Source organism: Chaetodon trifascialis, chromosome 6 (assembly GCF_039877785.1).
Source record: "Chaetodon trifascialis isolate fChaTrf1 chromosome 6, fChaTrf1.hap1, whole genome shotgun sequence".
NCBI lineage: Eukaryota > Metazoa > Chordata > Actinopteri > Chaetodontiformes > Chaetodontidae > Chaetodon > Chaetodon trifascialis.
Genome location: NC_092061.1, coordinates 4,984,337 through 5,056,425, shown reverse-complemented (window position 1 = coordinate 5,056,425; position 72,089 = coordinate 4,984,337). Strand labels below are relative to the sequence as shown.

Here is a 72,089-nt window from a genome sequence, read left to right as displayed (position 1 = left end):
CTACAGAGGGTCTCCTCTATAATGTATACAACACTACTGTAGCACCGACTCAAACCCTTCTTGACAACATCATGGTCTTCATTCGGCTGCTGTTTGTGTCTTTTTCTTCACCACAAAGCCTTTAATCTTTTAATCTGAAGCATAAAGCACGTGTATACAGCACATTGATCATGTGACCACTTTCCTAAAAAGGTAAAGAGACATGATTATTCTGTGTAAAGGGAGACACAATGGAGATTCTTTCCCTGGAGGCTAAAAATAATTTAATCTGTCATGTAGGTGCACAAATAACAGCCTTACACCTGAATAGCACCCATTATTACTGGGCCTCTGAAGTTGATAGCAGATAAATCTGTTTCTCTTCATCTGTGCTGTGGCATAGAGAGGAGAAACTATTGTTTCTGCTCAGATTTCCTTCTTAATTTGTTAATCTCTCTGAACCGCAAGATTACAGCAATTCATGATGAATGGAAGAGAGCAAAGTACAGACTGAATAAAATAATCTAAATGCTTTTATTAAAATCTGTGCTTGAAGGGAACAAAAATGGGTTATCTGCAATGTTTAAGGCAGAGATGCATCGTTTTAGTTTAGTTTCAGGATTATGGCTGACAAACATTACAGTTCTGCTGTATAAAACAAGTGCTCGACAAACAGCGACTATAAATAAAGTTTCACAGTGTAACACTGATACTCTGGTGAGAGCTGCTACCTCTCGAGCACTCCTAGTCAAATGCTTTTTGTTTTCTTTTGTTTTCTTTTCAGGGAAGCATTTTAAAAATGGTACCAAGACTGCATAATTTTCACACAAGCAGGCAACCTAAAGTACTGCAAGTAACATTATTCACAGTCCCTCTCTTTTTAAAGTTACAATGGTGAACTATGTCTAATAAGGAGAAGTCAGGTGGTCCCTCTTGTATGCAACACCAACCAACCCTCTGGGTGTAAGTGTTGTTGTTTGTACATGGCCTCAAACCCTAGGGGCAGTGAGGAAAAGACGGAGGGAAACAAGCAGGAGAGACAAAGACAGAGAGGGGCATCCCACAAGCCCCTCTGATTCTGCCTGTTATTTTCCCAGGTTGCGGCGAACGCTCCGTGTTGGTAGGGGTTGGCAGCAAGCAAGAGGCATCAGAAAGCTCCGGTCCTCGCTCTGATTCCGCCACATTAGATGGTGTGTGTTTGTGCCCTAGGGATCGCAGCGCCTCAGCCTGTGTTTGGGGTACTTTGTCAGATGACTCAGTGTGTGTGATTTATGAGCTCTGGAAAGGTTGCATTTCCAGCACGCGTGGACGTCCGCATGGTAAATGGAGAAATTCTGAATTTATTAACATACAATGAATGATGATTAATGTTTTGGTATAGATCATGCTCTCTTTTCAGATGTCTCAGTGTGGGGGTGATATATGCAGCAATAAAATGATATGTATGTACTCAAAAGCACATTGTATGAGTCTTGAGTCCATGACTCTTTTAGACACATTCTGTGCCTGTGTGATGACAGTGGTGGAAGGTTTCATAGTATTGCCTGAACTATCTCCATGGACATTTATATATACACAGCACAACAGCACTTGTTCTGCATGCATTATCCTCCACACAAAGTGAACTATTCTCTTCTATGGCACAAGCACCTTGCATAGTCAATGAGAGAATGTATAAATTAAAAACACAAAAAACTGTGAGCAAAAGAATGCAATTTAGACCGATATCAGTATACATTTAGAGATCCATTCGTCAAAATCCCCACCATTATTAACTTTTGTATTCTACAACACATCTTCTGTCTCCCTCATCAGCTTTTTCAATATCTTCTCAAATACATTACTGCTAGTGTCGAGCGGGTATGTTCACCCAAGGCCAATTATAGCAGTGAACCATAAAGGTAAGCAGTGCTGAAGAGGGTTTTGTCATATATTTGCCTTTGTGTCCCAGCCAGACCTCCACAGTGGTCGAGGTGGGGAATACAGGGAATGTCAGACATCTTTCTAATCGCATTGACAACAGAGGAATCAATATGCAGAGGCATGTTTCTGGCAGGTTTTGGGGAGTACGTCTATGTGGGTGAATGTGCGTCTACCCACATGTTTGCATCTCGAAATAGTGAATCAAGGCTGACTTCTACTTATGCAATGACCTTACCATTTCACCCTTGGAATGAGGTTGAATATTGCTCTACGCTTGCATGTGAGAAAAAAAAAAGAGGTGGCTGGGTGGAAAGATCATTAAATCGTATAGCTAAGAAGAAAAAAAAAAAATCAAACGTGTGTGTACGCATATCTTGATGTGGCTACAAATATGTGCACTTAGACGTGACTGTGTGCACATTCTGTTGTAAGTAAGTAAGTAAAGATCCAGTGGACAGTATATATGGGTCTGAATGTATGTGCATGTGCACATGCTTGTGGGATACTTCATATATATGTTGTTGCTGTCAGAAGAAGCTGACTGGTGATGAGGGATGGCAAGAATCAGAAACACATTGGGCTGGGAATGGGGTGTGAGCCGCAGGGTCGCCCTAGTGTAAAATACAACTGCCTCGCACATCATTACCCTCATCACCCTAATGCGCACAACACTTAGAGCTTCAAACAGGCTTGACTCCTGAACACATACATAGGTGCACAAACATCAAGAGCTATGCACTCACATGATACCACACAGATGTATGAACCTAGTTCTTCAACGTGCGGTTACTTACTCTACAGTGTTAACAGATAAAACTCTTAAGTGTGGAAGTAACTGCAACTCTGTGCACGACTAATAACTGGAACAATCCCGTCACATTACAGATGCCACAATTCTGACACCACATGGTAGATGACTGCATCTATATAGTGCTTTTCTAGTCCACTGACCACTCCAAGCACATTCTAACGCATGTTAACATTCACCCATTCACCCAAACATTCATAAACTGAGAGCAGAGGTTACCATGCAAGGTGCCAACCTGCTCATCAGAGGCAATATCCTATCCAAAGCACCCCACGATGATTCTAATCATCCATTCACACACTGATGGTGCAGCCATTGGGACCAATTTGGGGTTCAGTATCTTGCCCGAGGACACTTCAACATACAGACTGGTGGCGCCACGGATCCAACCATCGACCTGCTGATTAGTGGACGACCGGGGAACAGGCTGTTGGTAGGTAGGCACTGTGGTGTTTAGTGACTCTCCTAAACTTGTCCTCAACAAAGTCACCAAGAGAAGGTCTTTCTCCACACCCTCAGATCCTTCCCCATTCTGAAAAAAACATTCAATGCATTTTGAGACACAAAAAAAGATGAGAGCCATTTCAAACAGATTTGAGCTCCACTGGGAAAAGTATACCTATTCAACTGCAGGACCTCCATAAAATCACAGTAGTTTCACACTGTAACGGATGCCTTCCTCCCTTCTTGCTGCATGAGAGGTTTTAAGAATGGTGGGATCGGGGGAGCAATAGGGTAGAGGAAAAAAGAGGGAGGAAGAGAAGAGAGCAGGAGATACGATGCAGAAGAGTGGAAGAGAGAGTTAAGCCAAGCATAAAATAACTTCAATCTAACATCCTCTCAGTGGGGCGGTAGGAGGCAAATAGCAATCCCACCAATGCCGTGTACTCAAGGGGGTTCCCCCCACCTCTCACTGACCCATAGAGAAGAGGATCATGGGAGAGCAGGGATGAGACAAACCCACTTCAATTAAGGCACGGCGACGTCTCGTCAGCACGGCAGATGAGGTGTCAGAGAGTTCAGGCGTGGATAGATCACAGCGAAAAAAACAGTTCCTGGCTCAGCACAGTCAGGGTCTTGCATGCCGTGGACCTTTTTCTGTTCCCCTTTTGTCCCATTCCCCTTCCTTCTGCCTTTCTTTAAGTGGTCAGCAGACATTTATAATTTCAAGATTTCTTTTGGCGTCCTTGCAGGGTGAGTTTAGCAGGGATGTCAGCACACCCACCAGTGTCCCTCCTCACAGGCCTCTTGGATTCAGGGGTAGATAAACTCATCAAATTTGTGCATTAGCAGCGAGCTGCCGCAACACACCTGCAAATGACATTTAAAGGTCAAAACGACATGTACCGGTGGGGAGTCTCATGCTACATATTATGGAGCATCAAGATTGCTGGGGAAAGCAGGGAGTCAAATCTGATGAATGTTTGGGAGAGAAAGAAAAGACTGAGAAACAGAGAGATGACTAAAATGAGCTGTTTCAAGGGGGTAGTCATAAAGAACTACACAGAGAACAGTGCCAAGTTGCCAGGTTGCCTTAACCACCGAGGGAAATCAACTCACTGTGCTAATAAAAAAAACATGCTATTTTCGCAATGCATCACACCATTCCAGATCCACTGCTGCAATGGGAGAAATGTGCCATCCTATACAGAGAAAGAGATTGTCTTTAAAGTGAGGGAGGCCTGTGGGGGGCACAGGAGGGGGGCACACACTGGGAGACCCTGAGATATTCGCGAGGCCACTCCTCTGCCAAGGATTTCCAGGAGATATCTCTCTCTGTGATTAGATTGACATTACCATAATATCGGCTTTGTCACCTCGCAGGCCAATTGTTAAGGAAAAGTGCCATCCTTTCCTCTTTTCCCATGGAGGCATCAAGCAGGCAGGCATCCCAAGGTATAGAAGCCGCTTTCTCCTCTCTCTTCACCCAGCACCCCCACCCCTCCCCCCTCCTGTGAAGCTCCGCTTGGGAGATACAAGCTGGATTTGGCTCGCATCCTTGCCTCTTCCCCAACACTCTGCGTGGCTGCCTGGTGTCAGAGCGCCAACTCTCCCAGCCCAGCTGCACTGATTAGCACAGGCAGATTATTAGCCAGGCATCTCCTGGAAGCACCGCATACTTTTTTTTTTTCTTTACCCTGTCGTTTCACTTTCAAATCACTATGTCCCACGCAGTTTACCGTTTGTGCCTCATCACAACAGCAAAGGGCAGAAATAAAGAAATGAACAACCGCTCCGTATAGAAGCAAAGTCGGCAGAGTTCGGTGACGCAAATTTGTTAGTACTGCTTGTGGATACATCAGCAAAAAGTGATTCATCAGCATTGTGAAAAGAGCTCTCTCATCTTTCATGCCTTGTCTCTCTTTACCCCCTAGCCCCCTCCACTGTCTAGCACCTGTCCTGCTGCCAAGATTTCACCTCCCAAACCCCGGGACGTGGGCATCCCGCTCTCAAAGTTGTGCAATGCCTTATCTGTACCCCACACACTAACATCCAGCATCTGAGGCATCCTTCTCTCCCTGTGCCAGAAATATGCCGGCATCTCTCTCTCTCTCCCTCACACTCCATTCTCCATCATGTTCTTTTCTCTTTCTCTCTCAGTCTCTTTCTCTCTCCCTCTCTCTCTAGAGCTTTGCATTTGAAATTGAACAGACATACAGCCAATTTATCATAGGCTGACATGTGTCATGTCCAAGGCCTAACCACAGGGACTTACAGTAGGCATTGCATTTATCCCCTTTGTTGTCAGCAAGGACCAAGACAATACCAGGAGCTATTAAAAAAGGGGTAGAGAAGGAGAGGGAAAAAATGAAAGAGGTGAGAATATACCACTAAACATCAGCCGGGATTGCATACCTCTGATGTTTACCCCTCTGAAAGGTTACAGACCCCTGCAAGGTTGAAGCCAGCACATTTTCCTAACCAACAATCAAATGTGTGGTGATGCAAGGCATCTGCGTGCAACCCTGATACAAAGCCAAACAGGTACGAGATGAACCAGGTGGGGAGTTAGCACAATATGGGATCAGACCTTTGTGCTGAGGTTCATACTGCAATTTAAATTTTAATATCACCGTGCAATAGTCGTGCAACTAATAGACCCACAAAAAAAGTCAGGACAAGAAGAAAGTTCTGTCCACATGCAAAACAAAAGAGCTGACTATAAAAACAACTCTGGGAAAACATTTAAGAATAATCTGAAATACATAAAGAAGCCTCGAAAGTTCACCTCCAGTTGCTGAGCTGCCAGTTAGCTGAGCTTTCATAAGCTGCAATAAAGAGCAAGACAGATACTTAATGGTAATCATTCCTGAGACATGAAAAGGGACAAAACTGTTAATGTGCATCATATAAAACCCTTTCTGTTTAATCACTTTATCGCTGTATTATCGCTCCTCTCTTTGAACAGGTTCTTTAAAATAACACAAGTCCTTATCGTTATACAGCGTGGAAGAGGCAGGAAGATGACCCTGCCTGATTATACTGTCACTACAAAGAATGTATATATTCTCCTTATGCAGACTAGGTGGAAAAGATAAAGAGAATGGGGACAGAGGCTAATGAGGTGAGGGAGCAGTGTGTGTGTGTGTGTGTGTGTGTGTGTGTGTGTGTGTGTGTGTGTGTGTGTGTGTGTGTGTGTGTGTGTGTGTGTGTGTGTGTGTGTGTGTGTGTGTGTGTGTGTGTGTGTGTGTGTGTGTGTGTGCGTGTGTGTGCGTGTGGGTTAAGTTATGAACCATGAGGTTATTAATTGGCATCTCGCACATCCATAGGCTTACATTCATTCCACTTTAGCACCGTGGTATTTGGCATGAATGCTGAAATGGCTGTCTGCAGGGAATTTATATTCAACCCAATGACTCTGACTTTAGCTGGCAGACAATCCTCACGATGGTCAAAGAATCTTGAAAGTTGAAGCACCATCCTCCACCTCCTCTTACTCAAAGGCAGCGTCTACATTACAACATCATACATCTTTAGCCTGTGACGGTCTACTAGAGCAGCAAACTTAAGAGCCGCTGAGACTGTTCATTACCCAGTGGTAAGTGACCTTTTACAAACTAGCTTTGGAAGCCATTTTGGATCTTCCAGTAATTAACAAGTGGTTATGCAGGGGAGACAATTAATGGAAGGTCAAGTGTTCGCCTGCTACCCTTTTCTAGATGCCATTGGGCCCCTAACACTGAATTTGAAGTTCAGAGCCCATCAGCTCCTGTCTGGTTTTCAGAATAGTGCCTCACACAAGGGAATAAGTCACCTCTGTGGTCTGTAGTGTAAGGTAGACACAGCCTTTGGTTTCTGTCTAGACTTGGAGGAAAAGAGAGCATAATGTGACTCTGTGGCTAAATATCAGATATGAATCTAACAGAAGAAAGGAGAGCGGATGAGACAATGAGGAGAGACCCTGCAGTCTTCCAGCTTAATGACAAGTGCCCTTACTATGCGTACACCAAGGCTTTCACATTTAGACACAGGCTGAATGATAACTGAAATAAAGCCTACCAACAGCTAGGTCCTTTTGGCTTAAGAGGGCGAGAGATACATTTACACATCCTGAGCTACGCCAGTTCACTGTTGAATTATTCTGCTCTCAGAGCCTTGTATATTTACCCTATTTTTTACTTTCATAGCGTAAAGGCTGATGTTGACTGCTATTAAATTTCCCTCGAGGGCACACTCCTTCACTCACATGCTCCTATCAAATGAGCCAACAAAGCATATCAGGGTGTCGTGTCTGTGAAACACTGCATAACCTTTGTTCACCCTTCATCAACCCTCCGCCCCCATGCTATTACCTCAGGACTATTCCCTATTCCCTGCTTAACCCTTGTCTACAGGACCGGTGTCACACAGAGCACCATTCTACTGCTCTCCATATTCCACAGTCCCTAACCTCAACTGACACCTAACGCTCGCTTGTCGCCTCTGACGTGTGCACATGCATACAGGATCACTCAAACGCACAGGCACAAACACTAAGTGCAAGAATGCACAAACGTAGACAGCGGCACTCTAAATTAGCAACACACACAGACAAAAACACACATGGATGATTAGCCTGTGGAGGGTTTGATGTCTCCAGATCTTTGCCCTTCATCATAGTAGCAGCACTTGTCATTCCCACTGAACTCTGGCCCCTGTGCACCTCCCAACACACACAAGCACTGGCATACTGGTGAGTGAGTTAACAGTGGATGAAAAAGTGGCATTGGGAGCGTCTGTGCCAGTTGCCTGCCGACGGCACCTTTGGGATTGGTAAAGTTTGATTTGATGGCTTTGCCTGTTAATTAGGGTTTGGAGGTGACTCCTGAAATGAAAATGGGCAAAATGTTCAAAAAAAGATGTGCCAATTCCCACACCCCCTCCATCTCCACCTTCCAAAACATGTGACCCATATACTGGAGTACCTAGTGAAGAAAAGTAGAACAATCAAGTCATTTGAAGTTATAGGCCACTCTGTATTTGTGTGTTTCTGCCAACGTAGGCAGGGCAGTTCAGTCAAACTAATAATGTGAAATAGGCTAAAGCTTGCTTGTGAACAAAGTCAACAACAAATAAGAGAACAAAGAAGAGAATGTTTGTTCTTTAATTAATAGTGCATACATATTTGTTCAAGCATCTCAATTTACATGTCAAGTCACACTGTCCCCTGCTGGTCTGGAGAAGTGCTACATGTGCAAAAAACTTCATAGTCATTACGCAGTTCTGCCTTTTCCTCTTTAATGCGGTGTTGTGTGAAGCAGCATGAGATGAGAGGGGAAATGCAAGACAGACAGAAAAAGACAGAAAAATGAAGAAAGAAAACAATAAGGAAAAGGGAAAGAGGACAAGACAAGGAAAAAGGAAAGAGCAAGGAGCACTTCATTTGTAACTTGTCAACTCTGATATTTGATCACACTGAAGAAGAGGGTCAGGAGACGCAGCATATCTCTTACACAGGACTGCTCACCCTTCTTCATGCCCCTGTTGCAAGACCCTTTTACTGCAGTGTGGGACTCTTAAACACATACAGTGCACAGTGCCCAGCTATTTCTGATTTACTGTGTGCGTGTGCTGTCCTCCATTTTATTTTACAGCAGGCTGGTATGCTGCTGCAGGAGGATACTGCAAAAAGCCCAAGGTCAGGCCACACAGCCACTGAGATGAGACACACAGCGATAATAACGCATACACATCATGTTCCTTCTCTACGCTGCCTATCCAACATTAGTGGGAATTCAGCTCAGGCTGCAGGTTGCCTCCATCAACTGTCCTCTGCTTCTTCAGCACAAAGTTTGCTTCGTATTTTTTTCTTTTTCAACTTTTTGCTTTTATTGCCATTTCTCATTAGTTTCACCTTACTGTAAATTCAGAGCTCTTTGCCAGACGACATTCTTTTTTCTATCCAGAATAGCAAGGAGGGTGTCATAGAACGAAACCATAACATGTTAGCTGAAGAAAAGACAGAACGAAATACTGATGTATATACTAAACTTTATCAGATGATTTGCACCCATATAGTGAAATTAATGCATGCATGTATAGGACGGGTAGAAAAAAAAGTAGAAAGAGTACAGGGGGGAGAGTCTAGGAGATGACATACATGAGGTGAGTTGGAGCGAGGAGGGGTTGTTGGGGGTGGGGGAACACTAACAGTGTGCTGACAGCATGTAGAACAGTCACCAGATATCTTTAATCAGTGAAATGTATTTCCCTCCTGCTCCGCCCGGGAATTGTTCAGCGGTCAGACCTGCTGGGGCGACACAAATGAATCTTGGCGGAGGTGTGGACAAAGGCGGCCGTAAGGTTATGGCATGTAGATGATTGGAACTCTGCCGGTTTCTAAGGGAGCTGCCACGTCCCACAGAGCGGGTGTCACAACCAGATGATGGGGACAGGGTACCCACTCCCCACCCAACAATGGCATGGGCAGGGCTGCCGCATTGTGGATGCAGGAGTGTGTTTGTATGCAAGTGTGCACATGCACACACACAATTTAATATGCATACATAAACAGAGTGTGCTCATACACAAAAATATCCACATTGAAACAACAGCCAGACTGAATCTTCCTGGAAATATGTTCTTGATCTGTAATTTATAATCACCCAGAAGAAGAAGAAAAAAAAGCAGTGTGGAGCATGAAAATGAAATTAAAAATTACTTCAAATTCAAACACGAAAAAACAACAATTCGTGTTTTCACACTTTTGCTATTTTTAAGAATCTGTTATTCTAATACATGCAAAATACTCATAAACAAGACAGGTCCCAGAGAAGCTACTGTACTCTATTCCTTTTCGACCTCATAAAGCATAAACCTTACTCCAAAGCAAGAACACCACAGGGAAGAAATTTTAAATCTATTTCATAAATATCATGGAAATATTTTCCTTACTTCTCAAAAAAATCCCTGATTTTTTCCTGCTATAAACTAATTTTAGTTTTTTCAGTAATATACGTAGTGCTTCTTCTGACCGCATCCCAATGAGTTTAATCATGTTTATTTACAAAACCACATAATTTGATCAAATGTAACATACAGTGTTGTCTGCTTGGCCAGATAAACCCTGATCATCATACTTTCCGCCCAAGGACACCAAGAATGCTCTGCCTCAATACCAATTTTATAATTGTGTTACTTTCATAACTTATTTTGTCTGCTTATTTGGCCTATTATTCCAAGTCCTCTGTTCAAAGGAGAGGGAGGGAAAGCCAATTTTGGTCTGGCCTCACACTGTTAACCAATCAGAATCCAGTGGGTGTGGGTAGAGGCAGTTAAGGGTGTGGCTAATTATGCCCCATGACCCTAGCCCCTGAGGGAACCTCACTCACGCAGATGTCTTGTCTGTAGCGCACTCTCCTCCTCACAAACCTACCACCATTTATTGTCAATGAGGAAAATTGTATGATAAGCACAAATGCAGAATGGCCTAGAAAGGTGTTGTAGAGCAGTGATGCACAAGGTCTTACCAACAGAAGGCAAAAAACACATAGAGGGAAAAGGGCAGCACCAAACCATAGGTCGGAAAAAGGGCAATACACCAGGTGTGGAAGTGTGGGCTACGAGGAGAGGAGGACGGGTGAGTGGAGAGGAGGATAATATACGTGTGTGTGAGTGAGTGTGTGTGTGAAAGCAAGAGAGATTTGGTACGTGTTTGATTGTGTGCTGAGGTGAGAATGTTCTTAATGGGATACAGGTGACAACATGCTGACCAGAGCCACTGAACAGTGATTACTCAGGAAGCCGGAGGTGTGTGTATGAATGTGTGTGCGAGCCAGACACAGAAAAAGATGTGGAGCTTTAAAGCTTTAAAAAAAATGTAAAAAAAAAAAAAAAAAAAAGGGGGAGTATTTTTCCAACAATTTTTCATAAAGAAAAGAAGAAGCCTAAAGAGTAAATAGAAAATGGGCTTGAGATGACTTTGACACAGAGCGGAAAGCCATCTAGTGCTGACCATTGATTATATACCAATTTATGTTTGGAAAAGTTTAAGTTAAAAACCACCCATGACTTATTTAAACCTTGGACACAGTGACATTACATTATTGTGTTTTTAACCATTTTGGAGAAAATAGTAAATGAAATTAAGTTGAGACAAATACATTTGTTAATCTGAGCAAACAATGAAAATTCATCAATGCATCTGTTATACTATATATCATACAATAAATACATTAATTTTAAAGTCTTCTTTTACTTAACTAACACATCTAATACATTTCAAAAAAGGCTGTTAATTTGATTTAGTACAAAGGCAAGGTGGAAACTGAAAAAATAGGTTTAAAATTGCAATCCAGAACTAATAATGAAACACTTAAACTTTGAACTGCTAAATATCTGGCTTGTTAGTTATTAAAAAAAACTTACAAGATTAAGGTTAATTAATTCTATATTAAGGCCAACAAATTAAAGTACTTCTGTTAACTACAAATATGAACATGTCATGTCAGCAGAAGGTAAAAAATTCTTTTTCGGATTATTTGGAAGGTAAAACTGAGGTAAGTTCAGCGAGTAAAGAGCAAGTATGCAAAACAAAAAATCAATACAAACGTAATACTTGACACTTAAAAAGTGCAATACTAAAAAATACATTTTTGTTTCATTGCTTTTGTTTCCTAAAATTGCATTAGCAATCAAATAGTTTTTGTTCTACTGATTTATAAATCACAACATGAAATGAAAGAAATCCATTTTCAAGCCCAAATTAAATTTGATTGTTCACTTTGATTTCTCTGCGGCTGATGAAAATAAGAAGCGTATTAACCGCTGATAACAGGTGATTGTTTTCATTAGTGGTTCTTTGTATCTAACTTGACCCCAGCTTCTCCACCACTCATTCCTTCTGAAAAGAAATTTATTAAGTTGTTGTACTGCCAAAATACATTTTCGTAGCATGTCAGAGCATTTTTAAATTATTCTAAAAGGCTCGTCAAAATTAATTGAAATATCTGTAAGGTAACTTTGTAAGTCCTCTTACTTGTGAACATGCATTGTGGTGCCAAAAGCACACCATTTATCAGAGCATAATTTCCTTTCCAGTGGTGTCGCCACAATGGAAATACAACATTGTGTGGAACACTGGTGCCCCCTAGTGTTAATTATATGACCTTTTGATTGGATCAACAATGATTGAAATTGTGTTCAATCAATACTTGCTGGCAGGAAACATAGTTTCTCTCACAGAGGCATCTACATGTTTCACATTTTGATTTTACTCACATACTGTGTGTGGAGAAGAGCACTTTAATTTGATTATACATTCATTGTCTTTTTAAGTATTTTAACAAACTCAGGAAAATTTGACTTTACATCTTAGTGTAGAATAACAATGTAGGGTTTTATAAATGAAAACTTATTAAATAAAATCTTTTGAAATAATTAAATTCTTGTTGTTAATACAAAAACCCCTCACTTTAACACATATACACACCCTTATCAAGAGTTGCTCACATACATATTTAAGACGTTTTGTCTCGTTTAAAACCGTGCCACCACCGTCACTGTTGATATCAGGTTCAGTCCTACAGACTAACTTTCCGTCCCCGATTCTCTCTCTCTCTATGACTGTCTGAATTGGTTTTTTTGTGTGTGTGTGTGGTGTGTGTGTGTATTGGCTGTGGGAACTGGATGCTCTCCTTTCCCAGTATCCACCAGTGCCGTCATACACAGTTCTCTGGCGTTACCACAACTCGATGGCCACAAGTTTAAAACTACAGGCATCATCAGGTGACATTAAAATCAAATAAAAGAGTTTTGAACACACACATGATTTCATGGGACAAACCAGACACATCTTTTCACATGACATCTTGTCTGGTGGTCTTAAATTAGTGAAAAGCAAAACGTGCAGGGTTTTGACATTGATAATTACAACCATTTGGCACACATACTTCGACTTTTCCTCCTCTTTGTCATATAAATGTGTTGAGAGAGACACACACACACACACACACACAGTTTTCCTTCACTATTGCCTCAGTGAAACTGCATCATGAACTTATACCCTCAACTACTCTCTCTCATCTTGGAGCTTTGGAAATTAAGTTATTCTCATCTGGCAACTCTCCCTCCCCTCAATCCCCTTGATCACAAAGAAGCCGTCAAGCTAAAGATATGAAAGCACCCCACAACAACCCCAAAGCCCCTCCAATAAGCATGCCATGTTTCTTATGCAAATGCCAAAGAGAAGCACTTACAAGAGGACTATAAAAAGTACGAAGACCCCGTCAGTGCAGCTGGGTATTATAACGCTTACTTGCTAATTTCTATGGGTCAGCTGTGGAGGAATAGACCTGCCAATCATTTTCACATGTAGCAGAATTTGTCTGTCTACAAACAGGGATACTTTGCCGTTGCTATGGAGACTAATCTGAGTCTGCAACTCCCCCCGCACCCCCTGTTCACATTCTGTGTGTTGACACCGTCAGGCAGTTTTTGAAACTACCTGATCACACGTTTAGCTGGAGGCTGGTGGAGCCACCGGGAAGCCCTCAAATGGAGTTCACTGTACTCGAGGTCGGTGAGAGGGCTCTGTCGCTCTCTCCAACTTACAATCACATACACACGAATGCATATAGACAAAAACTTTAAAAAGAGATTTTGAAATGCACTTTTTTTTTATGCTGTAGCTGAGTGCTGTTCATCAGCTGCGGATAAAAATAAAAACACAGAGGAAAGGTTTTTCTTGTTGTCAACAAGGCTTAAAACTGTTATGACTGCACTGGTCTAGACGACACTACACAAGTATTTTTTGGTAAATATTTAGGCACGAAACTTAAAATCATGTCACACAGCACCAGCAATATTTAACTTAACTACAATTGCAATTTTGAAACAAAATCCCTTGGCCATAAACAGCGTTGTCTCGTCAAAATGCGCAGCATAACACGATTCTGTTATTACGTTTTCAAAATAATCACAATGCAGGGGACAGACAATTAAAAAACAAATATTTTCATGATGGTAAACGCGAGTGTATAGATTTCCAAGAGGAATATTCTTGGTTTGTCTGTTTAAAATGCTGTGCATAGATCCTATACCTTCTCCCGGCAAATCAAATATTCATGCACTACCTTGTTGTCTCTAGTCCTGAGGGTAGAGCTGGAATTACATATGCCTCACACGCATCTTCATGAATCATATATCACTGTATACCCTACACACACTCATAGTGGCTATTATGGAGTCGACACACACGCACACACACACTCGCGCACGTGCGCACACAGACGGACACACACACACACACACACACACACACACACACACACACACACACACACACACACACACACACACACAAACAAGACAAAGATATGTATGAATGCATATCTACATGTGAAAACAACTGTCCAGCTCTTAAGGTTTATTTAGAGCATATGGACAAGGATTATGGCTCTCTGCTGAACAGGCCTGGCAGATGAAACCTCAACACCGCTGTACCACTTGAGTATGAATGAGATGCTGGTGAGGGAAGGAGAAAGACTGGAAAAAGAGATAGAGAAGTAACCTAAGGGTGGGGTGTGTGAGTGTGGTGGGGTGTTTTCACGTTCTAAGGGCAGTGGCCTTTCTTGGTGCCAAGATAGGCTCTGCAGCCCCCTTCAATTAAGCTGGAAAATTGATGTGTATCATTAATTATGTCAGTAATATCATAAATCATCACTGGGTGCAGTAATTAATTATTTTCTACTCGTGTGAAGAACATGACAGAGTAGAGATAAATAAGGGGAGAGAAAGCTAGAGTGGAATTGTATGGGAGGCGGGGGGGGGGCACAGAGAAAGGGAGGACGAAGAGGAGGAGAGGGGAGGGTTGGGGGGGCTATTCGTCCGTCAGTAACTGGGGGGGTACACTCACACGCTCTATTTACCGGACCATTGGGATGTGACGGGAACGTGACAGCCCCCCTCCTGCTCTCACTTACCAGCCTTCTCATAGAGGAACGACAATTAGGCCTGAACGAGACGGGCACTTCCTGGAACAGATGCTGGCATTCCCTGTGAAAAGCGACCCCGTCCTGCCTCTGAGGTTAAGGTGTGTGTAGCAGAGTTACCATTGCCTCTAAATGAACTAACAGCCCTGTGATGGACCATTTATAATCAAAGGGCAGCCTTAGAGAAAGTATGCCTGTAAGGCCAGTGGAGCTTGTCTGAGGAGCTGAATGCATTTTATTGTTCAAGTCCTGCCTCCCATTATGGGAAATGTTTTTGTTGCTTGTATGAGACAGATCTGAGGCTCCCTCCTTGAAACCTCACTTGATTTTATATATGACAAGCATGTCTAAGTGTCAAATTAACTGGATTGAGTATAGTTAAATGATTACATTTTTAAAGTTTTTGTATCATTAAATAATGTACGTACTCCCACAGTATTGTATGGTACAACTGAAAAACTACTTGTTAAGAGTTCAGCAGCTTGTGTGTTCTCAGTAACAGTTATTCAAATAGATATGAGAATCAATATGATTTTTGTTATGACAGCAGTCAATGTATTCTAATTCTAAAGTTTTTTTCCCCTCACAGGTTGCAGGACACCCGTAGCACAAGTACAGTCTGACATTCTGGTCTCTTTAATCTTATTCGATAAAATGGCCACTTGAATGAAAAGCATTTCAGTTGATTAAAAGAATATAAGAGCAAATGAAGAGCTCTTTCTGAAAGGTTATCGCAGCAGAACTCACTGTTCTGTCTGTACTCATTTGAAGAGCTTAAAATATTTTGTTTCACTATATTTTTAATTGTTTACAGTATGCTACTTCTGCCGTTTGCCCAATATCTGACTGATGTACAACCAATCGCAATTTAATTTAAAAATACGCTATAGCATTTTAATAGCTTCAACAGATGACCAATGTTGTCATTTTGATGTAGCTTTCTGTGAAGCAATTCAAGCCGTCCACACAGGAATCAGCCTCACACCTACAGTATATGCACTCCACATCCTGCACTACAGAAAGTCTGAAAAGTGGGAGAAAAGGTGATGACTGCAGCCTGGGAGATTTCAAACTCCATTGCCTTTAGCTCGGTAAGTGTTGACTGACTCACATGCTCGCATGCCTTCTCCCAGACCTTTGTGGATGCAGAGTATCGATCCGGAAGATGGGGAGGAGATGAAGGGAGGAGAACCGGTGCTGAGAAAAAGTAAACACCGCTCCAGATGACAAAACACTGATCACCCCGGAGACCTAGACCTTCCCTGCTCTCTCTTTCTCCATCATTCTTCGTGACCTTTGGCACCCCAGCCTAAAGCCATGATCAGCCCCACAGTTTTTACCCACCGTGTCTATATAGGCTTTGCGCGTGGTTGCAGAGAATGGTCCATCCGAGCATGTGAGCATCATGACTGACAGTAGGGGTATGTATTTTAAGACATTTTTTACACGCGTACAAGCGAGGAAAGGCAGTAGCAGCGTTGAGCACGAGGGGTTTAGGGAACACAGGCGTCTAAGCCAGTGTTTAATATCAAGTGCGCGCGGCAGAGTTTAATCAATACCAGGCCTCTTTTGTTCCCAGCCTGCTGAGGAGAGCAGCGGCCATTCACTCCAAAAAGGTTAATGCTGGGGGTCAAGTGATTTCACACCCACACCAGGATCCTCCATGTCACCGCAGCTACCACGCCTCCAGCCGCCGTGACACCAGCATCCTGATTTATGGGTTGTGAGAGGGCGATGGGATGGAGGTGGGGGGGTGCAGTGTTATTTTATGATAATGCTGTCCCTCTGTACTCCCACAAATGAAGGGAGTGAGAGACAAGAAGCAAAGGAGAGGAGAGAGAGCAGACTCAACCTCCCCAGCACCCACGTGGGTGTTTTTTTTTCCCTCTCTCTCTCCTTTCTGTCTTCTCTGTGACATGGTCCTTTTGTTTCAGCCAACTGGCTCTACATGCAGACAGAATGGTAATCTTTATTGTAATAATTGCTCTAAATCTGCGTGTCCACTTGTGAAAGGGCAGTGACGCTCGGCGCAACAGCAGTGAGTCATGATGCATTAGAATATCAATAAAACCATTGGCGGAAGATTACAAATCTGTGAGAACTGTTTATAATGCCCATCAACAAATCAGACAACACATTTCTGCCATTTGCCTTTAAATTAAGAGGTGAAAAGCGAAACTGTAAATATCCCTTCTGAAATCTCACTGTCTGTGGGGATAAATCTATATAACAGAGGTAGTGTAGTTAGGAAGGTGCCGGAGAAGGAAGAGGCACAAGAGGAATTAACATGAGGACTTATCTCGCACAGGCCATTATTTAAACCCTCACTATTCTAAACACACCACCCCTCCAATGAGAAGGACAATAAATAATCCTTCCAAATAAAATCTATTCCCTGCAAATTCTCCAGGATACAGCCCATCATTATCGGTAGGAGGGGACAGACAGCAATTAATAACACAGCCTCCCGTCTCTCAGAGAGCATCCATCTTATTTTCATTAGGTCTATTGCTGCGTGTATAAGTGTGCCGGCTTGTGTGTGTGTGTGCTTGTGCATGCGTTTGTGTGTGTGTGTGAGAGAGAGACTGTGTAACTGCATGCATATTTATGTGTTGTTCAATGATTCCACTCAGCCACATTCCCTTAAAGTCCAGCCTTTGCTCTGTGGGCCTGGATGTATGCTGTTTGAGGTAATTTTTTGTGATCCTGCCTCTAATTTTTCTAATGCCTTATTAATTCTCTACCAGAACCACCTTTGATTCGCTTCTATGCATTTCCTGCGTTTTTTTATCTCATGTTTGGAGGCAGTATTCTCTCTCCAAAAGGGCAATTGCACTAGCATTAGCATCCTGTGGGTCTCTGGGGTTGACAATAGCAATTAGCTTCAATGACGGAGCGATATGAGAGGCTGCTGATTGACAGTTGCCCCCAGAGAAGGGGCTGACTGAGGTGACAGCTGGGCTCTCCACTCTCCCTGGCCGCCCCAGGCTCTGGCCCTGTGTCATCCCATGCGCCAGCCAAACCCTTCCCCAGCTCACAGTCACATGTCTAGTTACATCCTGTGTGGTGGCCAAACCCTTCCCCATCACTCAGGCTCATGCCTTGTTATATCCTGTGTGTCAGTTAAACCCTTCCCCCTTAGTCCATGCCTGTTTCTTGTTATTCTAACACAGCACAATATGACACTCAGCAGTGACCTTTCATTTTCCCTTTCCCGCACCATACTGCATGTGTGTGTGCACATCCAAAGCATGTGTATCTGTGTGTATGAGAATGTGTGTATGCCTCCATCTTTTTTCATACAGTACAGCCTGATGGTTTGGTATCTCCTCCGTGTCAAAGCAACAACTCCAGCAGCCCTGACACATCAGTGAGTGTTTCTTCAGTAGAAGCCTGAGGAAATGAAGCGCTCCACGTCTATTGATCCCCCTACACTCCACTGTGCATCAGGGAGACTTTGTTTTCACTGCCTAACAGAAACACAGCTCCATCAATACTGTACAGTACTCCTCGGCACCAGCTCCTCTCCTCACACAGTCGCGTCCCAGGAGGCCTGTGATAGACTCCACTAACTGTACACAAACTGTACAGAGAGAGAATACAATATGTTTGTGTGTGTTGTGATGTGTTTGTCAAAGCGCAGAGGGGGCCCTGGGATGGCAACGGCAATTTAAGGAGTATAAAAGACATATTGGCAACAATGCTTTGTGAATGATGTATTATGTAATCTGCCCCGGGAGTATATCTCTTCTACTCCATCTCCCTCACTTTTTCTCCCCTTCCATCTTTCTAGCTCTGTTTTTCCCATCTTTATCTTCCTCACTCTGTGTGTGTGTGTGTGTGTGTGTGTGTGTGTGTGTGTGTGTGTGTGTGTGTGTGTGTGTGTGTGTGAGACTGTGGTAGGGCTTTTAAGGCTCACTTCCACATGCATCAAAATAAGTGCCAATAAACAAATCACTGCACTAAACGGCATCAAGGTCACATCAATCTGAGAACAACAATGCTGACTGGTTTCACCAGAGTCTATTAGTTGAGCGGGGAAACAAGCAGGCACTGGGCCAGACTCTGTGTGTGTGTGTGTGTGTGTGTGTGTGTGTGTGTGTGTATAAGGGGAAAGAGACCTCTGTCAGCACTGATAGAGCCCAACCACTCTTATTTATGGCCTACTGTACTCCATGTTCAGCATTCAGCCTTCAGCCTGTAAATAGGACAATGGTACAGCGGTCTGACCGTGCTAGTGTGTATGTGTGTGTGTGTGTGTGTGTGTGTGTGTGCGCGCGCACGCTATATAAAATACATAATGTATGCTTGTCTGGTTCCCAACCTCTTACTATTTCTGTACTGCCATCTTGACAAATCCCATGACTTTCACTTAAACATTACAACCCATAGATGACACAGGTACGTGTATTTTTATCTAATGGTATCAATATTTTTTTCTAATAAGCATGAAAGCACTCTGCAGCACAACTGGTTAACAGTAATTATTGAGATACATGCACATTCACACACAGACCAACATGCAGTAACTCGAAGTATTTCGTCAAATGGTCTTAATCTTTAAGCACTGATTTCTCTGATATCCTTATATGCACTGTTATATTCTTGGGTGTGCTCCTCAGGTGAAATCGTGAAAGCCAATACCTGGCACTCTGTCATATTTCCAAGCAGAAATGCTACATTTTCTACTATGTAGTACAGTGGATGTGTATATAAAACTAAAAAAAAATATTCAAACATTCAAAACAGTGGGAGGACATTTCGTTTCTTTGTAAAATGCTGCAATCTGTAGTCAAAGAATTTAAAATTAGTCTTTTACTTACTGTCTACCTCTCACAGTGAAAGACGACCACACTGCCACAATACACTGTGTATCTAAGCGTTTGTAGTACAAGTTCAGCTCCTTACAAGGGGCAGTGAGCAGATAGATTAAAATGATCTAAGGTAAGGATTAAACGTGAAAAATCCATTCTACTCTGAAGGTCAAACTACATTTTACTGAGACAAAACTCTGTACTCTTCACAGCACTTACCAAGCACAACTTTGGGTTGACATGGTGACATGCCGTTTATGGAGTTTATGAAATTGTTTGGCTGAGGTTGCAGACCACTTGATTCTACAACACATCGCATACAATTTACCACCTCTTAAACTGAAGTCCAATTAAACACTGAAAAAGTGCCCCTTTATGGGTTTCGTATGCACACAAACAAAATCAACAATGCATGGCTGCTCTTACGAATATACACAAGCACAGAAAAGCTCTGGCACACACGTGCACACACAGGCACCTGAAGATGTTTTGTGTCCAAGTCTGCCCTTTCCACCTCTGTTAATTCTATCCTCCACAGTTATTGATTGGATGAAATCATCAGCAAGTGGCACATCTTTACTCCATTCAGCCAACCCAGAGGGAGCTCTCAAACTCTGACGCCACAGAAAATATCCAACCCAAAGCTTCAATTTAGGCAGACATACATTAAATGGTATTAATAGCACACCACTTAATGGATCAATTCCCTCTGTTTATGTAAAGTGGAGTGGAAGAGAGGAGGGACTAGAAGACACAGAGACACACAGAGAGAGAGAGAGAGAGAGAGAGAGAGAGAGAGAGAGAGAGAGAGAGAGAGAGAGGGAGGGAGGGAGGGAGGGAGGGATTAAGGGAGGGAATGAGATATGGTAAGATGGGGAGAGATATTTCTGTGTGTGGGAGAGGTGTGAGTGGAAAAAAGCACCTTATTAAATGACAAGCTTTTCCTGGTTTGCGCTAATTAATTGCACACTGCCACTGACTGCTAATTTGCTGGGAAAAATGCATCCCAAAAGCAAAGGGGGCTCCTGCTTGAACTTTGCCTCAGAAGCACCTAATTCACCTGTGACTGCAGCTGTGTCTCTCTCCTGGACTGCAACACTATTAAATTAGAGCGCCTGGGCCATCAATTTAATAAGCGCTGGAGCAGATCATTTGAATAAGGACAGTATTAGTATTCTAGCTGAGCACAACTAAGAGCAGCTGACCTTTTTCACCGCCAAGAAGATCCTTGAACACATCCAGCTGAATCAGAGAACACGGTAATAAGCCCGTCAATGTTTAACAGTGTCAAAAGGAAGGATTTTTTTGCTCCCTCTTCTTCAGCCCATCACCCCCGCTCTCCATGGTAGTGCCAGCAATTGTGGTCTATCAAGCCAGCTTAGGCCTCAGCAATTTAAAAAGAGGGGTAGACGAGGGAGGAAAGGTAAGACAGAAAGAGGAGGGGATAAAAACATGCTCACATAATGCGGAGAGAGATTTATGATTAACTGCACTATAGTGTGCACGAGTCTATTTGTGCATGTGTGTGCATGTCCACACATGCAGTGCACCCATGTATACCTTCTTTCCAGATGTAGAATTGATTTATGTGCATGTTGGGGTGTGGAATTGATCAGTGCACATCAAAATTCCCTGTGAACTCCCACATAACAAATCAGATCCTGACCTTTGGCTCCAACATCTTTAGCTGCTGATGCACACCTGGGGTACAGCCTATTAAGCACTGTTTTGACACATACTGTAGCTGTTTTGAACAGTACCAGGGTGAATTGGCAGGATAGTGAAACATTAGTGGTAGTAATGCATTGGGCTGTGAAATAGATCATCCGCAGTGACAGTTATGGTGCCTGTCAGACCGTAGAGAAAGAGATTTAACTAGCCTTTTGTCTGCATGAAATAAACATTGCATGGGAGGTTAAATGCTCCAACATATGACTGCTTGGCGATGAATCAAGCACCTTCTAAGTACCTACTGCAGTAATGAGCATTTGGTAAATAATGTTGAAAAACCCAGTGATCCTAAGTCGAAACAGTGAAGACTGTTCATTTTAGGCAGTTAATTTCAGGCTAATTATTTCTGAAGACTGTGAGACTGTCAGATATATACTGATAAAGCACATTTTTATTGCTTCATTCTTTGCAATCTAACTAAGCTGCCTTGCATTTCCAGGAGGGCTTCAAGGTAATTCTGTTATGACAGGGAACCCAGCAATCAATATAAGACAGTAAACGCAACACACCAGGCTCCAAGGGTAACATAGAAAACAAGGTCTGTGACTGGTCATACGACTGCCACTATTTGGGCTTTATGCAGGGATATAATAAATAAACAAGATGGCGTCTCATTCACTCACCATGCAGCACTTAAATGCTGAGGACAAGAAAGATCCATAAATAATGGGGGAGTTAGATGGTAGATATATGTTTGGCCTGGGAAACGTCCGGTTCTGTGTTTTATGGGGCTAGTTGCAATGTTGATGAATATTTGCCGGTTCGGAATCATAGCTTAATGTCAGCCCACAATTTGTTGCAATTAGTCGGGTGATTTATAGGAATGCCGGGGCCGAATGCATGGTAACAATTAACACAGCTTTCTCTGGGCTTTTTATTAATGGGGTGTCACACCAGAAGGAGGTTTCAACCAAAGCTAGTACATCTGCAGGCCTCTCGGTGTGTGGCACCGTCCGGCAACAAAGATGGAGGACAGGCTAACCCAGTTCAGCAACAGCTACAAAGGCTGAGCAAAGAGACTCACTCTCTCCCTTTGACTGTGTGTGTTCAGTTGTGTTTTGTGTCAGAGTATGGTTCATATATATCTGTGTGTGTGTGTGTGTGTGTGTGTGTGTGTGTGTGTGTGTGTGTGTGTGTGTGTGTGTGTGTGTGTGTGTGTGTGTGTGTGTGTGGTTTAACTTTTCCAAATCGAAAATAACGTACGTTGCATTCTTACATTATGTCTATATATTATGTATTTATACAAACTGAGACAAATTAGTTTATTGTACGCAATTTAGATTTCAAGTGACAAATTCAAATTAAATACAATATCTGTGGGCTATTGTTTAATTCAGTTGCTTAATTGAATAGAATTTGTTTCCTCATGAAATGTTTAAAAAAATGGTATAAAAAAAATCATGAACAAATATATATATATATATATATATATATATATATATATATATATATATATATATATATATATTATATATAATTTCTACATCTCATATGCAGCATTTGGCATTTAAGTATGTACTTTTTCAAAACTATGCAATGAGACAAACAGTTAAAAAGGAACCAAACAGCTGTTCTGTCTGGCAATAACAGGGTTCAAGTGGAGCGATGTGCCCCTAAACGGCTAATAAACGGCACAAAATGAGCCTGCAATTAAATTTATACACTTGATTGCACTGCTGTCATGTCCACTACAGGCTTATCGAACACCTGGGATCTATTTCCTAATAGAACCTTGGGGAGAGTGGGAAAGAGAGAAAGAGGAGGGGGAAAGAAATGAACAAAGCAATCTTTTTTCCCTTGTATTTTTGGCTGCTTTTTCAGACATTTGTAGAGGATCCTCTTCACTCGCGTGGAGGGTTTGAGGTTTTTAAGAGGAAAGACAAAAGCAGTGGGCTTTCCCTGAACAGTGTTATAGCTGTAGCAAATGAGTTTTTCATAGCCGCAGCTCATTTGTAGCCATTAGTAAGCAGCGTTATGACACATCCTAACTAAAGGTTTGTATTGATGGTTTCAATCAAGGTGGGTATTAAAAAAAGAACAATCTGTCGTCATGTGCTGCATCTTGTCATCTTAAATGTCACACCTTTCTAATTTTCCAGTATTTTGAACAATTGTACATGCAAAGCACTGAGTAGCATAAATGTGCATGTTATTTGTGACCTGTCTCACCAAGTTACATGCGTCAATACATGATAATGAATAATGTGTTGCAAATCTAATGAAATGACAGATTCTGTTCTAACTGACTACATAAGCGCTGACGCTGCACTGCAATACCTCTCAGCCCAGCCTCAACACTCCATTTCATCAAGAAAAAAGGTGTCAGCACAGCAAATTATAATCATTAATAAACCTTTATTTGATGGTGTTTGAAAAAACTGTGACGTTACTGTGAAAATGCTCATCTTTTTCTCATGTCTGGTTACATTTTCATCTCCAACTCACTTTGAATACCGAAAAGCCAGCATTTTATGTCAGTATCAAGGATGTATACTGACCAAATTAAAATAGTACTTTTGTATTTTACTCTCTAACCCATATGACACACATTCCTCAGCATCAGTAGAAAAAACTGCAAAAATAAGGGTGTTCAGAATGTTTGAGTTAAACCTAAGAATCAGACACTTTGTTTCCTCATCTGCAGCAAGACTTCCTCCTCCTTTAGTTTCCTTCAATTTGATAATTACACTGCGCAATTTCAGAGAGCTGGGTTGATAGAAAAAGTCACGTTTTGGGGACTCTGGGCCCACAATCAGTCTCTGACCAGTGCTAAGTCACATAAAGTATGTGGCAGGAGGCCAACAATAATTTTGCTAACCCTTTTTTAATTGTGGGAGGGTCATTCACAATGCCCAGTAGAAAGCATTAGCCACTGAACTGCAACTGACAAGGGCAGGTTTCCCACCAGCAAGAGGCACCTTGCAAGCAGGCCAAGAACTTAGCAAGGGGAAAAAAAAGAAAGAAAAAAAAAAACCCAGAAAGTATGCTATACTAAAAGGCATGCTTTAGTGCAAGCCGGTTGTATGATTCTAAAAACAATAATATCTTTGTGTGTTTTTGGTATTTGTCTTGTGTTTATTATAAAATTCAAACTTTTAAATTTAGTGGGGACTTAACATGACATTTCTGTGCTGTGAACCAAAACCATAAATAATTCAGTCTGCTCATTATTTGATTATGTTTGCTAATTTTGTGACCTTGTCAAGCAATTATTTGGCACTCTCTGCCTTTTTCTCTAGTTACCTGGTTCACTGGTTCACTGAGTGGCTAATGGTATTTTAACTTGGCCAAATTATGAGAGCTTTTCTGAAGTAGCCGCAGCACAATTGGTTCAATATGTGTCACACTTAAAATTTAACAGAGTAACTTTCCAAGGAATTGCTGATTTTTTTCGAAAAGATTCATCATCTGAGGATGTGGAAGTGAAGAAATACACACTCTCCCCTGTCCTACTTTGCCTTAAATTATCATTTTTTGACAGCTGACTAACAATGATCATTACAGCTCAAAGAGTTACCTGTGAGAATGGCCATAAATCTTGTTAAAATAACCAAAACCGTCTCTTGCGCTTTTTTCCCCACAAGAAGCAACCTGTCTGTAAGCACACACCATCTGTACATAGTTAGAGCCGCATGCACACAGATGGCAGCCAAACACTCCCAAAGTTGCTCCGTCCGCACGTCTAACCTTACAAAGCAAACTAATTAACAGTAAAATGCAGAAAGAAGGAAGGAGCAGTTTGAAAGAGTCTGCAATGACTCTAATGAGGAGAGAGAGAGAGAGAGAGAGAGAGAGAGAGAGAGAGAGAGAGAGTGAGCGCAAAGGGTCATCTATATAGTAATGCCAGAGGGATGGGGGGACTTCTACTGAGGCTCTAGGTTTACTGCCCTCTTTAAGATCCATATTAAATGAGGGCTACTTATCGCCAAGCCTCTGTCCCGGCATACAAGCCTTTAACGGCATGGTGTGGGCCATAGGGCAAGCATCTAAAAGGAGGAGATGAGTGGAGGGGGAGCTGGGAAGGGAGGGAGGAACCTTGATTTGCAAAATAAGATATTGCTGGAAGCGCTTCCTGTTTCATACTTTGTTGTACGAAGCAAGTCCCTAACATGTTACCCTGGGGTTCAGTGGTCAGTAACGTGAATATTAGTAACACATTATTTTGCTATGGGCCCAAAGTTTAGTTGAATCTGTTGGTCCAACTTTACCAGTGCTATAACTGAATCCACCTGTTGAGACAAAACAGCTAAATAACTGTGTGCCAGCTGTGAGAAAGTTACTTTGGAGAAAAAAAAAAAAAGAAGAAGAAGAAAAATTCAGTTTATTTCCTTTAAATGACAAGCAACCAGTGAAGGACTTGTGTATTGTTCTGGTTGTTTTTCACAAGACTGTGTACCCAAAGTGTTCAATGGCCTACCATACTGATGAAATTCATTTTGTGAAAAGGAGGACAACTCCTTGGAAAGTTAATTAGTAGGAAACAAGCAGAGGAAAAAGCAGGAAACGAGAAATGACCCAGCTGCCAAAAGTAATAACGTTTTCATTATTTATTTCATTATTCATTTGTGGATGTGTTCAGACAGAATTAATAATAGAAATCCCCGAGAGAAAATGTTTGCGCTGGAACCCTATTACGAGCAGGCCAAGTCCAGTGGCACAGTTAGTTAACATGCACAAATGTACTGCCCCCGACAAATAACATATCAAGTGGAGCCCTGCATTATTTTGCGCTCCCAAACCTCTCTCTTTCAATTCTCTGCTTTTCATTTAATTGTTTCAGTCAGGGTTAAGGTTGTATTCAAACTGCTACTCCCTGCTACCTTCATGGAAAAAATAATACAATTTAAGAAAAAGCTAAAGCTATAAAGCAATCATCTGCTGCCAAATGCTGTGAGAACTGTATCGCAATAATCACCATGGCATCCACTTAAATGTCTATTGCTTTGCTTTCATAATAAAGTGAGCTGTCCATTTCTCCCTGAGAAAACTAGTAATGAAGCACAGAATCAATTAGAAGTCCCCTTGGAGAGTGGAATTTGTGCTGTTCCATTACACAATTCTTCTTTTTAGTCCAAACATTACCCTGCATGATATTCCCTGATCTGGCCTGTGTTTGCTTTTTCCTCACTGTTTACTGCAACACTTCCAGGCCAACTCACATTTGATTTTCCCCACTGAGATTCCAAACACACTCCCAATACACGCTCTGGAGAAAATGAGGCCGGAAAGGAGTAGTGGCGAATCATTCAAGGCTGTCCAAAGATCTCTATTACAAAAGCAGATTTTATTTTCACTTCCAACACAGACATCTCTGATAAAAAGCATGTCAAAGGCAACTGGGATGACTGTTTTTTCTCTTGGCATATTATTTTTCACTTATCAAATGTGTTTCCCTTGCCAACCTCCCAACCACAACCTACCCACCCAATTCCTGGCTTTACTATATTAAGGAAAATTGGGAACGGATGGCGAGGGACAGAGTGCCTCATTGGATCAATCTATCTATCTATAGAAGATGGGGTAGAGTTGGTGTGTGTGTGTGTGTGTGTGTGTGTGTGTGTGTGTGTGTGTGTGTGTGTGTGTGTGTGTGTGTGTGTGTGTGTGTGTGTGTGTGTGTGTAGTGGCGGGGGGAATATAAAAAAAAAAAGAGCCTTGGCCATGTGTCACTTGAGCATTTTTACATTAGCCATACGTAAGGCATTTTTTTCCCTTCCTCTCCCGTTCACCACTCAAAGCACCAGGGCCACGGCCATGTGTGAATAATCACACAGAGGGCCTCAGAGGTGCCCTCACCGCCTTACAAGAGGCTGGGTGCAAGGGCAGATGGGGGAGGCGCAGGTTGGGAGGGGGGCGGCATAAACGTTAACACGTTGAGGATTTGGATATCCTCACAAGCTTGTCTCATTAGCTGCTAATTGGCAAGACTTTCCCCCATCTTTTGTTCTGCATAACGTTTTGTCTTTTCTTTTCTTTTTTTTTTGAGGAAGAGGATGGTGAACTACATATTTCAAGCACTCCATGCTTCGCTGAGGGAGAGTTAAGCCCACATTACAGCAACATAAACACTTCTGTCCTGCGATTAACCTTAAAAAGCAAGTGAGTGCAAAAGTAAACGCTCAACCTGCTCAACCAAATTAGCACAGAGGTGAAGGGGGAGAAGGAGATAGACAGAAAGAGAGATAGAACAGTTAGTGAAAGAGAGGGTAAGAAGCAGGGACAGGGGTTATTTTTCTCCTTTCCCCCTTTTTCCACCCATTCACCTTTCTCAACCGGGAAATCGTAGAAAAACATCAACACAGCTAAACGGCAAATTATTACCAAAGCTCTCCCTCAGTGCCGGGTCCAAAGCAGACATATTGGAGTTGTCATGCAGGGGGATGGCCAATACTTTCCCTGAATTATTCTGAGTATTGCACTCTTTGACAAACATTAAACAAGACAATAAAATACATAGGTAAAGGTGTATTTGCCTACAGGCATAGATGGCTTGAAAGAAAGACAGGAAGAAAGAGAAAATGAGAAAATAGGTCTCCATATTAACAACAGTTTCCTGACAGTCCAAGCGAATTATACATTTACAGAAGTAGCCACTCGAGTCTGCACGAACCCTATCCTCAAGGCAAAACCTGGCTATGACTGTTTATTTAAAAAGGAGAGTCATGTGTGCACCTGGAGGATTTTTTTTCTGCCATTGTGACTGTCTGTGTCTCCATCTGTCTCTCTCTGCCTGTACTTTCTTCTATCCCTTTGATTCTACAGAGATGTAACTGTGCCCTGAATGCCAATAAGGATCGGGTAAATGGCAGGTCAATTGTCCATTCCTGTTACTTTAGAGGATTTTATTTTTTTCTAAAAAGGTATTGGATTTCAGGACCAAGTAATTCAGAGCAAACTATGTCTGCTGTGATCTATTTTAATGGACGTTATTAAACTGAACAGACAGAGCTACGCGTCTCTCAGTGTTTGCAGAGGGATTTTTATGATGAGTCGAAGAATAGAGGATGTATCAATACTTGCTTTTACTGACAAGAGCTATAATATTATGCACTTTAAAAATTCCAGGCTCTGTTCTTTATTACTAACAGGTGCATGATGTCATTACAGTCCGACAATTTATTTTAAGTTTTTATAGGTTGGGGAAGGAACTATATCTTCACAGCTGAGGAACGAGGGGAGCATCTGAGGAATGCGTAACTCATAAATGGCACAACGCTCACCAACAGCACGCAGAGGAAAACACTGGAAAATAGTACAAAAGTAACATGATGGTTACAATTACGGTGAAAGCAGGGGCTCTGTTTTATGTTAAGAGAGATGTCAGAGAGGAAGAAAGGGTTAGGAAGCTGGGTCATAGCCCTCATATGCTGTTTAACACCTGACACCAAGGCCTAACCAATGTCCATAACTCACATGGAAGGAGAGGTGAAGAAAAAACAAGGGGAATTGTTTTTTGTTTTGTTTTTTTAAAAAAAAGAAAAACCTAACGCCCCAGCTCAGTCCGTTGTCAGTCTGTTTTTTGCGAGAGAATACTGACTCTCTGTCAAACATCTCCTGTTACAATATAAGAAATAATAAGAAATGAATCTGTATAAAACATAATTTCTTCGCCTGCAACATTCTAAGATCGAACCACTTCTGACCAAAGACATCTGACTTCTAACACAGTCCGAGGTACTCACAAGAGCCAAGCCTCCTGTAGAAAATTAGAGTAGGTCACAAACGGCCAGCACATGAGTCCTTGGCTTCATCCAACATCCAACAGATCAAGGGCCTCGAACTAAAGCAGTACTGACACTGACCTCACTCAGACCCAGCAACTGAAACAGCCCTAACAAGGTATTAGCAGGCACCTCTGTATACCCTCCAACTCTCAGCCCGGGTCTAAAGAAACACAGCTGCACGGGGTGTTTTCCAGGGCGGAGGGCAATCTTGCAAGCAAGGTGGTGCCCCTGGCTAAGCTCAAGGGTGCTGCTGGAAGTTCAAGAATTCCAAGCGACGGGGGGCAAAGTTTAGAGATACTATTTTTTCAAATTGCATTTTTCACTCTCCAACACACAACTTATTCCACTTATTCCACTGATCAATTTTTAGGAAGTAAGCATGCCTGTTTTTGTTCCTACTGTGATATTTATCTAATCTATAGAATAAAAACGTAAGCATTTGCAGTTGTAATGGGTACGAGTTTAGTTTGCCCTCTAAGAATGTGGTATAGCTGTGTGTGTTTTTGTGTGTGTATGCATGCGAAAGCACGTATGGCGGTCGAATCTGTGTGACTGTGGGCGTCTGGAGGAGAGAGAAGCCTCATCTGTTACCAGCCCAGCCCGGCCAGCCCGCCGCGTGAAGTAGAACGACAGGGTGTCACCACCGACGACAGTGATGGATGCCCTAAATTCTGTAGGCAACTTGGGCAATTGGACACATTAACAACAGGCACCTGCTTTTCCCCATACAAATCTATTAAAAGATAACAGCAATGGCGGCTCCCACACTATTAGTAAATTATAGCTCTGTCTGAGTGTGAGGTAAGTGTGGGCCTCCCCTCTCCCACCTACCCCCACCCTCTCCTGTGCTATACTTTCTTATTGGCAGTCTCATAGTGCCACCCAGTGGCAGCAACTCATAATGCTTTTCTAAAATGTGGAGCAATATTTTAACAGACGTCAACAGAGAGGACTAAGTTTACTCAAAGGTAATCATTCAGCTCTTACCTGAGGACAAGATCTATGTTCTATAAAATAAATGACAATTTACAGTCTATCATTTAAAGTGAAGCTACAACTAATTATTATTACATTTACAATAACAATAATAATATCCAAATTATCAAAATTTTAAAATGTGTCACCAGCAGCTATTTGTTGTCAGACTTTAAATCTGAACACAAAAATCCCAAACATACACTCTTTATTTATTCTTTGCCTTGTCAACAAGCCCGAGGTCAGTCTCATTTACACCTGATCGTTGAAAATCACCGGGCTGACAACCTCGAATAGTTTAACGGGTTACCTTAGTCTATGAATGTTGAATGTCTGATTGTGTGTGTTTCCATAAACAAGCCTTTCCTTGGACTGGCTGGGCCAAAAGACCAGAGATCTGAGACAATGTGGCTAGTATAAAACCATTATGACCTACTCAAGACCTCCTCTATTAAAATATTAACAGGAGACCAGTACTCTCAACATGACACCATTATGACATATCGCGGGCTAGAGCTCAGGTACACGACATAAACGTGTGTCACATAAATCTGCTGTGGGTAAATATTTCTGTGTCTGTGAGAGGAGTATGTGTTTGCGAGCTGGTCAAGAATAAAGGGAGGACAAGACCAGTAAATACTTTTACAGCAGGCAATTTGTCAGGATGTGTAAATGTCTCCAATTCCCAACAGCACTGGAGTAAAATTTACAGTCACTCGGGAAGTGACAATGCACAAAAAAGGACCACTTTTTACTCTCTCTCATCTCTCTCAGACCACTAAAACCTTCCCATAAATCTCCTCCAGTCCCCCCAGATGTCTGCTGTTGTCAGATATCATGCCATGACAATGCCTTCCACCATCATTGTCTTGACAGAAATATGATATGTGAAACTGCAATGTCACATCACTTAACATGATTTAGCTTAAGCTAGCCTGCACCATTTTAATCAATCAAAAACGTCACCTTTTTCCCTGTAATGATAGTAGAGGTATAGGATCCTAGTGTTGGGGTGATCTATAAGACTTATCTGGGCTACTGATTTATGACCACGGCCAGCTAATGTACTAAAGGAGGCTGTCATCTGGGTTTCTATCAAATTGGCAAATAAGTAGGCCACTATTACCTCATCGGCAGAGAGGAAGACACTTCATGTCGTGTGTAAACCTTATGTATATGACATTATGTGTGTCTGAAACCTACCCTTTACTGAACCACCACAATCTGACTTCTGAGTCCTGTATATGTACTCATGGTACTACAAGCAAGTGTGGACAAACATGTCCATCAAATGTCAGACAGTATGTGTAGCGGTTGCTAATGGTTTCGATGGGCTTAGTTGCTTACACATGTTTTGATCAAATGTCGCCCTAAGCTAATTGTTCTGTAAAAATTTTAAAGCCTCATTGGATAACTGGTTTCAGTAAATCAACACCGCAGTGTTAACAGTATATCAGACTGGTTATTGCAGCTTTTCCCAATAACTTCTAAATACTGACAAACATAACAGAATTCTTTGTTTGGAGATGCAACATAGATAAACAAAATTGGTGAATAAAAAACATTGTGAGCAGCAAAAAATTAATGGACCGATTAATCTGTCAAACAATGTTTCCTCTACATTATAAATGACAAAATACATGACTTTCCCTCATAAAACCTGTACCAGACTGAACTTAACACACACACAGACACAAATCATGTAAATTAAAATCTAATGCTCAATTTGAAACTCATACCAAAAACGGTGAATGACATTTAGACATCCACAGTGCACGATAAAAGACAAGAAACAATAATACAAGGGGACTGGGACCTGTACCTGTAACCACAATGGAGTGACTGGATCCACATGCCAGCAGCTTCACCCTGCCCAGTCTAACCAGTGTGAACTCTCTCAGATGGGCCTCCTCTGGACCGATGTCTTCTGGCCTGCCATGTCCAGTCTGGCCAAGCTCCCCGCCACCCCAGCAAAGCAGATTCATATCCAAGTCACACTGTACATACTGGGAAGACAGGCAGAAAAGCGGGGTATTTTTAACAACACAGGAAAAATCAAACAAAGTTTGCTTGGTTCTTTTTTACACTTCAGTTTCATCCGTTTCTTCTAAAGTTATAAACTAGATTCCCTGACCTGATCAAGTATTCATATAGCAGTATTTTCCATATGGAAGCACCGGTCACACTTGGAAGATACTGGGATCAGTGTTTTATGTGTAAGTCAGCATCGGGCTTGACTTAAACATTTCTTTTTTAACTTTAGAAACAAAATCTAACAAATAGAAATAATGGTAACAGATCCAGCTATTTGAATCAACAGTAGACAGACATACAACATCAATAGATACATTTACACCACACACAATGATAAACAAAGAGAAATATACTTTTCGATGTTCAGGTGATACTGGAGTCATAATCTGTCACTATATGTATATGAAAGATGTGCACAATGAAAACAGTGATAATGTTTTAATTTAAAATAGCTTTTTACAACTATCGCTCTTCTAGTCAGCATTAAGCTTGCGTAACACCAATCTGAGGTTCCCAGCCTTATTTGTAATGAACTGTTGATCTGATGCAGATCACCAATATTTCTCTCAACATGTTTATTTACAATTTGCCCTCTGTGCTAATTAGAATGTGACCCTGCACACACATGCAAACACACTTGGAATCTGAGTGCATGTGCATGCATACACGCACGCACACGCACATCCCACAGCAACATTACCAGCACAATTCCATCCGACTGATATTGGAATTTTCCGAAAGAGCAAACCAATAGATAACCTATTACAAAACTATAAGAGATCAATAGCTAATTTCTTTGCATTGATTACCACTTGGACATTTAACATGCGCCCTGTGGCCACAATGTGTGTTCCGCAAGCTTAGATCCCCATTGGCCCTCATGAGTATTAAAATTATCGATTCAGACAGAGGACTAAAAATGTCAAGCTGTTCATTAATCTTAATAAAGACTGGACTTGACCAAGGCACCCTTTTTCCCAATGCAGGGATACAACCTATCCAACTAGGAGCACATACACGGCATAGATTAATGAGCTTCTACTGAAGGCTGTGATTTAAGTCTTTGCCATTAATAGATCAATTACAAAAGAACAAGTCCTTTACAATAGTGCTTACTTTTACCTCGTGTGCAGCTCAACACATTTTAAAAATTCACAGTGACCATTCAGTAGCAGTTATTGTTGATCAATTTTAAAGAAACTTCACAGAACAAGCAGCACTGTACTATGTAGGTCTATGTGTGATATGAAGCTGCATCTGCTCTTATGCTGCAGATGGCCCTCTGCAGTCCATAATGGACAAATGTTATCAGGCGCTGCCTAACAGTTTCATCTGTTGTATGTAGATGAGTTTCAAAGCACGCGGGGCTGTCCTTAGCTTAATGAGGGCCCTAAGCTGGATTTGATTTGCTCACTTCTCATACTTTTAATTACTTTCATATATCTGCCATACTTACTCATATGTTTCCTGCTCACAAGTGATTGGCAGTTAAGCTGTTGTCATGATTCAATAAGCGCATATTCACTAAACGGAGACGTATACCACATTATTCTGAAATAAACACAATTACAAAATGGCTCTTTTGGCTCATTTTTCAATAAACAAAAATCAGTCACTCCTAGAAAGAAGAGCTTTGTGTTCTGACAGGGGCCCAATAAAAAACAAGACCTAATAAATTAGAGTAATCACAGGAGTTCATGACATATAATGGTCTTTCAATGGGGCCACACCCACAGAAACATGATACATAACAAATAAACCAAAGCTGGTAAGTTAACATCTCAGTAAAGTTATTCAGACAAAAAGACATCCAGACATTTGACTAACAAAGAGCACTCTTGGACTTGAGGCCAAAAAGTTATAAAATGCTTTCTGCCTCAACTTGGACTTTTAACAATGAAAAATTCACAATGAGCACACATTTATAACCTTTTTTTAGGCAGCAAAACTTTCAAATCTTTGTAGCACCACAGAATATAGTTAAAAGTTATTTCTGTTTCTCTAATAAAAAAAATTATGTGAAGACTTTGAATCTTACTGCAATAAACATTATATTAGAACAAAAAAGTTTAAACGCAGATCATAAAGACCGGTGCTCTTTGGTTTGTAATTCTGAATGCCAAGCAACACAACATCAAATATAAAAAACAGCAGAAACATGCTGAGCAGCACACAGCTATCAGGAACTAACCTGTGCCAATGTTACAGGACAAGAATTCTTTTTTCTTCCTTTATTCTTCTGTTTTTGGTCCCTTTCTTTTCTCACATCGGTTGCATTTGGTCGTCTTGTGGCCCTGACTTCATTTACCTCCCCCCCTCCTCCCTCACTGTATTCACCACATTGGCAGGGTAACTGTCTCCATAGCACCTTCTGTTGACAGAACACCGGCTGATTGAGATTAGGTTTTATTATCTAAACCGGGGCAAACTTGGAAAGTACAAACGGCTATTTTAGAAAGGTACTCACACAACACTGTGATGGTAAATTCAGTATTGATGAATTACATTTAACTACAGACAGTGAACAGAGGACTGAGTTGGTGGACTTTTATGGAAAGTGATGAGGTCAGTCTAGTCCAGTTTAATTAAGACTGGGAAACTCAAATTCTTGTGAAAGTTCCCTTAACAAAACAAATACGGACCACACTGTTGATGACATATACTGTGTATGCACAGTTTGAACACTTTTGGTGGACATATACTGACAGTACATAAACACCTGAAGGGATTATATTGCAGGCTGTTTTGCAGATGCCATCTGTTATGCTCCTGCTTAATACTGGAAATACTTCAAAATATTGTGTTCAGTAGTAACTTAGACCCAAAAAACATGGGAACATAGGGTACATACTATGTGACCACAATTTCTCTCATTTTCTGGGGACACTGAAAACTTCTGGGACAGACAGACTAGCAACAAGTGGAAGGCCAAAGCTGCTTTCACTGATCGAAAATAAAATATAGGTCAAGCCAAAACAAGAAAATAATTCAGCAACACGGTATAGGACATAATTTTATTTGTTTATTCTGTAATGTGTAAGTATCTAGATGTTTTACAAGACATGTTTATGATGAAATAATGCACAAGTAGTATAGCCCTTGTCTTGGTTTGCCTTCTTATGGGTATAATGTGCAAAAATAGATATCCTAATGGAGCGTGTTTTGCTTTTTAAGATGCATCTGAAGGCACCGGTCCACTGCAAATTGGAGGCCAGAGGGTGACGTAGTGCTTGGTTTTAGCTCACCGGATTTCTAACATGGCGGCTGGGTCGTATTACAGCTAAACCATGCAATAAAATTTGTTTATGGTAACATCTTAGGCGAGAAACAGCCAATGCAGTAACAGAATCTTAATTCAAATTTCATCAGCACTGTCTGCTTTGATGACCTGAGTCCACCAAGTTGGACTTACATAAAGCTGAGGACAAGTCTTTTCACAAAACCACTTTCTGTCTGGTTTTGAGTATATTTCATTTTATCACTTCTTCAATGTAAATACATTGGCCTACTAAAAACCTAGAATTGGTATTAAGTATGACTAATACACAACGTAAATGTTTTCTGTTAATTTCGACAGACTCCCGAATTTTGCCGTTTTGGTCTTGCCTCAGAGCGCGAGCACGTAACAGAGCTGCACGCTCGTTTTTAATTGCTAGGCGACACTACAGACGGAGCTAATACTTCATGTTCATGTTCATAGACCCTTTAAACCACCCTGGACTGTCAATTTAAACGTGCCATTTACAATAACAGACTTTTAACCTGTTTGTAAATTAACTTATTCAAACCACAAACTCGGCAGAACAAACAAACACTCACGAACGGTTTGGTTATTTTTCCAGAAAGTTAACATTAGCTAGCTAGGCTGCCAACCAAACAGGAAAAAAGACAGTGTCGAACTATGTGACTAAAAGTAGGCACGTTATATTTTACTATTAATGAAAAAAGAGCAGGTTCGTCAGACTTACAAAAGTTTGGCGTTAAGTCGGTGAAGAAACACGAACTTCTGCTAGTTGGCGGGCCGCCAAAATGGACATCTACTTGAACAAGACGTCTGACATGCGCATTAGATGGTTTCCCCGCCCACCTCATTTTTTTCTTTTTCTTTTTTTTTACTATTAACAAATATGTCCGATAAGATTATGAACTTAAACATAATCGTTCGTGCCCATCGAACTGATGGTGAAGAATTAACACCATAATCCACAAAATAATTGAAAAAATTAAAAAAAGACAATTTAACATTAGAAGCTGTCAGTTACCAGTGGTAAAATAAACGGCAGAATCTCAGGCGCTTCATCGAAATTTAGGGTACTCGCTTTTTTAAGTTTCAAGCAAGACTTCCGGAACAGGCGTCAAGCCTTCAGAATAAAAGCAGAAAATTGTAATTATATATATTAAGTGTGTGCATACTGTGATGTAGCATTATTGTTGTTCATTGCAAGTTTTCTATTAGGAATATTCAATTTTCCTTTTAGTCTGAAGGACAGATGCCCATATCGGAAGTCTGGTTGACATGAAGGTCTCCTCATGTGACCGCAGATCTAAAAAAAAAAAAAAAAAAAAGTATGTCTCCCTGCGGACAAACAGTCGCCAAAACACACATTTACTGCATGATACACCCTCGGACGATAAGTTGTAGACACCCAAACTCCTCGGTTAGACGTAGAAAAGATGTCAGCGTGTGTGTCGTATGGTGAAGTGTGTGTGCGGCCTCGACATTGCAGCTGTCGCTCCGGATAACTTTCCCAGTTTGATCATATGAGCGTACTCAGTTTAACACTCTGCGCCACTTGTGTGCAGCAACTTCACGTCACTTTTTCCCATGATGGACCTCCAGGGGGCTCCATGCTATTGTTTTTGAACCGTTACAGTGCGCTTTTGCTCTGAGTGGTCTTCTTTCCTGTGAGCCCCCAGTTTCTCCTCTGGACGTTGGATGGCAGTAGAGGTTTTGGAGCAAACGGGACACTTTCAGGGCGTGTCCTGACCAAACACCCGGGCGTTGCTGGTGCCATCTTAGCAAAATAACGTACACGGAAACCGTCTGGAAGTAGTGAGGGGCATCGAACCGACTCTCTTTCTGTCAATTAAACCGACACAGCTGTCGTTTCTTTACCCACCTTTCCTACAATGCCGTCAATCCAAAGCTTTACGATGACTTGCGACGCGCTGAATGACGACAGGTCGGTTTCGGAGGGGGACACTCTCACTGGCAAAGTAACGCTGGTCTTATTAAAGGAAAGCACAATTGAAAGTTTCTTTGTTAAAGCGACAGGAGATGCTAAAGTGTCTTGGAGTGTAAAGAGCGGTGATCGCACCTCCACGTACTCTGCACACAAGAGGTATTTCAAGCTGAAGCACTTCTTTGTCCCAGAGGAGTCGAGAGGTAGGCGGTCATGTGTTGTTATTTATGCATGCCTTAACCTTTTCCATTAATAAAGACGTGGTGTGGTGGTCAAGACACGATCAGTCAGTGAGTTTGAAATGTCCACAGCCAATACTTATAGCAATACCATAATAGAAAAACTAGTTAAATCTGATGGTGTTATAAATTCCGGAATCTGAACTGAAAGTGAGATTACACACCTCTCCCTTTTCAATTCTCATTATATAACGTTAATTTGATTATGTTGCAATATTATTACTGAGGTATTGACGTCTCAGCATCTGTAGTGTTATAGCTGGTCGAGTTGGAGCTAATTTCTGCAATTTAAAGCTTAAGTTAAATCCACACCCCTTAAACATTGGACGTCGTATGGACGTCCAGATCATGTCCATATTGCGTCCGTCCGTCCAAGACCAATTATGGATTTATTCTCGACGTCCAAAATAGATTAGGTATTTGGACGTCTTATTATGACCCAATTTCGACGTCTATATGAAGTTGAAGATCTGGACGTCTAAATTATGACCCAATTTCGACGTCTACATACAGTTGAACGTTTGAACGTCGGGATGGGTCACTTTTCAGGACGTCTAAGACAAGTGTAGTATAGGCCTAATAATGATGATGATAATAATAATAATAATAATAATAATAATTATTATTATTATTATTATTATTAGCATTATTATCATAATGATAATAATAAGTTGTTGTTACTTGTAGCCATATGATTATTTTAGTGATCAATGCTTAGGCCTAAAAGGGTAAAACAAATATAAGTAATATTTTGATTGTTTACATTTTCCTGTTTTTCTAGTGTTATTCTGTAGGTGTAGGGAAAAAAATTAACCGCGTTAGAACTGAAGAAGAAGAAGGGTCAACGCCATTTTGATTGGCTGAGGCATGCGTCACGCGTCACTCCAATTAACGTCTCTTAGCAACTCAAGAGCCGCTCCCATCGGCCCAGGTATTGTGCCACTATAAAACCTGAAGAAGAAGAAGAAGAAGAAGAAGAAGAGTATTGTGAAAGCAAAACGCGCGCTGGCTGTGGATTGTGGAGGTCTCCAACAGGCATAAATTGCAGGTAAGTTGTCAGCCATCGAGCTTCTAGTCAATATGTTCATTTATGCATATAAAGCGTTTGCCGTTTTAATCTACTTCAAACCGATTGTCGTTACAAAGATGATTTGGTGTATGAATGCAGTTTGTCTGTGCATATTTCTTATCATTTGTCTTTTTCTACTTGTGCAGATTGAGTAATGAAGTTTGATAATGACGCAACTCAGGAACTCATATGGCAACATGCTGCTGACCATTTGAAGCATGCACCCCAAAGGATGGGGGGGGGGGGGCTTCCTGGTCACCCAGGGCTGATTCATGTTCTATGCGGGCTTCCCGGCTTTCATGTTCTGCTATGTTTGTATCTTTGCAATAGCATTTAAAGCATGTTGTGCAAATGTTAAAGGATTGGAGGGGCGGGCTTTCTGTGTTTATATCTTTGCAATACCATTTAAAGCAGGCATGTCAAACTCATTCCACAAAGGGCCGAGTGGCTGAAGGTTTTCTTTCCAACCAAGCAGCAGCACACCAGACTTGACTCATTTCATTAGCTGATCTCAGTCTTCAGACAGCTGACTGGTCAGACTGTGTGCTCTTGATTGGTTGGAGGAAAAACCTGCAGCCACACGGCCCTTTGTGGAATGAGTTTGACACGCCTGATTTAAAGTATGCTGTGGAAATGTTTGCATATTTTTAACAATAAAAATTGTAAAAAAAAAAAAAAAAAAAAGGATTGGATTGTGATTTATTGTTAACCTGACTGTAGTCTTAAGTCCACAAGGTAGAAAACAGTTTCCTGTACCTGTTAATTTTACTGTACCTTCATTTGGCTTGTCAGCAGGTTTTAACTGGATGCCTTTATGCATTTCCAGTTACCATCTGCTGGTGATAGATTTAAATTAAGCAATAGGAAAATAACCTGGAACAGTATGCCACCTTCTACAATGGCACACAGTTATGCATCGAAACTAGAAGCAGCACAGTATAAAATCAATGTCTAAAATGAGTAATAATTTGACGTAGAAAAGACGTCAACAAGGACCACATTTGGACGTAAAAAAGACGTCCCCCAAAGACCACATTAGGACTAGGAATAGCTCCCATATGGACGTCACAAATCGACGTTCAAGAGACATCTAAAAAAGACGTCGTCTGGAGTAACGTTCTGCACCTTCAGATGACCCGAATTAGACATCCAAAAATAACTTTAAAAAGACGTCGTATGGACGCCCCTTTGCGCAGTGGGTAACAGTGCAACTAATAACTAATTTACAGCTGTTATTGCATTATTATATATTGTTGTATATATACAACATTAATATAATGGGCAGAATGTGTAAATGGTAAAACTTAGAGCAACAAGTCTCTTCAAATGGTACTGAAGTTTAATATAAGACTTAATTTATCCCACACTGGAGAAATTAATTTGGCACAAAAGGGCCAGAATAAAGAAGTGGACGAGATACAGAATAGAAAAACAACTATATATATATGTATATTATGCACAGATTATAAAAATACTAAATGCCATAGAAGAACTTATTTACTTTCCGCCAGTGCATTCATTACTGTTTATTGTAACTCACTAAAAGCTAGTGATGGCAGTAGACTACTGTCACTATTAACATCCAAATCCTTTCCTTTTCAGACACTGTAGTTCCTCGAGGAACCCATGTCTATGATTTCAGCTTACAAATACCTCAGGGGTAATTGTACAGTAAGACAGTCATTTTTGCATTTTTACAATGTGATTGTTTTTAACAAACAGAACCAAATGGCCTTCTCTTGCACAATCTATAACTAATGTTAATTCAGTTGGGATGACATAACATTAATCTGCTGGTTCTCCATTACAGAAGCATGCCATCCACCTTCCGGGGGCCTCATGGAAAGATTTTCTACAAGCTGCAAGTCAAGCTGTCCAGGGGCTGGAGGGCAGACCGAACGATAGACAAGGAGATTCATTTTGTCTCCAAGTCCTTTGCAAACTGTAATTATCTGATGGTGAGTAAAATGTTGAACCATGGATACAGAAATCTCAGATTTGTCACTTGACAGAAACTATATACTTAATCAATGAATTTGTGGAGACTTTAAGATGTGATGTTACAGTCGGCTGGATGCACTCCTCATGAGGGGATGTAGCAGAGATGAGAAACTAGAGAAAATGAGAAATATGCATATACAGTTCACCCAAACCACATTCTAATGTATCCCTAGCTATATCTAGCTGCACAGCTAGCTTTGCTTTTTCATTGAGGTTTTGAGATATCCGGCTCTCAAACCAATCCCACCGCAATGTAGTAGAGATGATATGCCATTTTCACAGCAGACATTTTAATATTTAATAGTAGGAAAAGGACAGTTGTGATCAGTAGCTTTAGAGGTGTCAGTTCCAGGCTTCAGCTATTGTGCGTGCTCCCTTACTGGCTTGGCTTGCTCGAATAGTTGAGTAATATAGAGATATCATTAACTGCATTAGTTCCAGATGTGCTTTTCAAAATGTCTGCAATGAAAAAGGTGTATTTAGGATTTGGATTTGAATTTGTGCCCAAATGTTTTGGGGAAATTCCATTTAAAGAACTCAGCAGCAACGTGTAGTTGCAGGAATAACGTCCCAGTTATTTTGGATATTTATTTACACCTCAGTCTTTGCAGTTTTCATAGATACCATTTCTTCTGACAATATCACACTGTACTGTATGCAATAAGATTCAAGGTGTAGTGCAGTGACACTCTAGGTCACTGCTCTATCACTGTAATACAACCCAGATTCCAAAAAAGTTGGGACGCTGTGTAAAACATAACTAAAACAAAATGTTGCTAATCCTTTTCAACATATACTCAATAGAAAACAGCTCAAAGACAATATATTCAATGTTTTACCTCATCAGCTTCATTGATTTTGTAAAATTTTTCTACATTTGCTGCAGCAACATGTTTCAAACAAGTTGGGACAAGAGCAACAAAAGACTGGGAAAGTTGTGAAATGCTCCAAAAACACCTGTTTGGAACATTCCACAGGTAAACAGGTTGATTGGTAACAGGTGATAGTATCATGATTGGCGAGGATGGAGCGAGGTTCGCCACTTTGTGAACATGTGATTGTATGAAGGATATTATTACCTGGGCTCAGAAATACTTCATAAAAGCATTGCTAGTAAATGCAGCTGGTTTGAGAATTATTGCGTTCAGTTTTTATTTTTGTTTTACACGGCATCCCACCTTTTTTGGAATCTGGGTTGTGCTTGAATCATGTACTGTATTGTCTTAATAATGGATCCAAAGTAATTGTTATTTCTGTTAATTGAATTCTAGTCACCACAGATCGGTTCCACAGTCAAAGAGATGTGTTTTTTCTCGAAAGGGAAAGTGCACATGGATGTCACCGTTGACCGGACAGGTTATGCCCCAGGTAGTAAAATTCCTCTTCAGACAAGACCTTCAGCCTTGAGGGGAAATCTTCGACTGAAGGCAGATACTGAAAAACATTTTTTTATCCTAATGGTTGTCAGAGAAAAAATAGACAATAGCAATTTGTTTTAATAAAATACACTATAGTTCATGAACTGTCTGAATCTGGCTCGTTACTTTTGCCAACAAGAAAGAAATTGAATGCACTGAACAGCTTTTTTGACGATAGACATGTAGACATGTCATTGCACGAGAAGCACATGTAACTAATAACACTGATTTTAAAAATTCCATCTAGATGTGCCCATTCCAGTGCTTTGGTAGTCTGCATGCTGGCTTACACCTGTGCACTTGACATGATGAATATGGTCTGCTATCAGTGATGGTTTTAGAAGCCTGAAAAAAAAGAGTTGATATAAATTTTGGTGATGAGAATGAGTAAGTAAGAAACTGTCGTTATGTGTGGCACTTGAATTTGAATAGATCAAAATTAATCCAAAGTATTGTGTTGTTCTCCTTACAGGTGACACTACACTGATCGTTGCAAAAATCAACAATTCTTCTTCCTCTGACATGACACCCAAGTTCTCTTTAATCCAGAATATCCTGTACCGTGCTCAAGGCCATACCAAAAATGAGGACCACGTTATCCAGAAAGTGGTTGGCAACTGTATTAAACCCAAAACACAGAGGGAGGTCAGGTGTCAAATAAAGATTCCTCATGATCAGATTCATACGATCCACAACTGTGACATTCTGGCAGTGCAATGCTTTTTAAAGGTATGCAACACCGTAGCAGTCATTCTGTCTATTGACAGAGCTACTTTTGAACTGACTTTATAAAACTGTTGAGCCATAAATATTGATACAGACTTTCCAGATTTGTTATGACTGTCAGACACTTGCTTGCTGTTCTACTGTAAAAGTGATGCAGTCATATTTTTTCTCAGGTGTCCCTGGACATCAGCTTGGCTTTTGATCCAAAGATCATGTTCCCTATCATCATTTGTCCTCCTGAGTTATTTCCTGGCACCCATCTTGGTGTGGCTGCAGGTCCCTACCCAGGTGGGGCTGCTTGGGGCCCAAGCAACACGGACTTTCCTTGCGCCCCAGGGGCTATGGGTCCCTATCCAGCGGGGGCTTTTGGTGGTCCAAGCCAAAGAAACTTCCTTTCTCCTGTGGTGGCTGGTGGTCCCAATCCTTATGGACAGTCAAGAGCCCACAGTTATTCAGAACCACCACCTGCATACCCTGAGCGCTACAGGAACCCAGTGCCACAGCAGCCGTTTCAGTATGGAGATCCATTTACATCTCCATCTTCTGTGCTTCACCCTCCACCCTTTGCACGAGCCTTTCATGCAACCCCAAGTGCCCCTGAGATCCACTCGTCCCCTTTTTCTCACATATCCCCCACTGCTCCTGCATACGACCAGCTGCCTTCTGCTTCAACAATGAACACAGACTTCTTGTCTCAATCGGATGAAGCTCCTCCAGCATATTCACTCCTTTTCCCATCTTCTGATACCGAAAACACCGCGGAAAGATTATAGAATGTATGCTAAAATACTAAAAGTTAAAATGTGAAATCCAGTCGCCTCAATTTTGTCTTTAACGCCTTATGAGTGTTGTTAAATGTGTGAATTTAAAACGAAAAAGCCATTGTATGCTATTTTTATTCTTTGCATGTACACATTTCCAAACAAAAATAGGTCTTTTGCATTGTATTTCACAGTTGCGGACATAGTTGTTTTCTGCCACCTAATTAGCTTTGTCCAGCCGATAACATTATTACTCAAACAGGATACACTGTGCAGTTAACGTGCCTTGTTCAGCTCAAGTGTCCTAGACTGATCATTTTTTTCAGCGTTATAATTCATACCTCTCACTCTACCTCACTCCTCTGTTTGGAGGGTAGTGGAAAAATGTTTCAAGAATTTTTTTTTAATATATTTTTTTAATATAAGCAATCAACTAAGAGGTATATATATATATATATATATATATATATATATATATATATATATATATATATATATATATATATATATATATATATATATATATATATATATATACTGTGTGTGTGTGTGTGTATATACTCACTATATTTTAAAGTCTGTTGAGTTTAACTGTTTCAAGAATTTTTTTTAATATATTTTTTTTAATATAAGCAATCAACTAAGAGGTCAAATATATATATATATATATATATATATATATATATATATATATATATATATATATATACTGTGTGTGTGTGTGTGTGTGTGTGTGTGTGTGTGTGTGTGTGTGTATACTCACTATATTTTGAAGTCTGTTGAGTTTAACATGAGACAACTACTTCTATCTCATTACACAATAGTTTGCAAACCAGATTGTTTTACTCTCAAATTGCCAGTTTCTCTGGCCTGAACATTTCAATAAAGAACGAAAGAATTGTCAGTTAAGTGTCTCTGTGACTCTTTCAGTGTGAGCAATCATTTTGTTTTATCCACTGAATCCATATGTTTTCAGTTCTTGGCAAATAATTTAATTCCATCAAAGATAGACCCGTTTCTCCCTTTCCTCTTTATAGATGAAAATGGAAGTTTTCCCCCTTCCTGTGTAGTAGGTTAACATTTAAAACACTGTACACCGTACAATGCTTACAGACTCCATAAGCGTCACCTTTCGCAACTTTTAATTGCGTAAACTTGGATTTTACATTCAGCCCTTATGATACCTGGATTGCTTAACAGTTCTGCTTGATATCAGGAAATGTTTGACGTTTTCCTGTCAATCGGCGGGCGGAGCCGGATATCGTATTGTCAACGTCCAGATTGCTGTGAACTGTACCGTTGAGCCACCGCCTCATGCTGCTCAGCCACAAGTTGGAAAAACGGACCGTGCTTGTCCGATACATGTAAAATGTCTCCGATAAAGGACTTCACACTGACTCACGAAGCTCTCAACGAAGAGGACACCTTTTCTGACGGGGATACGGTTTCAGGCACAGTCACGTTCACTTTGTCAAAAGACACCAAAGTGAAGAGCCTGTTCGTCAAAGCCAAAGGGGACGCGCGCGTCCACTGGACCGAAGGAACTGGAGATAACAAAAAATCTTACAGTGCGCACAGGAGATACTTCAAAGTCAAGGAGTACTTACTGGGAGAAAATACAGGAGGTAGGCCCAAGAAAAGTGTTGGCCCTTTGATCTGCTTGATTATGGTGAGATGATGGAGTGTAACATCGTAACAAGATTGCTTTACATGTTGGTACCTGAAGATCTCAGCACTGTCTGCTTGACAGGTGATTGATTTTATTGTGAAGTACACATTGTCCAAATTCATTACGTCTTCAGACAGGCCTATGCTTTTGCAAAATATTTATATAAAAAAAAAATCTGTAAAGTTTGAACAAAAACACCTAAAATGCATTTTGAATTAATGTTATCGACTTGGATGGTCCATTCTTATATATCTGTACACACGTTCATGTATGCATGTGGGCTTCCCAGAACCACATGAATCTCACAATTTCATGGAGCACATAATACAAAATTCATGAATCCAGCTCAGTAAATAAAGGCCCTGTCATTCATTTGTAAGGTCTCTACAGGTTTGAAGTTTGAGTGATTCTCATTTTATTGCAGGAACTGTACTTCCCCAAGGAGTCCATTGCTTTAAGTTCAGGCTCGCAATCCCACCGGGGTAGGTGGGAATTTCTAGCATCTGCTGTAGCATTAGTTCTGTGTCATTATTTAATTTCACAGCTGCATTGGTGGACTGGTTGTCTCTCACAGGGAGATGCCATCATCCTTTAAGGGTTTTCATGGAAGCATTGCCTACATGCTTGAAGCAAAGATGTCCAGAAGCTGGCGGTGGCCGACTAGAGCATCCAAAGAGCTCAATTTTGTGTCAAGGTCCATCGCAAACCATTGCCAAGTAATGGTACGTGGGACTTGGCAGTACATGTTATGAATATGAACTTCTTCTGCAGCACACATGACTGAAGAGAGAGTTGGCTTCAACTGAAAGAATGGCATGTCCAAACTCATTCCACAAAGGGCCGAGTGGCTGAAGGTTTTCTTTCCAACCAAGCAGCAGCACACCAGACTTGATTCATTTCATCAGCTGATCTCAGTCTTCAGACAGCTGATTGGTCAGACTGCATCCTCTTGATTGGTTGGAGGAAAAACCTGCAGCCACACGGCCCTTTGTGGAACAGTTTGGACATGCCTGAGGGAGTGGAGGGAAAGGCAACAATAAAGAGTTAAATGTGAGCTTAACAGCTGAATAGCTTTATACTGAATATGTCTGTGCATGCACTCCAGCAGAAAATACTGACGTAACAGTTCACCTTTCTTAAAGAAAAGGAGGAGAAGGCAGGCACAGTAATTTCAGAGTTTGTACGACACAACGTGCAAAATATTGAGTAGTGGAAGAAACCACAAACAGCTATTTGAGCAAACAGGAAATGGAGGAGATTGCGCTGCAGGAGTGAAGCAGCTGTGGGAATTCCTGCTCTTTTCAGAAGCTGGGCTCAGTAATAAGAGCCCAGTGATACATACACAGATGCTCCGCCAGGTTTAAGCTTCAGGAATTTGTGAAACTGTATTGATGTGAGTATTCATATATATTGAACTATGTTTTGTATGTCGGTAACCGGCGCAACATAAAAAGGTCTCACCATGCTTGGGTCTTCATGTAATTACCACAGTGAGACAAGTCTGGATCATACTTAAAAATAGTATAATCATCCTATTATTCTAAAAGATAGAAAGAAAAGTGTTATCAGCTCTCAGATGGGAGCTGACTCCCATCAGTTTTCTCCTCACTTGAGTGAAGGCAGTGTTGAAAGTGTTAAATCTGCTGATTTGATTGTGTGGCTGATCAGAGAAGCATGACAAAGCACACAGTATCGTTCACCACAGGGAGGATCTGAAAACAGGAAACTGAACTGAAACTGATTTATGAGATGTTACATTCTACTTTTTATGGTCTGAAGAATGATGGCTTAATTTAAAGGTTAACCCCCAGATGACAGTGTTTTCTCCTGGACTCAGACATATGAGGCATTGTGCTGATGTGAAATAATGTTTGTTTGTATAATTTGTTCCAGTGCCCCCTCTCTGGTGCAGTGGGGAAAGAAGTTGGGGTTTTCTCCAAAGGACAGGTCCACATGTCTGCTACTGTCAACAAGAAGGTTTGCACTCCAGGTAAAGTCACTCCAGGTCACTAGGAACATAATCAAGCAATGAAAGCAGTGTGTTGTCACATGATTTCATATCGTTACAGCTTTGCACACTGTTTTATTACTAAGTCAGATGGAGTTTGCTCAGATGTTAATGTTAGCATGACTGTTGCATCTTTCCTTTACACGTTCTTAACTATTTTAAAGCACTTGTATGCAGTATGCGTATGTGTACTTTATATATTATGTTATATGTGGTGAATCTGTTTTTGACAGGTGATACTTTATCTGCTGTTGCTAAAATCTGCAACTCCTCTTCCAAAACAATGAAGCCAAAGTTCAGCATACAGCAGAAAGTAGTGTACCGTGCCAGTGGCTCCACTAACAGCACTGACCAAAGTCTTTGCAAGATGGTTGGGGAAACTATTGCAGAGAACTCAGAGGAAACTGTCTCCTGCCAAATTAAGGTTCCTGATGATGTCATCCCCTCGCTCGATAATTGTGAAATCCTCTCAGTTGAATACTACCTCAAGGTATGAAATAATGTAATTGTGATGTTGCATCAGCTCAGAAATGAATGAACTGTGATTTAAGAAAGGAACAGGTAGTTCTCGTCTTAAATCACAATCACATACATTTACAGTATAATAACATACAATAATCATGTTTATCTGTCGGACAGCATGATCAGCTTAATTAATATTTCAATCGCAGTTTAATTCAGATACTTTCTGACACAAACAGATTTTATATCCTGATATATTTTGGTTCTTTTTTCTCCCAGGTGTATTTGGACATCAGTTTTGCCTTTGATCCAGAGGTGGTGTTTCCATTAGTCATCGTTCCTTCTCACTTTGCTGCCCTGTACCCTGGTGAGGCTGTGGGGCCCTACCCAGCTGGAGCCACTGGGGCCCCAAGTTACAGCGACTTCCCTGCCCCTGCTGTCCCAACTGGACCTTATCCTGTGCCTGCAGGTCCAGGTCCTTATGGATACCCAGCACCAGATCCCACTCAACATGTGGCTCTAATGGTCAGTGGCCACAACCAGTCGCTCCATACGGTTATCCACCTGCAGCTTTCCCACCCTCCTCAGTGCAGCACCAATCACCTAGTGCTCCACCTCTCTTTCAGCAAGGAGCGCCTCCAGTCTATGTGTCCCTTTTCCCCCCTTCTGATGGCACTTTTGGGGGCACTGGGTCAGATCACAAAAGCTGAGCTTTAAAAAGAACACAAATTGGCCCCCATATTCATTCAAATGACAAGCTACATGTTAACTAACGTGGCCCTTCCTACATCTGTGTATCTGACTATGATCTCTGTTAAAACCAGGTGGGTCTGGAGACTTCAGACTTTAGACCATCCATCCATTTTCTATGCCGCTTATCCCTTCCGGGGTCGCGGCTATCTCGGCTGTCGACCGGCGGGAGGCAGGATACACCCTGGACCGGTCGCCAGTCGATCACAGGGCAACATATACAGACATACAACCATTCACACTCACACTCACACCTAGGGGCAATTTTACAGTCACCAATTAACCTAATGAGCATGTTTTTGGTCTGTGGGAGGAAGCCGGAGTACCCGGAGAGAACCCACGCATGCACGGGAAGAACATGCAAACCTCACACAGAAAGGGAATCGAACCGGCGACCTTCTTGCTGTGAGGCACGCACACTACCTGCTGCGCCACCGTGCAGCCCAGACTTTAGACCTATACATTTAATTAATTGCAATGTTAAATATGAACTAAATTCATGAACAGAAGATTCCTAAAGTTTTTACCAGAGATGATACATACATATGGATCAAACAATTCATTAAAATAGGCACAATACGGATTAATCAGTGCTGAAAAAGTACTTGTGTGGCCTCTCTTTTTTAAAGAAAATTTAATCTTGCATCTGAGATCAAAGATTTTGTAAAACGACTGTATAAATATCCTACAAGAGAAAGTAGAGAAGTAGAGAAAGTTGTTATAGAGCACAAACCACATAAATCATGTAAAGTCGAAGCATGTGGAAACCCTTTGCAATGTTGCACTAAACAAAAGACATTTTACTGCTCTCTTAATAAGAACTGAGTGGTCAGAGCCTAAAGGCTCAAACTACTGTTGAGGTTTCGGTTGGTGTTGGCGCATGTCAAGGTATTTTGTGTATGTTGATCAGATATGTGGATACTGAGGTCGAGCTTGATTGTTGGTGTGTGGTGAAAGTGCTTGCTTGTAATGTGTTTTGTCTCTTGTCTTGTTAAACTCTGCCTCATACTTATGCATTGCTGCTCTTATTTAAAAATGCTGTGTTTTACTGGAGTTCATGCATTGGACTCTTGTATTATACTCCAACTTTATCATTATTATTATCAAGTGGGGTTTACTCTGTATCTTATTTTATATAAATTATGGAATTCCTTGGCTTTATGTTTAGTCAATGTCTTTTTAATGTGAAGCACTTGGTGTATAATTCTTTGTCGTGAAGTGTTTGAGCTGCATTTCTTGTACAAAAGGTGCTTTACAACTAAAGTGTCTTATTGTTGTTGTTGTCATTGTTTTGCTTTGTCATTAAGATCTCAGGTTATTGTTGTGTTCATGTGGGAAGTTTAGATTGAATACACTGAGAAATATGAATTCAATTTCACAAAAAATAAAGAATCTTGAAATACTGACAGATGATGGGAGCATTTGAGCTTTTTATAATGGCTTTGGTTCTTTATGTTTAGTACAGATGTTTATTCAATCATGGCAAAAGACAACAAATTATTGTATGGCATTTAACTCAACTGGTTTTGTCCCATGTGTAAACTTACACATATGGTGTTAAACAGAACCTCAAACGTTTTACAGTAAACAAGTTACCGTCAGAGCTGCAGACAGAACGTTCAGTTCTTTGATTTATCAGATGATAGGGTTTGAATATTTCCGTTGAACTCGGTCAACTGAATCTCTTGTCCGTGATGAATGTCCTTCACATTCTTTGAGGTGCATCATGACAGAGAAAAACATCATGTGACCGTGCAGGCCCCAAAAAGCTGTCCCATTCCTCACAGTAACGAGTGGGCAATCCTATTCAGCCTGGAACACTGTTTTCTCCTTATAACAGATTTACGCTCCTCAGATCTAATTGGTAGTCCATGGAGCTGCAGCACACTGGTTGTAAACACATTTTCTTGCATGCCATAGTAGTAAACAAGGAGTGTGTATGACTTGTGTATATTAGCTGAGAAAAACACACTTTTCAGAGTAACACAAGAGACGAACAGAATATGCAAAGCGGTTCAGAAATGAACACAGTAGAGCAGCACATGCAGATCAATAGGTCTGGTGAGCACCTTACAGGTGGAAGTTAGAAACAGCAGTGGTCAAAGGTGTCACCTTCCAAAACAGCCAAAGTCACCTGTAAGAAGTTTACAAAACAAAGCTTTTGAAAGAAACTCTTCACTTTGGGGTCCATGCATGTCCCCCTGAAGAGTTATGACGCGGCCTGCATGGACGCTGCATTCATCCACAGCGGTGATGGATGCATGGAGGAGGGAGAGGGGGGGCTGCGTGAAGTTTCGTTCCCGCCCCCTTGCACTTGCTCCTGTAGCTGCATACACGCGAGCTGTCTCATAGGAGACCCCAAACAGTGTGCCCCCGTCGCCGCCATCGCCATGGGAGGAAAGCTGCGGTGTATGCTTTGGCTTGTGTTCGTCATTTTCAAAGGTAGGAGGAACAGTTGAAGTTGGTCCATTTTGCCAAGTGTGCCAGCAAATGTAGCTGCACTTCTGAATGCAGTCGGTCTTTTTGATTCCCTGATAGTTAAACTTGAGAACACAGCGAGTCAAAGCCAAGAGGGACAGTAACATCGTTCATTTACAGTTTTCTGTTATGTTAGCTGGTCAAATAGTTTCATCCCGTGCGTCGTTTACTAAGTAACGTCAATTTAGCCAACTTTTCAAGACTAAGCAGGCAGTATTTACAATGATTGAGTGCGACCTTTGAGTAATGACTTAACCGTTGGGATGCCATAAGTAAGTTTAAGTCACTATTAAATAACAGACTGCACCTTTTTATGTCTGCTCCATCTTAAATCAGGATAATAAGCTAGCTATTAGCTAAGTTAGCTTAAAGTGAGGTTAACGCTAACTACTGAAACCCACTGGAAAAGACAAAGTTGTTTTGAGACAATTAGAAATTTGTGTTTGCTGCTCCAGTTGTATGCCGATTAGAGCTAAGCGTCACAAGTGTCAAAGTTTTTGACTTTATGAAGTTATATTTTAAGACACGCGTTTATCCTGAAGTAAAGAATATTAAATTGCATTTTTTTTCTAATGGAATTTGGCCTGACCTTCTCTTCTTGTCGGGCTATTGCATTCATTTCCACTGGACTCATCCAATATTAGATAACTAGCATATTAAGCACACTGTAAACTCACTTACATATGACTTCAGTGCTGTTAGGTCAGTTTTCACACATCTTTCATTCCAGAATATATTATCGCATAAATGTTTGCATGAATTTGTCCTAAATTTGACTAAGAAAATGTAACTTAATTTCACAACTTTATACCAACTCCCTTCCGATATAGAAACAACAGACTGATTGAGAGATTTCTAATAACAACATGAGATTCAGGCTTTTTTTGTGTCCCCTCCACAGAGTTGTCTGGCTTAAAGATTCAGAACAAGCTGCTGGGTAAATGTCTGCAGGTGCAGGAAGGAAGCTTTGGAGGTCGAGTGTCTCTGGCTGATTGCAGCCCGTACTCAGCCTTACAGGAATGGCGCTGGCTCCCAGAGAGCCAAGCTCTCAGCAGTCAGCATACAGGTGAGTGCCTGACTGCGCCGAGAGAGGAGTACGAAGGTGTCCACCTGCAGCCCTGCATCTTTCGGGCTGAGAGCGGCAGGACTGGAGCAGAAGTGGCAGCGGTGGATACGGGCAGAGAGGCAGGCAGGCAGACCTGGTCCTGCTCCAAGAAAGGCCACCTCACTCTGATGGGGAGGGGGCTGCACCTTAGTGCCACACAAGAATCCACTTTGGTCTTTCTGTCAAGGGAGCATAAGCAGGTATGAATATTTTAAGGTCTTATGTGACAGAGTAGCTATTGTTTCTTAATCATTTTTTTAACTCCAATATGAATAAGTCTGTAAAGTGTCTAATGCTAGCTGGATGCTCTTTGGACTCACCATCTTTACAAGCAGGGCAGCAGGTGGCGGACACTTGACAACCAGACACTGTGCAATGTGAGAGACAGCAAACATACCCAACACCAACCCCTCCAGGATCTGGGGAAATCATTGGAACCTGGGATTCTTCCAAGTGCCATCTCTGATGTACACAGACAGGCTGAACCATGTGAGGACCTAAAAGCATCTCACCAGCAGCAGTTTACTGAATGTTGTCCTCCTGCAGTGTGTGACTCCCTTTTCATTACAAATCACCAACAATGTAAATTGGCACTGGCTTTAGAGGAAATGCATTTTATATAAGAATGTATTATATCAGTTTTTTATTTTTGTCAATGTCCTGGTTGATTAGAAAAACAGTAGATTATTGTTTTGTTGTCCTGGAGTAAAAGCAGGGACCATTTTCAAAACTCTTTAGTGGTGTGTTCATGGACCCGCTGGCATCGAAACAGTGAGGCCAAAAAGCTTAACTTTGACAAGCTGCGTTATCAGAAAATCAAAATCAGACTATACACAGACATCATGAATAGAATAATGAAAGGAGCCTTTACATGATATCCTTCTTCCCATACTCTTTTGATGTGTTACATCTGTCAAGAACATTTCCAAAGCTTAGATTTTTACACCATACTGAAACTGGAACTGTTTTGGACAGTGACTGACATTGAAATCAAATGTGTGCAAACTAGTTTGTGGGCTAAAACACGCAAAACCACACATGCATATGTTCTTGGAGATACTTCTGTGTTTCAGGAGTCCATGTGCTGCAGGATATCTGACATCAGTTACATTATGTATTCCGCTGTGGCCTGCAGATTAGATTACAGCATGCCTGCTTTTAGGCTGAAGATCTAATTCAGTTAAGTGCGCTCAGCGCTTTTGACCGATCAATATTTTCCTCATCTTGGAACACAGCCAGCCACTCCATGAAGCAGCATCACTGTGACTTGTCGAGTCATGGCGGTGCTGGCTCGTGTCGTCTTCACATCAGGCTGGTCCTGCATGACCTGGTTTCTGTCTCATTTCTGAATACGGACAAACATAACTATCACTACCCCGTCAAATATTTGCACTAGCCAAGACGTTTGGTTTTGGTTATCGCCACTGGCTGACTTGTTCTTGACTCATGTCTTTTTTTCTTCCCCTCCAGATGAAGGTCTAATGGGTGTCGAGGTCACAGAAACATATCCTATAATAAATGAGCCTGTTTCGTCCCTGAGCACCAAATCCCCCGCTGATCCCACCATGGTTTTCTTCAGTATGGACTATGGTAAGTTTAGTAAACTCTAATCAATAAGAGAAGAATACATCCTCTGTATGTCCAGTTTTATGTGTGTAAATGTGTGGTTCCACAGTACCATATGCAAGCCATTACAGTTTTCACTATTCAGTACACATGTATTCACTCTTCCACCACTAGGTGGAGTTGGATGAATGAGAAACAGAGCAAAGTTTCTGGTGGGTGTGTTGTAATGTTTGTAAAAGGAGTTTCAATAGGCTTTTATTTGCAGGTTTCGAGTTTTGACAGAAAATAAACTAATGCATCAACAATAATCAGCTCTTAGAAAGAAGTGAATATGAGCTGAAATGTGAATGAATGAAGCGGTGCGTGTGCGCATGTGTGCAGGGATGGGCTGGAAGATAACCATGCTGGTTCTAAGCTCTCTGGCTCTGGTCCTGGGGACTGTTATTCTTATCCTCAATGTTTACTCTAATAGGTGAGTGCCTAAACACACACACAAAGTCGGCCGTTTTATTTTATTTATATATTTACTATTGAAAAGATAAGGGATTTAATTAATTAGATTACAAACGTAACACAACTGCATTATTATTTTGCTTATCAGTTAGTGATTTATGTGTTTGACTCCACACGTTGGAGACCAACATCCAGTAACCACAATAAATCAATACCTATTTAAATCAACAAAACAGTTATTTGACACAACTCAAAAAGAGAAGCGAGTTGGATGAAGGGAGAGCAGCGTGTCACGGGAGGAGAGGGAAGAAATATTGGGCATAATATTCAAAGAGCCCTGTTACAAAGCCAAACGTTGTACGTCCACCCACTTTCTGTTTCTGTCTCGCAGTGCCAGACGGAAGAAGGTGGTGTGTGTGCTGAAGTCCTACACTCCAAGGCCAGATGTGAGTGTTCCCGGGTCCCCGGTGCCCAGCGAAAGAGCTCCGCTGACAGAGCACGCCATGCGCCTCCCACACTCCTCCCCCACTTTACAGCGAGGAGAAATCCTGATTGAGTGGAAGGACGGCACAGTTACTCCGCTGTACGAGGCCTGAAGGTTGCACTGTTTGCGTGGGGCTGGATGTGGGTGTGTTTGTGCAAGTGTGCATGTGTTCTTGTGCCAGGTTATGTATGTTATCTTCTGAATGTGTCTGCAGGGGATTCTGTGGTGAAGGGAAAAAAAGACAAAAACAAGGATTTCTGTTTCAGACCGTTTTCATCTAAATGATGCTCAGCAAACTGGTGATGGTGTACTCTAAGGCTGCTTCATGCATCAGGATCAGACAGTTTTTGTGAGGCTTAGCTGCCACAGGAGGATAAAAGCTGCTGTGAAGCTGTCAAAAGGTTGAGTACAAGCGGGACTTTAAGTTTTGACTTCTGATGTGGGAGATTTGAGGGATTGCTTGTTGGATGAAAGGACTGTAAATCCAATGTTTAAGCATTCAGACATTGTTTGTAGACTCACTGTAAGTACCATTAGGAGGCTTAACAAAGAAACCAATAGCTTAGCCTAATGTTAGATAAAACTGATCTTTGTGTGCCTCGACCTGAGCTGAAGCGTCTATCTTGCTGTGACACCACTGTGGAGTCAGCTGTCCCTTTACAGTACATATTAGGTCAAGTATGAAGAGTTTAAATGGGCCACAGGAAATTTAGGACACAGCGTTGATCTGGCCTTTAACATTGTGTCTAATAACATACAAAAACACGCCCAGGCTCCTAAGAGTCACGCCCTTAATATTAGGATTAATAGACTATTTTAGGAAAATATAATTATCATTGTGTTGCAACTTTGTGTCACAAGAAACGCTGCCTGTATAAAATGATTCAGTAGCTTTTGCTCCATATTAGGGTTAAGATAGTTAAGATGTTTCATAAGAAAATCTTAACCTAGTTTACATAAGACGTGTTAATAGTCTGACACAGTACTGCTGAGTTTGTAATGCACTTTCCTTTGGTACTGACACTACATAAACATGTATTCATTTAAACTGTTAACAGTGTGTTTGTAACTTTGACTTGACCTTTGAAGCGGCGGCCGATAAAAGCAATCTGCACTCAGCACCAGCTTGAGTGGAGCCTGGTACCTGGTACACCATCAATTTGTGGTAAATAACAGTAGTTTTGTAACTAAAAAAGTTGTTTTAAACTGTAAACTGGCTAATAAAATGGGATATATATATATAAAAATGTACAAGTGACTTGTCCTGTGTGATAGTGACATGATTTTGTTCGTCTGTGTCTATTGTACATCAGCAGTCCGTTTCCCATAGTTTATCATCCTGAGTGAGGGGGGAAAGGAAATGGTTGCTGACAAAAGCAGCATTTATGGTAATTACTGCAGAGACTTTGTTGGGGTGCAGTAATCACAGATATGTTAAGCTGGTGATGACGGTGACGGCGAGGGTTCCAGAGAACATGGCGTCTCCCTGTGGCACGGAAACTTCCCAGCAGGAGGAGTCTGTTTACAACAGAGAAGCAAAGGCTCTTTTACTGCTTTGTTTTGGGATTTTTTTGGGGAGAGGTGTGGGTGTCGTTGGGCAGGTTTATTTGGTCTCTCCTTCATTTTAAAAATAATGAGCAGATCTGTGTTTGGACAAAACTTTGCCAGAAGGAAAGAACACAGTGTTGTGTGTAAATCGTGTCAAAGTGCATTTGTAACCAGTATTTCTGCCTCTGTTTTATGTGCTTTTAATGGATATTGTTGTATGTTGCTTCAGAGATAGTAACACCAAGCCCAGAGCTGACACCCTGTCTCCCCTGCTGGTAGTGTTTATACTAATGAGAGGGCACAAAGTTTAACAAAAAGCACACAGCACCCTGAAAATGACATGGCATCCATCCACACCCATCCAAACCACATCCACATGCCTGGTGAGAAAAAAGCAGGTTATTTTCTTTCATTTTGTTTTTCAAAGGAATCATTAGCTTCCAAAATACATGTTTAATATTTGTGGTTTGCTTGGTCTCGAACCTGTCTGTAAACATATTATTGACTGTTTCATCATACTTAAGCTTGTAGAGCTGCCACGCTGTACTCCAGCACTTTATCTTTGAAATAAAACAATCCTCTGAGGGTGAAGCGTCGACTTTCAGCTTTACTATAATTTGAGCGTGCTCACATACTCTAGTGTGTCAGTAGTATAGGAATCGTTAGCCTATCATTGTCCTCGGCAGCACCCTGGACTATACAGTGCTCATCCAAATGGAGCATGTGTTCACACACCCTCAAAGCTCAAAGTCAGCGCTCTGACCGCGTTGACAACGTTGACGTCTGAAATCTTCAGACAATGAAGTTCTGAGCGAGGACAATAGAAAACATGTCACTTTCCAAATACTGACAGGCTGCAGTGTATGTGCACAGACGTGCCTTCAGACACGCCTTCCTGCAGGTGAGGCAGAGGAGGGTGGGAGTGACACTTGTATGAATAAGAGGTGTGTGAGAGAGGACTGACTCAGCACTCTCAGTACCTGGAAGATCATATATCTGGTTTCACTGTCTCCTTACAGCAGATTAATCAGATCAGTCCATTTGCAAAGCGCTCTGATGAGCAGTTTTTAGGCTGTTTCTGCTTCTTTCTGTTGAACTCTGCTCTAAACTTATCGAACTCTGTCGTCCACTGGATGAATATTTTGCAGAGGCAGCACCATCATATGAAAGAAATAATTTATAGCAGATCTTGCCGATAAATTTTAAGACTTAAAAACGCTGACTGCACTTGGAGGAAGAGACTTCTCCGTTGCCCAATTTTTTTTAAAAAAGAAGCTCATGGTTGCTATAGACAAGGTGTTTTCTTCCAATCCTCCAAAATATCCCTCCTTTTTTTTGCTCTGGGACCTGAGAAAAGAGCAGGATTCCCTGTTTATACAACACAGATTCCAAGAAGATTGAGATGCTGTGTAAAACTAATCTAAATAAAAAATGATTTGCAAATAGTTTTCATCCTATATTGAATTGAATACAGTACAAAGACAAAGAAATCTAATGTTCAAACAGATAAACTTAAACATTTTCTGTAAATATACACACTTTGATGCCAGAAATACAAGATTATAACAGTGGAACAGGGACAAGTTCATCACTCTGAATATCTCCTTAGCGTTTGGGAAGTGAGGACACTAATTGTTGAAGATTTGAAAAATAAACTCTTTTCCAGTCTTGCTTGATAAATGACTTCAGTTGCACTTCATAATGCACCGCACATTTCCAGTGGGAGACAGGTCTGAAGTGCAGGCAGGCCAGTCTGGTACTTGCACTCTTTTACTAAGAAGCCATGCTGTTGTAAAATGCGTATAATGCAGCTTGGCATCGTCTTGCTGGAATAAGGAGGGATGTCCGTGAAAAGACGTCTGGATGTCGGGACCTTTCAGCATTATGGTGCCTTCACAGATGTGCGGGTTACCTGACCCATAACACACCCCCATCCCATCACAGGTGCTTGCTTTTGAACTCTGCAGCAGCAACAACCTGGATGGTCCTTTTCCTCTTTAGCCCAGACATCAAGACGTCCATGATGTCCAAAAACAATCTGAAATGTGGGGACACTTTTCCACTTTGCATCAGTCTATTTCCAGTGAACTGGGGCAGAGTTTCTGCATGTTGTTGAAATATGGCTTTTTCGCTTTTTCGAGTCTTAACTTGCATTTGTAGATGCAGCAACAAACTTTATTTACCGACAACAGTTTTCTGAAGTGTCTCCAAGCCCATGTAGTAATATCCTTTACACAATCATGCCGGTTTTTAATGCAGTGCAGCCTGAGGGATCGAAGCACACAGACATTCAATATTGGTTTTCAGCCTTGCCCTTTTGTGCAGAGATTTCTCCGGATTGTCTGTATCTTTTAATGATATTGCGGATTGTCGATGGCGAAATCCCCAAATTCCTTTCAATTGTGCATTGAGAAACGCTGGTCTTAAACTGTTAGAATATTTGCCCACGCAATATTTCACATCAGGGTGAACCTTTGCTCAATCCTCGCTTGTGAACTTTTCGAGGATGCACTTTCGTGCCCAATCATGGTACTATCACCTGTAATCAATGTAATGAGCCTGTTTACTGTAGACTGTTCCAGGCAGGTGTTTTTGGAGCATTCCACAACTTCCCACTAGCATCGTCCCAACCTGTTTGACCCGTGTTGCTGTCATCACACTCATGATGAGTGTATATTACTACAAACAAGGAAGTTTGTCGGATCGAGCATCACCATCTCGCCTGATCTGTATTCAGCTAAATTTAAAACGAAATTCGCAAATGATTGCGCCACAACTTTTTTGGAATCGGTGTGGTCCTTTTCGGTCAGGAGAAACCACATTTATATCGTGCTCATCTTTAAGCTTCACAGTTCAGCACACAGATGAAGCGGAACTGATGGGGCCGCCTCGACCTGCCTACGACCTGTCGGATACGTAGATCGTGCTTTCTGTATAAATACCAATCAGCCTGCGAGAAGCCATGAAAGTCCCTTTCCACTGTGAAGTGGCGTGGACGGCATTTTAGTATGGGACTTGGATGAAAGGAAAAAGACAAGAGGAAGGAACAGAAGCAACAATAAACAGATGTGTTTTAAGGAGCCTAGATTTATGAGCATCCTCTATTTCCTTCTCAGCAATACACGATGGCCACTCTTCCATTTAACTCCAAATGAAAAATGACAGAAAAATGCTAACATCTTGTGAGCATGTGTTGTTGTTTTTGTGAATTTTGTCTTCATCACAGTCATTGATTGACAGTCTCTGCATAAAGGGAATGATGTATGTATGTATGTATGTATGTATGTATGTATGTATGTATGTAAGCCACTGTTTTCAACACAGATGTCATAAAGAAATGGTGCAACCATCAACAGCTGCAACATAAAACTAACATTTCTCTCAGAGATGTGTTTTTCCTTGACATTTTTTTTTTTTTTGCACTGTTACAGTTGCAAAAACAAACTGTAGCGTCTTTTTGTGTAATCAGGAAGGCTCAAAGTTCAGTCGCAACAATGAACATTTGCATATTAGCAATTTTAGTCAATACTCTGACACATACTCAATGTTTGCTGTAGTCTGTAATGCAAAGAACAAAACATTTTTAGAGATCAATTACAGCAGTGGGAGACTGTCAGGATTTGTCGAGGTTGATATATGCCAGGCTGATCTGACTTTGGCTGCCGCTGCACAATACATTCAAGAGCTTTATGTCAAATAATTAATGATCAAATAATTAGAACCACAAATTTGATAAAGATTGGAGGAAATTTGTTGGAAGCAAATGTGATTTTGATAGATAATTGTTGGCCAGAAGAATTCAGGAAAGTTAATGCCGCCTAACTTTTCACCAAAATCATTAGATGTTAGCGAAATGCTGCTAGCAGAAAAATACACAGAGAAATGGGACCAAAACAACCTTCTTGTTTTAGGTTTAATATTAGAATTTCTCTAACTCTAATGGGTGAATTTGTTTCACTGTTCTTTACTTTATTGGCAAAAAGTAAAAATCCATTTCACTCAAGCTTCAAAACATGACAGCTGACACATATTGAATATACTTCTTGTGCATGTGTGAGTCATTGTTGTTGCTTTCGCCACATGATTTGCATATTCAGATCAGCGTCTTGTTGTGTGCACATGGAATACACAGTTCAAGTAATTCAAAGCAACACGTTGAGTATTTAATGTTGAAATGTATGGGTGTGTGTGTGTGTGTGTGTGTGTGTGTGTGTGTGTGTGTGTGTGTGTGTACGATGTTGCTGTTGTTGGTAGTATGGAGGATTCATCCCCTGCCCCTCAGGTTATGGCTTGGTCCAGGTAAATTTGGCTGTTTGTGCTACTCTGTTGAATTTTCCAAGAATTATTGAAAGTGGATAAGAATCACAGATTGAACCTGCTGCTTATGTGGATTCACTGAAGCCTCACAGTAAATACTGCTGTTATCACACATGGCCTGCACATGGTACTAACTCTTCCCTCAGGTGTTTTATACCATGTACAACAAAACAGACCATTAGTGTCGCAGACACTCCATACAACTGGGTGAGATACATTTTATTGCACTGTAAACTATAGTGTGAAAGTTGTTTGAACTTACCAGGACAATTCGCCTTTCATATGCAATCTTTCTTTCTTTCTTTCTTTCTTTCTTTCTTTCTTTCTTTCTTTCTTTCTTTCTTACATTGTGATATAAAATTGCAGAATGCTGATGCTTCCCACATATCCATCAGCTTGTTTTTCCTGTGAAAATGTGTTATACAACGCTGAAATCTAGCCAGGTGCAGAGGCTTTGATGAGACTTTGGCATGAGCAACCTGGCCTTGGGGATATAATGAAGATTTCACAGGTATACTCAGTACCAGTTCCTATGAAAAAAGAATATACTTGGTATGTGAGGTGCTGTATTGAGGGTATAATACAGTTTTGGCATGAAAGCATTCTGTTTTGGAAAGAAGGGGTCTTTTTTTTTTTTTAAATGCCAAGCTGGGATCCAGGTATCCTTCTTGTTTTGAGGTGTAATGTTAGAAGCTTATTTGCCTTCCCTCTGTGATTAATAGAAACTTTCACATCTTTGTTTTTCCCTGTAAAGCAGAGGACCTGCTGAAACAAGCAGTGTTTTCTTTGGATTGCTCGTTCCTGGGTACCACTGGTGGGCTTATCTTTGGCAATTTTTTGGCAACACTGGGTACAATATTTATGGACATTTATCCACCAGTAAGATCTCTGCTGTGTAAATTATCACTATGCACATGCTCCAATGATAAATCCCAGTTTATGTAGTTAAATAAAGTTCCATAAAAGTGCCAAAGAGTAGCCACCTGACTTGGTGCCAAGTGAATCCTACGGACGTCAAAATAATGATTCAAGAAGAGAAAGGGCAAAAATTTGCGAAACAATACTGTAACAGAGCCATAATACATCAAACCTGATCTAATGGTAGAATTCCACTCCAGCCTCAGGCCGCATACTGTACCTAGCAAGGCAGCTAAGATAGAAAACACATGTCCACAGCCATAAGGCTGTGAGTGCTGCTTTGATCAGATCTTAAAGGACCATACTGGTGGCTTTGCATGTTTTAGTCTATTGACTGCAGATCATGTGTATCTTAACGTACTACTGACAAGCTTCCAAAGCATATCTGAATTCTTTGGAAGAACTTCCTTAAATCCAAGGAACCATCAGGTCCTCATTTCATTACAGTGGTTTTCCATTTCACTGCAGTCACCTTGCAGAGACTTTGTTTTCATGGGGAGGCACTGTTTTGAATACTCTTGCTGCTGATGTGCTCAGAGATGGTCCAACATACACGGAAAAAATGTGGCTTTGATTCTCTGGACAGTTTAAATCATCATGAATGTAATTCTGTTTAGCTTTCAAATGTTAAAGGAATAATTTGACATTTTGGGAAATGTGCTTATTTACTTTTTTGTTATGAACTGCATGGGAAGATTCATTCTGCTCTCATTTCTGTGCATTCTGGTCAGCATTCGAAAATCTGAGCCAGGTGCAACACAGCACAAGAGCCTCAGACTCACGTTAGCTTTCCCACTGAAGTCTCTTTCTTGTCCAGCAAATGTGAACACACTTCTTTTCCTGCACCTAAGCCCTCGCCAGGCAAACTGCTCAGTTTGTGGACTAGATAGCCAATTAGCCTGTCAGCTGCATCACATTAAGTAGATTGCAAACACACCTGCAAATGTCTCATGAGGTCATTTAGATGCTGGCATCGTTTTACTCTTCAATACCTCAAACAACACGCTGCTCATGACTTGCAGGCTACAGTTTACTTTGTAAGTCAGCATAACGGGTGTAACACCACCATCCTGGCAGCCAGCCAGCTGCTGCCACTCAAACACAGACATCATATCGACATTGGTTTTGACTTGAATAAAGGGATGACTAAATGTGACTTCAGTTGTACTTTAACTGACATTAACTGGGTTTTTTTTGCCACTTTTTAAAAACTGATATTTGGCAAACAGTTTGCAAACACTGGATTCAGAGCATCAGTGGGTTTTTGAAGCTTTTTCACTGGAAACAGCTGTCTGCTGTGGCCAAAATGGAACAGATGAGAAGAGTGCGAGTTAACAAAAACACATGTGGACTGAAAAACCAAAACAATTAGCTGAAGGGTACTAGAAAGCTCCTGAGAGCTTAGGGAACTGCAGAGTCGGGTGATTCTCTGGATCTGTCACTACAGGCTTTACAGACCGTCACATTCCAGTAAATGTATTGTAAGTATGTTAGATGTTCACTGCAAAGAGTGAAGAGTCCTTAGGTTATCCGCTCTTTGATCGCGTCTTTCAAGCTTTTATAAAACATCTGCACATTTTACATTTACATCCATGTTAAAGAAAAAAAGCCTTGATGGTGGCACATAATCATTTCAATTGGATAAAAATATTTAGAAGTCACTGTTTTATCATCAAAATGTCATCAAAGGTTGTATAAACCTGTTGGTTTTGACAACAATGCCGTGTGAGCGTTTCGCAGGGACTCCAGTCGGTAATCTCCTCCACACATGCGAGGTGACCTGCTAAGACCTGTTGGAAGTAATTGTACTGAAACGCTGATTCATTCTGGCCTGCCAGAATTTAAAGTCTGCCGCAGATTTTCCCTTTGAATGAAATTCTCTGTTCAAAAATTAAACACTGAGTGGGCGTATTAAGCTGGATAAAGAGCACCTATGTTTACATGTTTCCATTAGGGCACGCAGGCAAGAGTTTCTGTCAAAATTAACCCTTGGCACGGAGGAATAGGGCTGATTTAATTTACGTTACCAGTCTAAAGTCTGGCCACACCTTCGTATCAAATGGTTTTTCTTTATTATTTTGTACGCAGTCAGTTAACACTGAAGACATCAAAGCTGTCAATGAACATGCAAAATTATGTAGTAAACAATGTCAGTAATGTCAGTTTGTCATATAACCATAAATTTTGCTTGAAATGTGACCTGAATATGACTGATGAACTTTCCATTGTGCCGTTTCTGCTAGATTCATGACCTGTCTTGCTTCACAACCTGTTTCCTGTCTGAGGTGACACTGTCGTTGCCCCGCTGAACCACAGATGAAGTTTCCGGTCTACCATTCGGTGTACAGAATTGCTCAACTAAGTAAAGAGAAACATGAAAGTCAGTCAATCCACTAAACTTCAAGAACTTTGAATGTATCTTCAAGTGCAGTTGCAAAATCCATCAAACGTCCTGATGAAGCTGGCTCTCACGAGGACCGCCCCAGGAAAGAAGACCAAGAGTTCCCTCTGCTGCAGAGGAGAAGTTCATTACATCACCAGATTCAGAAATCGACAATTATCGGCACCTCAGATTAGAGCCCGCATAAATACCTAACAGAGTTCAAACAGCAGACACATCTCAACAGGAACTGCAGGGAGGAGACTTCATGGTCGAACTGCTGCAAATAAAGCGACGCCGTGCCATCCCGTCTGGTTTGAGCTTCATGGGACCATCACTTGTTTTTCACCAGGACAATGACTCAAAGCACACCTCCAGGCTATGTGAGGGCTTTCTGACCAAGAAGCAGAGAGGTGGAGTGCTGCATCAGATGAGCTGGCCTCCACAATCGCTGGAGCTAAACCCAGCTGAAACGGTTTGAGCTGAGCTGGATGCAGAGTGAAAGAAAAGCAGCCAAGTTCTCAGCATATGTGGGAACTCCTTCAAGACTGTTGGGAAAGCATTCCAGGTGAGTGCCTCGAGTGTGCAGAGCTGTCAGCAAAGGTTGCTAGATTGAAGGATCTAAAATATAAAACACATTTTGCTTCGTTTACACGTTTTTGCTCACTGCAGAATTATCTTTGCCAAGGAGGTGATGTTTGACACTCAGTTTGTTTGTTGGTTGGTTTGCCTGACCAGAAAAACTACTGGTCCGATTTTCATGACACTTGGTGGAAGGGTGGAGCACGGGCCAGTGACGAATCCATTAAATTTTGCAGTGGATCTGAATCATGGTTACTCAAACTCCATAACGGTTATAACTGTAACATCACCACAGTTGGAACAAGGCTTATTCCTGAAACTAAGGTGTGGCGATGGAAATGTAATGTCTATTCTTCACAAATGTATGTGAAATAATGTAAGCATGTGAATTTTTTCCAATTTAGAAGTACATAATAAATGCACAACCATATTTTGATATAATAGTTTTGGGATTATATTCCGAAACATGGTGGTTGCACTTGCAGATTTGCCCATCATAGAAGAGTTAACTCTTGGCTTTGGTGGAGGTCTGCACTCTTCAGGTGCCCTTCTAGGTCCATATGTGTTCTTTCATTGTTTTCATGTCTTCAGTATTGATCTACAGTGTAGATAATAGAAATAATAAGAAAAAAAACAACTTTTGACTGGTACTATATGAACTGAAGGACGGTGGCCCAGTTCTGGTCTGTGGATACTGAGGTATGCTTGGAAATAAAGTGCAGCCTTGAAATAGCAGTGCAAAATGCTGCTGCGCACTGCATAATGATGGAGCAGGTCTCCTTTGGGGAACATAAAATCAGTATTAAAGAGCGCAGCTGAGTGAACGGAGAAATCACTGTGTAGTCTTGTTTCCTGCTTGGCTCTTAATGTTGGACACTGCTGCTCCACTCTATCAAGAATCACAAAACATACATATACATCATATTCTTGTGCTCTAGCTTTGCTGACCCTGATCTGTCCTGGAATTTATATTACATCAATGTCTGTTGTATTTTTCACATCTTACCTCCCTGACTGATTTATATTAATAGCCTTGTAAATGCACTCCTGGGTAACGATGATTTGACCCACGTGTCTTTTAAAAAAGAAATGGATTCAAAATAATTCTTTCAGTTTTATTTAAATTAGCAGCCATCATGCCAGCTCTACGTCATCTGACCCCATGTTGTCCCACTGTGAACAGTGCAAACTGCTTTGAACACACAACTCTTCACACCGGTGTAACTAATACTGCATGTCCAGTTCCATTCTGTTCTGATGTAATCTGATTACAGTCACCACCCCAAAAAATGAGAAGCACTAGTGACAAACAAGAATGAACAGTAACAAGAGAGCAACACGATCCGCAGTTGTGTAATGATAAAAAAACAGAACTTTATTGTATCAGTACAAAAGCATTTCCCCTCAACCTACATACAAACACATCAACAGACATAACAACAATTTTAAGACAGTCTAATATGTTAATACGGTGCTGTACATAGAAGAAGTTTATCGTTATTTGTTAACACATATCTGATATTTTCAGGCATGCAACTAGAAGGCTACAATAGCATCCGTTCATATAAATGATGTGTGATTTAGTCCGTAAAAAGGGTAAATGATCAAGTTTGCTGCTGAAATTTCACAATAATTGTTAGCTTGTTTAGAATGGCTGATTCAGACTTTTTCCAGGCAAATGGAGTGTACATAAAAAGACAACAGCTTTAATATAGCTGCTTCGAGATGGCAGTGGTAAAGCGAAGAATGCTGTGGGGAGGATGTAGCTTCGCCACCATCTGTCAGCTCTAAACAGTCGACACTGACGCGGTCAATGTGCAATGGTCTCCTCACGCAGAGGTGACAGATCTTTGAACTTTTAGGAGGGAAGTTTGAAATTTGTAATTTCCTGTCAATTCCCCTGAATTCAGATATTAACAGTGAAAGGCTCTGGACTGAGAAAAGGCACAGGAATTGATTAGGACATCTGTAAATACATCTACTGTATATAAGTCTGTAAAACTATATATAAAACTACACTGGTATAACACATACAATACTGTTCAAACCGGAGTGTTATAGACACTAAGATCCAAATGTTCATCATTTTCATTACAAGAATTAATGTAATTCTGTGTTTCTGAAGTTGTGTTTCTCCCCTCTGCACTTACATACAATCCTTCCTCTACAATATAATACAGTCATTGAAAGAGAGTGGCCTGTTTCCACCAACCAACACACAGCTATCTTGGGAGATCTCTTTACAGCTGTAAAAATGGTTGCGGCTGGAAGGAAAAATGCTGGTGTGTGTCAGTATTTACAGAATGTGCATATGTTGAATGTCTCATAACACACTCAGTGCATTTCTTTGGTTGGGTTTTTGGGGTTGTCGTTGGCGGTGACATTAGTGAGTCGGACATTCTCCTGCTCTGCCATGTTCTTGTCGCGCACTTCTCCCTCCACGTGGAATCCGACCATTACCTGGTAGATCATCACACCGATGATGGTGCCAAGGAATGGGGCAAAAATGGGCACCAGGAACCAGCCGTTTCTAACCCTGAGGAGTGATTAGAATAAGAGTTTATTATAGAGCTCTCAGATAGATGAACAGTTAATGAGGAAAATGCTCAAAATCTGTCCACTTACGTGAAAACTTCACTGCCCCACCCAGCCATTGCGGTGAAAATGCGTGGTCCGAGATCTCTGGCAGGGTTGACAGCGTAGCCAGAGTTAAAGCCCATTGACAATCCGATGACCAGAACCACAAATCCCACAGTGAAGGCCTCCAGTCCTTGGGGGATGGGGTTGTTGTATGGATCCACAATAGCCAGAATACAAACTATGAGCGCTGCTGTGCCAATGATCTGTGTTGGAGAGAGGCACATGAAGAAGAAATCGTGAGTTGGATGCCTGAGTTGCTTCAGCGTTTTTCCAAATTAAAAATTTGTGTTTGATAGCTGTTTCCACATTTCAAAATAGTACCTGATCAAAGAAGCCATTGACAATTGTGAGATGTTTTCCAGGGTAGGTAGCAAAGATGCCAGCTGTGGCTTTAGGCCCAGTCACGTTGAAGCATCCAGGATGGTCCCACAGGGCATCTGAAGGGATATGCACAAGAAAATATGGCTTAAAACACTTTTTGTTTACACCAGAAATTTAAATATAGACTTCATGAAACCGAATAGATAAATCTGTTCATTTGTGGTTGTAACCAGACAGTTTCTTCAAATTTGGCGGTTATTCCTTACCGTAGTACATGCCAAAAATGACTGCAGCGCCGAAAAAAGCGCCGATTGTTTGAAAGAGGAAGTACATGGGGAACTTTCTCCAGCGCTCTCTTCCAAGCAGGCACAGGGCAAAGGTCACTGCAGGATTCAGATGCCCACCTGAAAAAGTACATGGAGACAGTATATCAGTACATATCAAAGGTGCAAAGAATTTGTCTGAGAAACAGAGAGTATTTATTCCCATGCGCACATAATAAACCCAAATGAGTCACTGAATAGTGTAATTGGACAGTTTTCAATAAAAGGCTGTTTACCTGATACCTGGCCACAGACCAGGATGCCTAAGGTGGCAGCGAAGCCAAAGGCAAAGTTGACAGTGAGGAACATGCCATGGGAACCGCCGCTCAACACCAGCTGGGCCACAGCACCACAGCCAAACATCTGGAGACAGAGTAGAAAAGCACGTTTACACAGAGACCCAGACATACAGGATATATGTTTGTACACACAGTGATGTGTTCCGCCTTCTGTGAGTTCTAAAAGGAGAAAGCACCAAAAATACATATTTTTCACCTCTGTACATCAGGGCTTTAAAATGTGCGCACCACATCGACCATTTTCAGTGTCTCAACTGCACAGTTTGTGCTTTGTCAGGCAAATCAAGGTCAAGCCAAGAGGTGAAATGAAGCAATGTGATCATTATCAGTGAAACCAGTGAAACAAAGACTTATTAAAGGAGCCCTACTCCGAATTAAATGAGCTCTGTTGTGTTCATAATGGCACACAGGAGGAGTACAGCATACTGTATGTACAGAGAGGTCACCGTGTTGACCTTGATTTGAGGAGAACTGTCGCTGCTGCTGCCCAGCTGAGTTATATGAGCCAGGAAAAAAAAGTTCAGTTTCCACTTTAAATGAGAGAAAAACGTGACTGACGCTGCTGCAAGAAGAAGGGTTTACAGAACGTGTTGTCTTTCGATGCAGCAGCAGGTGCCCTACTGTTCATTCTGCATAGTGTGTAATTACGTGTTCGTGTGTGCGCATATCCCCGTGCCCTCTTTTATGTTTCGTGAAAAAGAAATATGTGTGGTCCATGCTGACTGCTGCTCTTTAAGCCCCCTGATGAGGATGCTTTTCAGGCAGACCACAGGACTCACATGTTGAGGTTAGTTTGAGGGAACCACACTGAGGGACTGGCGCCTGAGGGGAGTTCATCGTCACTGGGCTCAGTCTAAACTCTTTTCCACCCCTGATGAAGCCAGCCGTTACTGGAAAATAACTACACAAATCGGCCCCATGTTGGAACCGTGCATGGCTGTTTTGTTTTCTGCCTCCCTGTTGTTATGCCAAGACGGACTCGTGTGATGTGACAATAAAAATTCAGAAACTTTTCACCTCTCAGAGTTTAATGTCAGAGGCATCAAATGATGGGCCATTAGCTTACGAGCGCCAGCTTCCTGACTTAGATCACATTCCACCAGAAAGGTCTCATTTAAATCCCACAGTGAATTCGGGAGCAGTATTATTTCTAACTCTGAAGCGCTCATATTCACCAGCGACTGTGTTTGCACTCTGTTGATGATTTCCAGCACCTTGCTATGTTGCTCTCACAGTGTTGCAGTTAGTTAACTGCACCCCGCTGCTTCCTCAGCCAACATTCAATTGGCTGATTCAGCCGGTCGTGCATCCATGCAGCTACTCCCAGCTTTTAACACAGTCGGGGAGCTTATTATAAAAAAAAGCCCCACAGCAGTCCGCCTGCTGAAACGCACATTTAGCAATTGTTTAGGAGCTGAAGGCAAAGAATCTGCTGGCCTGGAACCAGCCTCTAAATCTCTATCTGTGTGATCTTTTCAGATTCAGAATGAAGCGCTTGAGCAGCCTCCCCCCCTACGGCTACTCTCCAGGTCAGAGCAGGCAACAGCGGTTTGAAGTGGAAAATGCAGTACATGCTTTGAGATTGCAATGAGGGGTTAACAAAACAGTTACTGGGGGGATGAGCAAAGACAATATCTGTCTATAGGTGCCCTTCAAAGACATATTTTCAAAGCCCCTTCAGACACTGCGACTGACCTGATACTATACATTCCACTGCATATGAGTATGAACAACAGACAGACGGCTGAGACATCCAAACGCTATGTATCCTCAGCATGACTTCAGACACATCCTGTTTAATGACCCTAACAAGTTGCTGCGAGCTACTGACACTGTGCCAAGAGTGGCAAGATCAATACAAAGAGAGACATACACACCTGGACACACCCTCACACACAATGCGTATGTCTCCAAATTACCCCCCACTAGTTACTAATTGCTAATAAGCACTTTAATTCCTTACTAGTAGAAAAAATGTATTGACAGGCCTAGATGTGGACAGAGAAGATGGTACACACAGATAGTGCCGGAGTGGGGGAGAGAGACTTCTGTAATCTCTGATAGAGGAAGTAAAATTATGCCAGCTATGTGTGTAATGTGGTACCTATTGTTATATCATTAACCCTCCCTGTGCTGCCATTGACATGTGTCACCTGTTGAGTGACTGCACCACACCTTTGTGTCCCATTAATAGTCACACCACATGTGAAATTATCTGACAAACAGCACTTATTCAACATCTTCAGTCTCCGGCCCTTATGTAAGCTCGCCCAAATTGCCTCGCTGGAAGGAGATACGGATGTTTTTTTTTTGTTCTTGTTTGTTTTTTTTAACGTTGCCTCAGATTATGTGTGTGAATAAAATGTTTTCTTCAGTTAGAGGTAGCGTGCTTCTACGCCTTCATAACCGGCTTTGTTAATCACTCAGAGATTAATGGAACGAGGCACCAAACTCAGCACAGCTGCACTATGACTGTCAAGCCATTTAGGTTCCCCACTAAGCTGGTTCTGGTTCTAGGATTTAAAGTCCTAACTGTAAAACTAACTTTACCCTATGTGCCAATTTTCCTATAGGACAGGAAATTCTTCCCATGGGGCAGCAGCCTGTTTATTTTATTTATCAGTGTAGATGACCCAGAGTCTGGATCTTTTTTACTCAATGAACAAAAGAAGTGTCTCTTTCTCTTCCAGAACAATGGAGCTGTTTTTCCTCTTCTGCTGGAATGCATCAGTAAAGATGGTTAACATGAGTAGATTTAAAGGCAACATGTAGTTCAAGCCTGTGCACATGCTGACCTAACCCAGTGTAAAGTGATAATAGGATGTCAAGAGGCTTTGGCTCCGGGATCCTGGATCCCAGGTCCAAGCAAATATTGCTGTGTTTCTGTAAATATGGTTTTGTCCACAGTGAATGCCGTCAGCCTGTTACTTACCTGTTTGCACTGAACTCAGTTTGCCAGTATAAGTAACTCTACATTTACACACCACAGTAATCAGCGGCTCTGTCTCATACAAAGAGTGTCACTCTGCTCGCTTTGAAGTCTGTGTTTATGATAAATTACATGCAATCTGTTGCAATCATGCATCACTCCTCAAACAATGCAATAAAAAAAATGATAGAATACAAATGCTGTCATATAGAGTAATTGATCATATTGCAACATCAAATCATAATAGAAACACTGAATAGAGAGAGAAAAGAAAACACTGAGCGGCAACAGAGTTCAACTGCATGTCAAGAGTTCAGTGTGTTTCAAAGTGCGAGCGCTGTGACCTTTTCATTTAAAACTCTGCAGCTTTTTGTTTTAAACATCTATTTCAGCATGAGATGATGTGATTTAAGTTCCACACACAAACATATACACACTTACCACAAGGATGAGGGTGCCAAGACACTCTGCCAGGGCCTGACGAAGCAGCAGGTTACGGATCTGGAAGAACCGGGCCAGTTTCTCCAAATACACCTTCTGTCTGCTCATGTTGTCTTTCTGGAGGCTGATGAGACTGTGAGACGGCCGGCACAGTGGGGTAGACTCTCCTGAGTGGCTGTGAAGCTGGAAGGGTCAGGCTCCTCTTATAGAGCCAAGATGGGCTTGGACTGGGCCGGTGCCAAGCCTGAGCTCGGCCCCACCCTCTGCACCACGCCTCCCTGCTCGTGATTCATGCTCTGGTTTGCTCACTGGTCCACTCTCTCTCACTCTCTCTCGCATACATACTCTTTACACTGGTGTACCTGTGAGAGCCTTCATTGACCTCATTCATTTACCTGCAACCTGATACTTCAGCCTCCTGAACTCATGCCTATCCATAACGACAGCTCACCCAAATATATTCCAGTAAGCACTTTCTTCATATTCTTATCATGTGTCTAAAAGTTTGCTTTTAGAAATGTCTTTATCTTCTAGTAGTTGCTTACTTAAAAACTGTAAAGAGCTAACTGACGATGCTTCTTCTTTTGACTTCAGAACTGAATTTAGAGAAGGCCACTTTACAGT

The 72,089-nt window shown here is 41.4% G+C and overlaps 3 protein-coding genes across 3 annotated transcripts; 2 read left to right on the top strand and 1 right to left on the bottom strand.

The window, feature by feature from the left end:
• Positions 1-37,381: 37,381 nt before the first annotated feature.
• LOC139332129 (uncharacterized) lies at positions 37,382-50,088 on the top strand. The gene is made up of 12 exons (XM_070963850.1): positions 37,382-37,781; positions 40,489-40,546; positions 40,697-40,844; positions 42,159-42,255; positions 42,778-43,034; positions 43,205-43,799; positions 45,097-45,417; positions 45,886-45,943; positions 46,036-46,183; positions 47,355-47,451; positions 47,703-47,959; positions 48,211-50,088. The coding sequence occupies exons 1-12, from the start codon at positions 37,526-37,528 to the stop codon at positions 48,646-48,648; spliced, it is 2,730 nt and encodes a 909-aa protein (XP_070819951.1). The 5' UTR covers positions 37,382-37,525; the 3' UTR covers positions 48,649-50,088.
• A 911-nt stretch (positions 50,089-50,999) lies between these two features.
• Positions 51,000-56,904, top strand: LOC139332693 (uncharacterized). The gene is made up of 6 exons (XM_070964767.1): positions 51,000-51,123; positions 52,061-52,464; positions 52,600-52,753; positions 53,735-53,854; positions 54,212-54,302; positions 54,675-56,904. The coding sequence occupies exons 1-6, from the start codon at positions 51,072-51,074 to the stop codon at positions 54,877-54,879; spliced, it is 1,026 nt and encodes a 341-aa protein (XP_070820868.1). The 5' UTR covers positions 51,000-51,071; the 3' UTR covers positions 54,880-56,904.
• An 8,710-nt stretch (positions 56,905-65,614) lies between these two features.
• On the bottom strand, positions 65,615-71,652 carry LOC139332894 (aquaporin-3-like). The gene is made up of 6 exons (XM_070965066.1): positions 71,466-71,652; positions 68,033-68,159; positions 67,740-67,877; positions 67,474-67,589; positions 67,138-67,355; positions 65,615-67,048 (listed from the first exon to the last, which is right to left on the bottom strand). Exons 1-6 carry the CDS (start codon positions 71,571-71,573, stop codon positions 66,847-66,849), a joined length of 909 nt encoding a protein of 302 aa, XP_070821167.1. The 5' UTR covers positions 71,574-71,652; the 3' UTR covers positions 65,615-66,846.
• Between the last annotated feature and the right edge of the window lie 437 nt (positions 71,653-72,089).

Bases quoted from the DNA above. Each gene is read 5' to 3' on its own strand.
- LOC139332129 (XM_070963850.1), top strand. From the start codon at position 37,526: ATGCCGTCAATCCAAAGCTTTACGATGACTTGCGACGCGCTGAATGAC. The intron at 40,547-40,696 runs GTAATTGTACAG...TCTCCATTACAG, and splicing joins AGCTTACAAATACCTCAGGG to AAGCATGCCATCCACCTTCC. The intron at 43,035-43,204 runs GTATGCAACACC...ATTTTTTCTCAG, and splicing joins CAGTGCAATGCTTTTTAAAG to GTGTCCCTGGACATCAGCTT.
- LOC139332693 (XM_070964767.1), top strand. From the start codon at position 51,072: ATGGGAGGAAAGCTGCGGTGTATGCTTTGGCTTGTGTTCGTCATTTTC. The intron at 52,754-53,734 runs GTGAGGACCTAA...CTTCCCCTCCAG, and splicing joins ACACAGACAGGCTGAACCAT to ATGAAGGTCTAATGGGTGTC. The intron at 53,855-54,211 runs GTAAGTTTAGTA...GCATGTGTGCAG, and splicing joins TTTCTTCAGTATGGACTATG to GGATGGGCTGGAAGATAACC.
- LOC139332894 (XM_070965066.1), bottom strand. From the start codon at position 71,573: ATGAGCAGACAGAAGGTGTATTTGGAGAAACTGGCCCGGTTCTTCCAG. The intron at 67,356-67,473 runs GTACTATTTTGA...TCTCCAACACAG, and splicing joins TCAATGGCTTCTTTGATCAG to ATCATTGGCACAGCAGCGCT. The intron at 67,049-67,137 runs GTAAGTGGACAG...ATCACTCCTCAG, and splicing joins TGGGGCAGTGAAGTTTTCAC to GGTTAGAAACGGCTGGTTCC.